Source organism: Mesocricetus auratus, unplaced genomic scaffold (genome assembly GCF_017639785.1).
Source record: "Mesocricetus auratus isolate SY011 unplaced genomic scaffold, BCM_Maur_2.0 Super-Scaffold_4256, whole genome shotgun sequence".
Lineage (NCBI taxonomy): Eukaryota > Metazoa > Chordata > Mammalia > Rodentia > Cricetidae > Mesocricetus > Mesocricetus auratus.
The window spans coordinates 83859380-83931468 of NW_024429182.1; the positions used below are offsets into that span (position 1 = coordinate 83859380).

Genomic DNA, 72089 nt, shown 5'->3' on the forward strand with positions numbered 1-72089 from the left:
ATGACCCAACTGGTTTTAACAGACATCTATAGAACATCCCATCCAAACACAAAAGAATATACCTTCTTCTCAGCCCCACATGGAACCTTCTCTAAAATCAACCACATACTTGCCAGTAAAGCAAACCTCAACAGATAAAAAAAAATGGTATAACCCCCTGAATCTTATCAGACCACCATGGCTTAAAATTAAAATTCAACAATACAAATTGCAGAAACCCTACAAACTCATGGAAATTGAATAATGCTCAATTGCATCACTCCTGGGTAAAGGAAGGAAGGAAGGAAGGAAGGAAGAAAGAAAGAAAGAAAGAAAGAAAGAAAGAAAGAAAGAATTCAATGAAAATGAAGGCACAACATACCCAAACCTATGGGACACTATGAAAGTAGTTCTAAGAGGAAAGTTCATAGCACTAAGTGCCCACATGAAGAAACTGGAGAATAACCACACTAGAGAATTAACAGAATACCTGAAAGCTCTAGAACAAAAAGAAGCAGACTCACCCAGGAGGAGTAGACACCAGGCCATTGCAACTCTTATAAAGGAAAACATTTAATTGGGGCTGACTCACAGTTCCAGAGGTTTAGTCCATTATCATCATGGCATGGAAGCTCACAGGCAGACATGGTACTGGAGAAGGAGTCCAGAGTTATATATCTGGATTGACAGGCAGCAGGAAAAGAGTGAGTCACTGGGCCTGGCTTGAGCTTCTGAAACCTCACAGTCCAACACTGGTGACACATATCCTCCAGCAAAGCCACACCTCCTAATAAGTGCCACTCTCTGTGAGCCTATGGAGGCCATTTTCATTCAAACCATCACAACTTTGCTTACAACATTGTTTCTGAAGGATGGGGAACCACAAGGACCATGGTTTACTTGTCTTTTTAACCCCGTCTTTGCTCAGAACACTTAGAGAATGAATGAATGAATGAATGACATTATCCCTGTCAAGTTGCCTTAAATGACAGCCTAGAGCTGAAACAATGATGTATGGGACTGCACATTGACAAGGACTGCTTATGTATAACTCTTGTCCTTTATATGTGTCTAAAGCTAATAGGAAATGTGTATTTCTCTGTTTCCATGGACAATTCCACTCAAGAGTCAGCAGGGTAATGATTGAAGTTCAGCTATCCAGGTTGGCATGAAAATGCTAAGCAAGGGAGCCCATAGTGGCAGACAGCATATGGTCCAAACCCTAGTTACTATAGTTAAGGAGCCACTGAGGATGAAAGCCAAAGACTGTCAGTAATGTGGCTTATTGGGCTGGAGAGATGGCTCAATGGTTAAGAGCCCTTATTCTTGCAGAAGACCAGGATTCAATTCCCAGCACTCACTTGACACCTTATAATCATCCATAATTCCCATTACAAGGGATCTGGTGCTGCCTTCTGGCTTCTAAAGGCACTAGACATGTACATGGTTCACAGACATTCATGAAGACAAAATACTCAGACACAAAATAAAACAATAAATAAATCATAAAAAAGTAATGGTGCTTATTTCAAGTAACTATAAATAAGAAACTTATGCATGTTTCTAATTATAATGAAATGCTATTTTCCACAACCTGACCCAGTCTTAATGCTTTTTGAATTATTTCATTTTAGGGGGTCCTTTCTCAAACCAAGGTTATCGGCAAACACTGAAGAGAGCAATGGGTCCTTCCATTGACTGCAGCTGCATTTTCCCATGCTTGGTTGGTGGCCAACAAGGACAGAAGAAATGAAAACAATATGGATATCCTCAAATCCTGTAAGCACAGCTGATGAAGTCAGCAACATCGAACAACTGCAGATGGAAGATCCGATGTGCACTGCAAAGTTTCAGCCCTCAGATACAATCCACCACCAGGTCAGTGGACCACAAAGATCAGGGACAAAGAGACAGGAAGGATGAGTCTTCCTGGTCACTTTGGCTTCTAGATTCTACCAATATTCTAGTGAGGAGGAATTTAGGTACCCAGGATCCCAATCAGCTTATCTGGGTCAGGAGACCCTCAAGGGCAAGATTCTTGCTTCATTAAAACATTCCAGAGTGTAGCTTGATACATACTTCCAGTGACACATTCAAAGATCTACACTCTGTCAGGTTAAAGATGAGAAGAGGGATTCAAGAAGAAACTGGGGAGGATTTCTGGAGAGTAATGAGTGTATTTTAAGAGTTATTAATGCCATGGACAAACCAACAGGAAATAGCATGGCAGAGGCTCCAAAGAAAGTTTAGACCCCAGTGCCAAATTCAAACAGAATGGTGGGATCTCTGAAGAGACATCAGAGCCCAGCTGGCAGAAACAGAAAATTGTTTTTGTATTTTTTGAGAATGAGGGATGTTCCACAGCAAGAACCTAAGGCCACGCTCTTTGTTTGCCATTCAGGAATTTGGGAAGGAGTCAGGAATCATCATGTGTAGCAATGAAGTTCACTCACTTCTCTGGTGAGTGATTTTGACACCTGGGGAAGTCTGTTAAGTGTGGACTCTCAGATAATGCCACTGGGGTGACTGTACCTATGGAAGGGGAATGCTAAAGATGTGGTGGCCTGAGCAGAGGCTGAACTGTCCCTGAGTGGAAAGAGAATCACCAACCACTCATCCATTTAAGTAGACATTTCCTTCTCTGGTAGATGTGCTTTCGGTAAAATGAAAGCGTAACCGTCTTGGCAGACACAAAATATTCTAGAGACATTCATGTTCCTCTGGCCATGAAGCTATTGAAACAAGTCCCAAAGAGTTAAAATTTCCCCAGGAATCCCACACTGAGGAAGGAAAAGGCTAAAGCCCTATACATCCAGAGAAGTTTGTCTTCCAGGGATGCCTTATCAAACTACCTTGAAGGGCAAATTAAGAGCCTAAAGAATGACAAACAAGACCATACCTTGATCAGGACTTCATAGTTAATATTTTCCTCTTGCCTGTCCTTTAAACCCTAACCTCCAAGAGTACACTGAAGACAGACTTGGGACAACTGGATGTGCTGGCTAGTTTTATGTCAACTTGACACAAGCTAAAGTTATCTGACAGGAAAGAACTCAAGTGAGAAAATGCTTCCATAAGATACTGCTTAGGGCATTTTCTTAATTAGTGGTTGATGGGGAAGGGCCTAGACCATTGTTGACAGTGCTATCCCTGGGCTGATAGTCCTGGAGTCTAAAAGAAAGCAGGCTGCTGAGCAAGCCATGAGGAGCAAGCTAATAAACAGCATGCATCCATGGCCTCTGTATCAGCTCTTCCTTCAAGGTTTGAGTTCCTGTCCTCATTTCCATCAGTGATAAATAGTGATATGGAAGCATGAGCCAAATAAACCCGCTCTTCCCCAAGCTGCTTTGTGTCATGTGTCATCACAGCAATAGTGACCCTAACTAAGATACTGTATCTCCTTATTTGTTAATTTTCTCTGTGCGTCCATATTAAAAACAAAATAAAACAAACAAACAAAAACCCAAAAATCTCCATTCTCTGCACTTCACTATTGTTGCTTTTTTAAATAGTGTACTCTGGATTGGGGAGAGTGTGGCTGAGCCCCACTTATTAGAGATGTCAGAGCTCACGCTTGTGTCCTAAAACCTTTAGTGACAAAAGTACCATCTTCCCATGGAACTTCAGGGTAAACACCTGAGCTATAGTTCTCTCTTTTCACAGTAAAATATTTTTTCTACTGGACTGTAGTGGTACATGTCTTTAATCCCAGCATTTGGGAGGCAGAGGCAGGCAGAACTCTGAGAGTTCAAGGCCAGCCAGAGCAAGTTCCAGAATACCCAACGCTGCACAAAGAAACCTTGTCTGGAAAAATTGTGTGTGTGTGTGTGTGTGTGTGTGTGTGTGTGTGTGTGTGTGTGTGTGTTTCTGTTATTCAGCTTAGTACCTGCCATCACATCTGGTCCCAGGTCTTGTCTCCAGAAAACAGATCCTTGATAAGAGGCCTTGAGTGAAGACCATAGTACTCTAGCTGGAAGGTACCTACAAAAACAAACAGAACCAAACAAACAAAAAACAAAGACCTGCAGAATCTGTTCTGCACATAGGATTAATCTTGTGCCATTTCTGAGTTCTACTCATTCATCTTTCTCTTGGACTAGGTACCCTGGGCTAGCACCCCAATTCATAATGCTGATGTTACAATTACAGAGAAGAGATATTACCAACATGGCAGACTGCATTATGTAAACAACAGATTCTCTAAGAGAGATGGAGACTCCTGTCAGGAGCAGGAAGTTCCTTCATCTGGTCCTGAGGTTTAAAGCTGAATTCTCAGGGCTTCTTTAGGGAGGGAAATGAATGGGGTAGACCCTGATTCCAGGGTCAGTTATTGTGGCTGAGCTTTGCTGTGAATACTGGGTTTCTGTGTATAAACAGGCAAAAGGAATTGGTTTGAATGCCACAGAGGTGAAACTGTAAAACAACTGGACTAGACTAATCTTCCCATCATGTAGGAAAAACTGAGCAGGGTGGGCAGAGGATGAAGACATTGTTAGTGGGATCTAGCAAGCCCACTAGTGGGCTATGGCAAAAGTTTTCCTAGCCTGTTTTTGAAGGCAGGTTCTCACACTTTCTTCTTCAGTCAATCAACATGTACCTCTCCTCTCCTTTAGAGGAGTCCAACTACTGCCAACAAGAAAAACAAAGGGTCAAAGTGGAAAAAACACACTAATGTTCCCAGTTGACTCCCGACCTGCTAGGCTTCGGAGCAGTGGTTCTCAACCACTGCTGCAACCCATTAATACAGTGGTGCTCAGCCTCTGCTGAGACCCTTTAATACAGTTTCTCATGTTGTGGTGACCCCCAACTGCAATTTTTTGTTGCTCCTTCATAACTGTAATTTTGCTACTGTTATGAACCACAATGTAAATACCTGATATGCAGGATATCTGATATGTGACCCCTGTGATAGGGCCATCCCACCCCGGGGGGTGACACAATCCATAGGTTGAGCACTATTGCTCTAGAGGCTCACTGCCTCCAATCAGTGAGGAAAGTCCATGCCCTCCTATCACCTGGAATCTTTGCTGCTGCTTGGTCCTGGCCCCCTGCCCTCCTTCCGCGTTGCTTTCCACCACCATTCTGCTATCTTGACTTACTCAGACCATGGAGGCTCCCCAAATGCTCTGACCCCTAAACAGTCCTTTCACCGAGAGGACGATGTGGCTTGCTTAGCTTTGAAAGACTGCCTCTTCCACCTGTTCAAAAACATCTTTATAAGATGCACGCAGAGAAACGGATTGCGAAGCACCCAAAGTGCTGGAGAATTTTTGCGAAAATGTTGTATGTGCTTTCAGGCAAAGTACTCCAGTTTTCTGAGTCTCAGCTTTCCCTTTTTAGAACCAAGCAGCTGGAGGAGTTATTTCTAAGGTCCTCAGCGGCTGACAAGTGCGGCCCCGCCTTCTTCTTGTCTATTCTTTGAAGGCATTCTTTGAAGATCATTTTCCCAAGAGCAAAGTGTTCCCTGCAGGAGAGTATGTCAGGTATGTGTTCCCTGTGGTTATCTTTAGGGACAGTGTAGAACACATGAAATTAGGTGAGATGAAAGAAACCAGACAGAGCAGTGAATTTTGCTGCTGCTTTGGAGGATGGAGAGGACCAATTGAAGGGATCTGCACTCACAGGGGAAACCAAGGAGACAGAGATAACTTGATTACCACCAGGTCCCTGCCCTGGCTCCTCAAATTCCTATGGACTCTGGGGGGAAGGGTGTTAAACAGTGTTTAATCTCAAGGTTAAATGGAAAACTGGGAGTGTAGCCCAGTTGGTAGAGTGCTTGCCTAGCATGCACCAGGCCTTGGGTTCTATCCCCAACATTCCATATATGAGGTGTGGTTAGTGCATGCTCATAATACTTGTACTGGAAGGGTCAGGAGTTCAAAGTCTTCTTCTGCTCCATACTGAGTTTGGGGACAGTCTAAGACACTTGAGACCCTGTCTCACAAGAACAGAGACTACACAGCAAAGAGTACATAGAGGGAGTGAAAGAAATGCTGTCATCTGGACTTCTGTTAGTGCACTTCCTGCAGTGAGAGGTCTCTTTAAATGTTCGTATGATGCAAGTAAGTCACTTATGTACAATCATTCTAATTGAAGTTTCCATGCATATGTGTATGTATGCATGTGCCTGTGTGTTCACAGAGGCCTGGGGAAGGCATCCATATTCTCATCTATCACTCTCTACTTTATTCTCTCTGGTGTAGTGTCTTTCACTCTTTCTCTAGGCCTGCAGCTCTTGGTTTTCTGACTAGATTGGCAGTCATCGAGTCCCAGGGATTCTTACAGATATATTCTGGGCCCTATTTATCTTGTTGTGTGGACAATGCCAAGCTGGGCACTCAATGCTTATATGATATGTATGCTTAATTCCCTGAGCCATAAGTTCCTTACAGTCACTTTGAAAACTCTTGTTTGGGAAGAGCTGATGGACAGGCTCACACATCAACTATTAACACCCATTTACAGACCTAATTACTCAATCCTGTGCAGAATGAATTATTCCCTATTTTAAATATTACTCGAACATCTAGGAGTATCTAAACTCAGATCTCTATTCTGTCCCTAGTACTGTAGTCATATTCATAGATTCTTCAAAGAGCTTCAAGACAGCAATTTCAAACCCAACTCTCCAGTTAAAGGTTGCACATCTTGGAACAAAGAAGTAGAGTATATCAAAGGCTTCAGGAAGACCTTACCAGCATCGCATTATGTGTCAGACTCTTACTCATGCTTTTAATCCCTAAGCCTCAGGTCAGCAAGGGTGGGTTTGATACAGAAGTTCCTAGGGTTAAGCTTAGGCTTGGGAACCCCTAATAAGCTAGGCTTGGCTACCCATTCTCAACTGGCCAATTACAAGTAACCATGAAAGGGTCAAAAAGAAAGGCATTTGTTCCTTATTGCTACACTGAGAAGAGGAACACATAAAGGGATTTTGTGACCCTTCGTCTATCTTCAGTATACTGACATGAACTTGAGATTACTGCAGACAGCAGGTAGTATATGTGACAAAGCAGACCACACCTGATCAAGGTGTGGTTGTGCACATCAGTGACCCACAATCCTCTCTGCTCTAATCTCTCCTGTGCAATGGTCTAACAAGTTGTCAGAACTGTGTCTCCTGGGAGACAAGATCCCCTCTGACTGGTACCAGACTTCCATTCTTTCCTTCCCTGAGCATGAGGTACCCTAGAAAATTCCAGTACCTTGAGGACCACCTGCTCCATAGTCCAGTTGTCAATGCAGGATATCGGGGAGTCGCAACGGTTTCTTTAGAATATCGTCCTTTCTGTCCATGTGGTTACAGGTTAATCCTGGAGATGAAAAGACCTGTGCCATCTCATTCTGCAGTACCATTTAATTCTGCACAGCATGCATGGAGAAAATGACTGGAGAAACCAGACCTTGGATATCTTCAACAGAACAGCGCCCATGTGAAAACTCACTTAGGCTTTGTTATACCCAGTTCTTTACCAGTTCTGAATAGGGAGTGATGTAGCAGTGGTGAATCAGATCCTCCCAACCTTTTCTTGTCCAGAATTCCCTTCCTCACAGCCTCTGGATGACGGGGTTGCAGGAGACCATCTCTTGGTAGGCTTGACTTCACTCCATTTTCAGTCTCTGTTGCTGGTTTTTAAAAATATCTTGTTTTCTTTGTATTTCATGTATATCTTTGTACCATTTGTATACAGTGCCTGTGAAGTCCAACAGAGAGCGTCAGATCCCCTGGAATTAGAGTTAGTGATGATATGAGATGCTGTGTGGGTACTGGGAACCAAACCTGGGTCCTCTGCAAGAGCCCCAAGTGCTCTCTTTTTTAAATTTGTTTTACTATTTTATGTGTACAGGTGTTTATCTGAATGTATGTCTGCATGCCTGGTATTTACAGAAGCCAGAAGAGAACACTGGAGCCCCTAAAACTAGAGCTACAGATGGTAGTGAACTGCCATGTGGATGCTGGGAATTGAACCTGAGTCCTCTGGAAGAGCAGACAGTGCAGTGTTCTTAACCACTAATCCACCTCTCTAAACCTTGATGATACCACTATTGTGCACTAGCGTCTACATTCTCTCTCTAGGACTCTTCATTTATCTATTTAAAATGTCTTCTCTAAACAGACCTGGATTCCCTCCAGGAATGGACCATATCCAGTCTGTCCTGGCCCTCTCAGTGCCTGAGAGTGCCTGGTACATAATGGATTTTGGAAATACTTGTTGAATGGAAAGCTGAATGACTCAATCAACAAGACTGAATAAATGAGCAAATCCATTCCTGGTCCCCAGCGCCCTGAAGGCATCACACGTGGTCCTGCTTACCTGGCTCCTGATGCCACGCATGTGTGAGACCCCCCAGACTTCCACTGTAGGTGATAATTCATTACAATTGGGAGTGTTGTGGGCATCAGAGAAACCTTCACATAGCAGATACCTGGTTAATTAGAAGTTTCTTCCTTTCTCATGTGAGATTTTAGGAGGAAAGCTAAGCACTGTCACCCATTGCCTGGGATGGTTACTCTAGCCTAGCCATCATATGTATTCCACCCCACAGGAGAGAAGGATGACAAAAGGATATTACTTATCCTTAATAATATTGCTTAAAGTTGTATACTCCAGTATAGGTAAACATGATCGATTAGAACTATGCCAAATGGCCACACCTGGCTGCAAAGAGGCTAAAAATGTAGTATTCATTTTTTGTACCACCTATTGTGGGACCTGAATCACTGTGCACTATGATGATGAGAAACAACAATGTCTTCTGTAGGAACCACTGAAAGCATTTTGCTTAGTTTGCTAAGGAAATGCCAGATCAAATCAGTAATTGAGGAATTGTGACTGGACACAAGAAGGGATTAGAGACAGAAGGAGCTGCCGTGGCAAGGAGACCTGGAGGGGGTAGGTGCACAAATCCAGACAGAGGGTGGGAGGAGGAGTGTTAGAAGGGTGACAGAGAAGACTGACAGGAGGGTGTGCCTCAGTAACTCAGGGAGGTGACACAACAGACTGTGCTTGGGTGCTTATTGAGTCTGTCTGTCGGTAGCAGAGAGTGATGAACCTGAAGGGAATTCTTATACATTACCAGGAAGTTGATGGGAGATGTCATTTTGTAAATCTGTCTCTTATTGGTTGGTGAATAAAGTACTGTTGGCCAATAGGGAAGCAAGATAGGTGGGACTTCAAAAAATGGCATTTAAAATAATTTAGGGTTTTTCTTGACAATGAGAAATGTCTGCTCCTGGCGGCACCAATTACGTCTGAGAGGAAGATGGGCATCGAAGAAACTCATTATGGAGTTTGCTTTCAACATGGCAAGATCAGCCATTTGGGCAAGAAACTGCTCTTGCCTGGACTGCTTGACTATTGCTGTATTAAATGGACATGCAGGACCCACAGGAAAGTGACTGCTGAACCCAAACAGTCCTACAGGGTTCTTGATTCATGGAAGAATCTACAAGACTTTCTGCAGTACACAGAAAAATGACTGACATACTGCCAATACAGATGGACAGTTGGAAATTTCCTGCTTTGCTGAGAAGTCTTCCATACACACTGTGGCCTATGGGCTAAAGATGGATGCCCCAATGTTACAGCGGAACTTCGGGTGACTGTCCAGGTAACAAGATGTCTCTATCAATCCTAGCGTTTATATATTATCCTTCTGTGGTCTTTGATGGAGTTGAAGACAGATAGATATAATCATAGTTTTCCTTAGTTATGATAAAAGATAAGCTACATATAAGACTTTAGACTCTCGCAGATAGGATAGATAATAAAATACTTTCTTTAAATCTTACTAAATGTTAATGGACTAAATATTGTAACTATAGTTCTTACTTGATAACTGTTCTGTTATATGTAATTTGACTATGTTAAAGTTAAAACCTTTCTTTTTATTTAGACAGAAAAGAGGAGATGATGGGAGATGTCATTCTGTAAGTCTGTCTCTTATTGGTTGCTGAATAAAGCACTGTTGGCCAATAGGGAAGCAAGATAGGTGGGACTAGGAGTCAAGGAGGATTCTGGGAAAGAGAGGCTAGTGAGACACAATGTAGCTGCCAGAGAGGTAAAAGGTCAGGACCCTTTTCTCCGGTAAGAGAAATACTTAGATTAACAATTATGGGTTAAATACTTAAGTCAGAGCTAGCCAGTAAAAACCAAGCAAACAGCCAACAGCTTTATAATTAATATAGTGTCCTGTGTGTTATTTGGGGGTTCAGACAGTGTGGCAGGGCCCAGGAGACCGGCAGGGGAGGACTACATTCTACAGGAAGTAGTTCCTCCTCTCTGGAAATCAGGATGAAGATGCCTCATAAAACTAAAAGTAAACTACCATGTGACCAGCTATACCTTCCTCGGTATTGACCCAAAGGATACAAGTCAGCACATCACCAAGACACTTGCTCACATCAGTGTTTATTGCAGCCCCAGTCACAATAGTGAAGTCATGGATCCAAAGTAGGTGTCCAAATACAGAGGAATGAGAAAGAAAATGTAGCCTATATATGCAAAGGGATATTTTTTTCTGTCTGTAAAGAGCAAAGTTATGGAATTTACAGGAAAATGGATACACACACCTGGAGATAGTCTTAAAGTTTAAAAGAAACTTTTAATTTGTGTGTGTGTGTGTGTGTGTGTGTGTGTGTGTGTGTGTGTATGCCATGTTTGTATAGCTGATCACTAAGGCCTGAAGTAGGCATTAGAGCCCCCTGGATCCCAAGGTGCTGATATTACAGGCAGTTGTAAGCTACCCATGTGGATGCTGGGAACTAAACTCAGGTCCTCTAGAAGAGCAGGAAGTGCTCATAAGTGCTAAGCAATTTCTCCATCCTCTGAAGATAATGTATTAAATGAACTAGATCAATCAAAGAAAGAGAAACACAAGTTTTCTCTCATTTGTGAGTCCTAGATGTCAGGGATACATAATATCATATATGTCTTGATGACATGAAAGTAAATACAAAATGGACTGGAAAGGAGGGGGACTAATGGGAGTGGGTAAAGTGAGACATACAAGGGGACAATGTGCTCAAAACACATTATATATTTGCATGAAAATGGCCTCATACAGTCCTGTATAATAGAAAAATTAAGTTAAAACCTTAGTATAAGAAGGCGTCTAGTTTTAGCTCTGCTTCTGACTGGAAAATAATGTCTGTCCCTGGTTGTTTGGGGAAATCCAGGAAAAAAAATCATCGTTTGATCTGTGGAGGTGAAGACTGATGGTGCCCCCAGAGTTCCCCAAAGTGCATCACAAGGAGTGAGCAGCAGGTGCAACTGGACAGGGTAAAGTGGGCAAGAAGCTGTAAAGGTGTCAGATGCCTGTCCTGTCCTGGCAGGGAGTGTGGTTACAGCCTTGTCCAGGGAGTACTCATTGTCTTCTGGGCTGCCAACCAATGCTCCAAAGAGTTTCCAGGCAGAAGCAGTTTCAAATTCCCTCTAATTATAGGGAACAGCTCTGCAAGAGCCCAGAGTCCTGCTGCTACTGCTGTAGTTTGAGGGAGGGGGACTCTCAAATCCCCAGCCAAACCTCCAACTCATTGGGAGGTGCTAAGGGAGGCTGAGGAGGGACTGCCACGTGCCAGCTGGATATGCCAAGTGGAGGAGCCCCAGGCCTGGGGTTCTGCCATGTGTTTATTTGGTTTGGCTTATGTAAAACACACACAGAGAGAGAGAGAGAGAGAGAGAGAGAGAGAGAGAGAGAGAGAGAGAGAGAGAGAGAGAGAGAGAGAGAGAGAGAGAGAGAGAGAGTGTGTCACAGCCTCAGGGCCTGTGTGCAGAACCCACATTCAGTTCACTAAAATCAGCAACAGCACAGTACAGAAAATGTAGCTAAAACAGCAGGAGGCCACCATGTAGCAGTGGTTTTATCATTCACTCAGTCACTCATTCATTCATTTGCCCATTTGTTCATTTATCTATTCATTCACTCATTTAGCAAGTGAATGGCAGGCACCATGCAAGGCAGAGGCTAGAAATGAATGTAACAGGGTCCAGTAGGAATTTAGACAGGGTTAGGAAGAAGAGCAAGGAAAGATACCTTTTCAGGATAAATGGGACCATGCATGATATAGCCTGTCTATGATCTGGTTAACGTCATTCAGAGGCCTTGCTCATCTCCAGCTAGGCTTTGGTAAGCTTGACAATTGCACATTCAAAATTCCAGGATGCTCCAAGTCTAGGGGGCTTCAGGCTGCTCTGGGATCTGTCATGCCTGATCTGATTCCCATCTCTCTTCTTTGGAAAGGGTATCCCTGTGTTCCCTGATACTTCCTGTTGACCATCAAGGGTCCAGGAAACTCTCCTCTGGGTGTTCCCTGTATTTTATAAAGCCTTGATTCTTGGTACCACCCACTTGTTACTCTCCCACTTTACCTGTCTAACCCTCCCCCTTGGTCTGTAACAACTCTAGATAGTCTGGCCCACATCTCTCTCCTGGCAGCTAAACAGTGGATGGAACAGAAATGCTCCTAATAAATGCCTTTGCAAATGAGTGTGTAGGCAGAGTTTTTGTCCTGCCAGTTTGCTCCCAAATTACACAGAGACTTAATATTAATTATAAATGCTTGGCCGATAGCTTAAGCTTATTACTAATTCACTCTTACAACTTACATTAACTGGTATTTCTTATCTACCGCTCTACCACATGGTAGCACCTTTGTCCAGCACTGCATATTAATCTCCTGCTTCCTCTGCATCTGCCTGGCAACTCCTGGCTACACCTTTCTTCTTTCCAGCATCCTCTCCAGTTGGCTCTCCTGACTAACCTCTTCCTGGTTTTCTATTGGCCAGTCCGTTCTTTTATTAAACCAATCAGAAGGCGTCTTGTCAAGGACACATCTTTATAGTGTACAAAACATTATTCCATAGCATGAGTGAATATCATTTAGTGCTGCTATGGGTCGTACTGATATTTCACAACTAAAATAGACTGGTAACCTGGAGTAACAAACACTATGCTGCGATTCAAATCCTGACTTCAGTCACCTCAAACTGGCCACTTACCTTTCCAGGCCTCAGCTAGCTTAGCTTTAGTGTAATCCAGCGGTAGTCTATGAATATGACTTACATGGGAAGGCATTCCTCAGAGAGTGCTCATCTCTCTAATGTGCCTGGAGCCTGTCTTTACTAGATTCAGAAGAAGGCAAAGCCCTACTCTAAGACTGAGTATGCAATAAAGAAGGCAAGAGGATTACTGACTTGAAATTCTTAAGAGGTACCCTTCATGGATACCCCAAATGTATGTTTCCAGTTAACTGTCTGTTCATTCAAATGTTCCTGGCTGTCCCTTCTTTGGATCTGTCCCCTAAACACTGCAAAGTACTAGCAAGACAGGCTAGAGAACCAGACAGCACAGTTTCAAAACCTGTTGTGCTTGACTTGAAATTCCTGCTCATCTTAGGTGCCCCAGTGTATTTATTTTCTCTCTCTTGGATGAAGCTCTCTAGATCTTGGTAGGATGCTGTGCCATAGGTATGAGATACCTTTTACTCTGATGTCTCAGAAAGGAGCAACATGGATATCTGCTCTGGGTCCCACCCTTCACAGGGCACTACTCTGGCATAGCCATGACATTCCTTTTGCAGTGAGGAGTATGAGGGGCCACCAGCATAATGTATGAACCTAACATTCTCATTGTTCCCTTGCAGGTCACACTATGGCACGTGGGTACCACAATCCCCAGAGAAAATAACCTCCAGACTGCTTTGGGGGCCTCTTCTGACCTCTATTCCTAAAAATAGCCTTCAATCACTGAGCTATTCCAAGCCTGAAATGTGACCCAGGGGTGACTGTGAGATTGGGAATAAAATTTGGTTCCCACATGCGAACTTGTAAAGTTGTTCATGGGTTAGGGTGCAAACTGGGGTGGGAGTAACAGAAGCAGAGCATGGAGGCTGAGAACCAGAAATAGCATCTACCCTGCCCACCTCACCCAACGCCTGATAGCAGAGTCCTGAGAATTCCACTTTCTGATGTGGTTTCTACGTCACAAACAATGCATGCTGGACAGGAGAGAAGGGTAGAAACAGGCCCTTCATCAGTTACTTTTCCTTTTGTGTCCCTACTAGATAGACACATGGTATGTGGCTCTCTGTATTAGTCAGCTTGCCTAGTCCATTTGGGCTACTGTAACAAATATACCGAGAACATACACAATAGAAATACACTGCTCAACCTTCTGTTTGATTCAGTTTCTGGTGAAGGCTCTTGCTAGCCTGCAAATGGTAGCTTTCTTGCTTTGTTCTCACAGAAAGAAAAGTGGGGAGGTTGGAATTTTGCTCAAGAACACTAACAGTATGGTAAGTTCTTCCACCTTCATGATCTAAGGATCTCCCAAAGACACCCATTCCCAACCTAACCAAGTATTGTCACATTACAGCTTAGGCTTTCAATGTATCATGCACAGGCCCTTTGTCCTCTTGGTGTGTGTGTGTGTGTGTGTGTGTGTGTGTGTGTGTGTGTGATTTAGGTGTTTGTTTATACTTGTGAGTAGGTGTGTGTGATCATGTGGAGGCCTGGGCTTGATGCTGGGTATCTTCCTCTATCCTCCTCCTCATTATGTCTGTGGAGACAGGGTTTCTCACTGAATCTGGAACCCACTGATTTGTCTGTGATGCCTGGCCAATGAGCTTCAGGAATCTGCTTGTTGCCACTGAGTTCCCTTCTCTACTGAATGCTAAAGTTACTGCTGACAAACACTACTGGGTCAGGCCTTTATGTATATGCTGATGATCTGAATTCGGATCAGCCAGGTCCACCTCTAACATGTTTTAACCTAAAAAGGCAAGAAACTGGAGTGTGTACCTGGTCCCGTTAGTAAAGAAACTACTGTGCAGGAATGTCTATAGTCCCACTGTTGCTTGTTTTAGCCTAGAACACATTAGAGGAGGGCCTGAACTGGTCAGATGTGGGAGTGCAGGGATTTACTTCCTGTGGTGAGGTTCCAAGTCAGTGAGAAAAGAGTTGGCAGCAGCCACATTCTAAGCATCCTCACTTCTTCCCTTTAATAATATGGACTCTAGAACTGGTTTCTCCTTGCAGATGATACCTAAAACCCCAACCTTTTAGCCGAGCACTGCTGCCATTAAGGGAGGTTCAGCTTCTCTCGGGTCAGCTAGATTCACAGTCTTGAATCTCCCCCTGCCTCATCTTTCACTTTGACTGATCCCCAGCACCCGCTGGGGGGGGTGAGGGGGGGTTTCCTCAAGGCCCTGGTGTGTTCTTCCTGATGCCAGTCCTTTAACTCCTGCCTTAGGCTTTGCTCTCTAGAGCACACAGAATGAAGCCACCCCTCTGCCACTTACTAGCTTTGACTTCGGAGCAGGCTGATTTGCCTTGCTCTGCCTCAGGCATTTCTTTGTAAAGTGAGGATAAATGATGTAGCCCTACACAGACTTACTGTGAAGACTAACAAGCGCTAATGTATGTCAGTTTACTGCCCTATAACCATTAGCTTTTACTATTGCTCCTCTTTTTCAAGGGCACTATATTAATCTACTGAGGCTGCCAGAGCAATATACCAGTGACTGAGTGCCTCAAACAACAGAAATTAAGTTCTTATTATTGTGGAGATCACAGGTCTGAGATGCAGTGTGGGCAGAGTGGGTGTCTGCTACAGCCTCTGTGGCTTGTGTATGGCTTCTCACTGAGGGCACAGGTGGCCCTTTCCCTGTGTGTGCTCATTGCCAGTATCTCTTCTTGTATTGGCAATTTTTCTTCTTATAAAGACATCTGTCCGAGTGGGCTAGGCTCTACTCCAATGACAATTTGGATCTATTCTTTAAAGATTCCATCTCCAAATATAGCTATATTCTGTTGAATTGGGGCTTAGGATACCAACAGATGAGTTTAAGAGAATTCAACAATTCAGCCCATGACAAAGATTCTCAAGTGGGACTTTATTATAAGGCAAGCACTATGGTTGCACCCTAGGAATTGCCTTTGTCCTGGAAAAAGCAGGAAGTACAGTTTCACAGTCTTGCCTATGTCACAGTGTGGGAAAATGAGAAGGACTTCAATGGTTCCACTTACAATTTATTTTTTACTTCAAGAGTGAACAAGAGTAATATACAAATCAGTAGAAACTGTACTTCAATTTTAATATTCCATTTTTAATTTAATGTCCTCCCATGTTAAAACGTATAGATTGATTTAATTATAATTCCATGTCAGCCCCATTATCAAGGAGGGAAATAACCAACACAGCAGAGTACCATGTTGTTAAGCTGTAATACTTGGTAAACAATGGGTTTATCTATACTGTCATGGTTAATTTTAATTGTCATCAAGACACAATGTAGGGATACCTGAGAAGAGTAGTCTCAATTGAGGAATTGTCCAGATATGACTGGCCAGTAGCCTTGTCTGTGGGAAACTGTTTTGATTGTTGATTGAGGTGTGAGGGTCCAGCCCATGGATCGCATCATTCCCTGGGCAAGTGGTTCTGAGTTGTATAAGAAAACTGGTATCATTAGTAGGGATCCAGTAAGGAACTTTTCTCTTTGGCTTCTGCCTCTACGTGGGTTCCTTCTCTGACTTCTCTCAGTGATGTATTGTGACCTGGAAGCATAAAGTAAGATGAACCCTTTCCTCCACCTCAATTGCTTTGGATCAGAACAGTAACTAGAATATCCACATAATCCCCACTGTAGGTGAAGGAACACTTGTATGCACTCATAATGCTACACTTTCTCCTGATGCCTGACATCTATTAGCTCACATCAACATTCCATTTAAAAAATCCAAAAGGGGCTCATATTTGTTAGTTGGCCCTATGTGTCTTTTTCCCTGTCCTCATTGCTATGTGCTTCCCAGGCCAATCTGAGGAAATGATAGAACGGATCTGGGTCCACCACCAAGGCCATAGGTAAGAGGCAATTAGTTGTATCCACAAGTGAGTCCGTATACAAATGAGAATTAAAGAAATTAAACAGATAATCACACCTGTAGTACTTGGTGAAGGTGCTACTTGGACCACAGCCTGGACCTCCAAGCTCCATGTGAAAACAAGAGAGGGCAGGATGGAAACAGGGAGAGGTGCAGGCTGTTTGATGATCTGTTCTGAAAGGCAAGGAGGAAGACATTGATTAGTGAGCTTTGCTTGATCTTCTCAGGGATCAAAGGGACAAACACCAGGAGCAAAGATGAAAGATGACCTTGAAACCCTGTCCCCCAGCCTGCTCGGCCGCCAGGCTGCCGAGGGCTTATGAATCAAGGTGGAGGACACTCACAGAGACCATGGGAAGAACTACAAGCCCATTTCTTCGTCAGCCAGAACCCCACCACCTCCCTGATGCACTGTCTTTGAGAAGAGCCTCCAGTTATTCCTTGAGTCCTCTGGCGATTCCGGGAATGCGAAGTTGTAAGGGGACCCAGTGATAAAGCATTAATTCTTTGGTTTTGAAGAACATAGGCATGACGTCAGCTAACATATGATGATTGCTATGATTGGAGAACTGAAACAGGTCATTGGGAACCCTTCAAACCTCCTCCGTGAGAGGGTACAGTGGAAGACACTTCAACCTAGGCCTCAGAGAATACACTAACAGAAGGAGGAGGTTTCTCCTTCCAGTTTGAGAGGAGAGAACCACATCCATGCAGCCAAGGAAGAGGCAAGAGGCACCAGTCAATATTAACTGAATTTCTGACCCATGCCAGGGCCTGTGTCATCCCATTGGGTCCCAGTGGCACTGAGTAAGGTATCCATGGGGGTATTCCATCTCATAACGGAACAAGGACACTGATGATACTTACTGAGGTTGCAATAAGTCTCATAGTTGGCATATGACAAAGCCAGGATGTGAACGCACCTCTGTTCACTTGAAAACCTGGATTCTTACCAATTGTTTTATCCATAGTCTAGAGAGCTCCCTGTAATCCCTAGGGTAGACAGCAGGGCCTGGAAGTCGAGACAGACTGATCAGTTAACACACTATTGCAGTCGTTTTAGGGAGCTAGTGTAATGTCCCAACCCACCAGTTTAGTTTTTATAAACGTGAGAAGTCCTTTGTTGAAAGAAATGTAATCTTGGTTCAAAGTGCTGCTTTACTTTTCCTACGGCTGTGAAAAATACCTGGGAGAAACAGCAGAGCAGAGGAAAGATCGATCCTGGCTCATAGTGTCAGAGGGATTTTGATTCGTTCTGGCTGGGCAAGCATGCTGGGAAAGATCGCTCTGTCCGTGGCGGCAGCAACATGTTCACAACGTACAGACTAGGAACAGGGGAAGCTAGACTGGAAACAGAAAAATAGGTGTGGCTATAACACTCAAATCCCGCCCCCCGGTGACCTAGGCTTTCTACCACCAGCTAGGCTCCGCCTCCTAAAGTCTTCACAGCTTTCCAAATAGGACCACAAGCCCCAGCATTCAAAACATGAACCTATGGGTGTACATTTAGCAGAGCATAATGGGGAGACTTTTCCTCTTTTCCTCCTCCCCAGTGGTAGCATCAGAGCTCTCTGTATGGAGGGCTACATGGCATCAAACTATGAGATGGGTAGATGGGCTGAGAGCTGGGAAAGGAGGAAGTGACTGTGTCTAGTCCTGCACCACAGCCAGAGTCCTGGCCAGCCTCAGTTATCTGTTTCCACAGGCCAACTTATGGCTTTTGTACTTTTTAAATATTAAATTGTGTTCAACCTGGACCCTGTGTGTCCAAGGAGAACTATGAATTTGGTCAACATAAAATTGTAAACTTACTTAAAGCATGAAATTTGTGGGGAGATGTGTTTTTTTTTTTATTTTCTGGGATAGCTCAATGCATGGTTCTTGAATAGAAACTTTGTAGGTAACAGTGTTGTGTCACAGTGTCAAGAGGTTGGGCACACGCCTGGCAGACTCTACACTTTGGAGACCTTCCAGACTCTGGAAAATGCTGCCACTCTGAATTAGTTCTCATGGATGGATGTCACAAGCCAATACAGCTAATCTTCTTCTTCCTTTCATGGTGGATTATAGGAGAGCTCTGTTATCATTGGCTGAGGCAGAGGAGGTGAAGTAGGGCACATGAACACAGCGCTCATAACTAACTGATGGTGAGAACTTTCACACTGTCTCAGCCCTTGGCCTTAGCCCAGGAGGGCAGAACATGGATTTGTCTTAGACACATGCTTTTGTATTAGTTACCTTCCTATCATTGTGATAAAACAGCACCATCAAGATAATTTATGGAAGGGAGGATTTTTTTTGAGTTTAGGATTCTAGAATACTAGGCAGATTTCATGACTCTGGGGGCATCATGGCAGCAAGCAACAGGTACGGTGGCAGGAGCAGAAATCTGAGAGGGCTCACATTCTGAATTATAAATTTCAAACTGGAAATGATGAGAAGCTTTTAATCTCAAAGCCACCCACAGTGACACACTTCTTCCATCAAGACCTCACCCCCTACATATTCTCAAACAGCACCCAGGGACCAAGTGCCTGACACTATGGGGGACATTTTTCATTCAAAATACACTCCCCCAAAACCAAAACCAAACAAGCAAACACACACACACACACACACACACACACACACACACACACACACACACACCCATACCTATCTACTCTGGTAACATCCTCTTGGACTCTGCCAAAGTCTCCCTGCTCTGTCAAATTTTAATCTGTTCTTCGTATTAGAACTTCCATATGTATAAAACAATGCTTATCTACCTTGTTCCACTTTGTATTTGTCTGTAACTTGTGTTTTGCTAGAAGCTTGTAGTAGAGTTGTAACACTAGCAGTCAGAAGTGAATGCATTTGCATTGAGTAGACACAGAGAGTAAGTTAGTAAACGCTATCATAGGTGTTGAGCAAGGCTATGAAGAAGTGTCAGCAATGAAAGACTCATAGTGACAGGTGGGAGATTGTGATGCATTAGATAGCAGCTGGGGACAACCTCTCGGGTGAAGTAGGGCTTGGAAAAGAACCAAATAAGATTAGAGAATAATCCACGAGTATCCAAGAATGGAGGCTGCCAGTTCAACCTGCACCTGGAGCATGCCTTTTGTCTTCGAGGAGCAACAGGAGAGGCAGTGGTATGGAGCTGAAAATGAATTAGGGAGGAGGAGGAAAGAAATGACATCACAGAGCAAGGAGATGCTAGGTCACATAAGACAGAGGCAAGTGGGCACAAAATCTTTTCTTAATTACACAGAAAGATATCAGGTTCTGAGCAAAGAAATGTAATGGCTACATTTTGCTTTGGCAAGCTTTACCCTCATTACTTTGTGGAACCATAGAATGTGGTGATCCAGAGCCAAATCTGCTTACCAGGATGGAGACTTTGGAGATGGGCCAGGTGAGATGTGGCTCCTACTGAATGGTAGCCATGGAGATGAGGAGAGACCAGGAGATTTGGGATATGTTATTAATACATTTGCTGATGTTATATTATGGTCAGTAAGGTCAAAAAAAGTAAGACACTGGAATGTTTGATGAGAGCACATTAATGAGAGATATTGCTATTGCTACAATTGAACAAGTCAGCTGGGGCCAATTACTGCTTCTGAAAAAAATGTGAGTTTGAAAGGATTATTGGGGACTTTCAGATGTACTCTGCTGTGGTCATTACAGAAGAAGCCTCAGCTGATCTCGCAAGAATCTGGGGTCAGGACAACCGTTATCACTGTCAAATGGGGCCAAGAGAACCAGACTTTTATAGGTTCACAGTAGCCAGCCATTATGGACATCTGCCCCAGGGAGGAAATATCACCACGGGGAGGGCTCCTTTCTAAACAAGTTCTCCTCAGACCTGTCAGCTGCCACAGCTCCCAGCACCCCAGGCTCTGATGGGGCACTCGATGGTACATGCCTCTATCTTTTGCAAGTTCTGGCTTCAGTCTTTCAAGGAATGGCTCTTTTGCTAGCTTTCTCAGTAGTGTGATTTTGGTCATGAGCCAGAAGGTGCTTGAATAAGACCCAAACTTAAGTTTGAAAAGTTCTTTTGTTAAATTCACCAGTTAAATCTTAAACTGAACGGAATTGTAATATTAATTGCCATTTAAAGTATTTTCAACTTCGCAAATTATAATAAGTTCCTCTGATTTACAGCTAGGCCATTATGCTTTGAAAAAGAAAAAAAGCATTGATTCAGAAAATGTAACCATTTTCTAAGTGATATTTCTATTGGTTCTGGAAATTCTGGAAACCAGATATCCTTCAATGAACAGTAGTCAACATGTTGATATTTTTATAGCTGCTGTTGGCAGAAAGTCCCTCCCAAGAGCTGACATAAATCCTGTTCAATACAGTTTTGGACATCATGTTTAAATTTTTCTATAGAGAGCTTGGAGAATGGCTGGCATCAGATGTGGATTACAGGCAATTTCTGCACTTGGAGACTATTGTTAAATCATGATTCTTCCCTTCTGATAGGAGAATGCTGGAGGCTGACCATAGGAAATGGCAGAAGCCTTAGAGGATATATTCTTAGTGTGCTCACTTCCACAAAGGAAGTTCACCAAGCTCCCCAAACAGCAATCAGAGCTAAAAGTGGCACATCTTATATACTAGACACACTAACTAAAGGGACACAACTTTCTTCTCCCCCACTACCCAGAAGTCACAGGCAGCCTGACTATAAGCACATACTATGGACTACTTATTAAACATATGGCAAGGGACATTGCGCGGTCTCCAAAATCTCATGTTTCTTAACTCTCTTCAGAGTCGCCCATGCTACCTGTCTGTGGCATTCAGAATTTTTTGCATAAATATCTTACCTGAAAGGACTATCTGCTTCAGTACCACCAATGGACACCCAATCTAAGTCAACTCTCGGGTATATGTGCCTAGGTGTTTATGGGTTTGCATCCCTAGGTGTGTGCCAGGTAGTGTGCATATGTGTACACACATATATATAAGTGATATAATGTCTGTAATGAAAAATTGTGTCTGAACAATTTGTCAGCATGATAATTTGTGTGTGGGGGGAATATGATCATAATCATATGCATCTGGCCAGGTATGTGTATTTCGGGTTGTAACCTCAGGTACACATGAGAGAGTAAAGGTGTGTGAGCTTGCCAACTGTGCTTCCCAGCTACGTGAGCAATCATTTCTGTCTCAGAAGCAGGAATATCAGTGCCAGGGTCTCGGTTCGCGCTGCAGCAACTTTGCTCTAGTGATCTTGCTCCAAATGTTTTCCTCTCAGGTCTCTCTAGTTCTTCCGTCCCTTCCCACTGGGGGTCAAGGCCCAGAAGGGCTCTCAGTGACTTCTTACCCTTTGGAGTTGATGCTCTGATGTATGCCCTGGGAGACTTGGCTGTGACAGTCTTGTCATGTTGGACTCTCTGCTGTCACTGCCAAAATGACAATTGATGATCAGAACTGGGGCTATCTAGAAACCCAACTTCAGTACAGAGTCCTTTGATCTACCCAGACTCAGTGGAGCAGACTGGCAAGGGTGCCTTTGATGGGGCCTGCCCAATGAGGAACCTTCAGGCCGTCCCTGCCCATTCCCTGAAGTCTTTGATGCCCATCGTGCCTGGTCAGCCTCAGAAGCAGGAAAGCTGGGGACAGAGCCAGCCATACTGTACCCTGCTTCTTGGCCTTGTTGGAAAATCTCCATCTGGACATTTGGTCTGATGAAACTCACATCTTGGGGATGCAAAAGTTGTTTCTTAGGAAAATTTCTCTAGCAATTTAGCTTATAAATTTAGCTGGTATCACAAATCAGTGACAGATACAACAGAGCAAAGTCATTGCATACATAGCCACAGAAGGAATGGATTAAAATTAGCCGCTTCATAGTTGATCCAACTTGGGTAGCCTCAGTACCTTCTGTGTATCCCTCAATGTCAGCATTTTCTCTTTTGTCACCATGTTAGTAGGAGTACCAAATTAGGTCCAGCAAATTAGTCACCTGATATGCCAAGTAAGTCCTCACTAACCTCACCAACACTATATACACTGCAGGTAGCCTTCATGGTCGGAGGGTGGAAGTCATGTTTGGTCTGAAGTCCTGTGTACTTGGTTCAGGACCAGCTCTGAACCTCTACCCTATCACTTTTCATAACTTACCTCCTAGAATAACTAAGAGGAGTAAATAAACTCACATACATGAACTGTTTAGTATTGTGTCTACAGTCTAAGACATTAGGTCACCATGCTGTTGTGTTGTTTCATTTCTATCCTATCCTATTCTGTCCTGTCCTGTCCTGTCCTGTCCTGTCCTGTCCTGTCCTGTCCTATCCTATCCTATCCCATTCTTTTTATGAGATTAAGTCTCAATTCATAGCTAAAGATAGCCCAGAATTCAATATATAGCCCAGATTGATCTCAATTCAATATATAGCCCAGATTGATCTCTAGTTCCCAAAGGGCTAAGATTATAGACTTGGACTTTAAAATAGCACTGAGACTATTAAAGACTGTGGGGACCTTTGATATTGGGCTAAATGAGTTTTGCACCATGAGATGACCACAATCTATTAGGAACAGGTAGGAAAATGTGATGGTTTGGATGAGAATTGTCCCTCATAGGCTCCTGTATGTGACTACCTGGTTGCTAGTTGGTGGAAATTATGGAACTTTTAGGGCATGGAGCCTTGCTGGAGGAACTACATTTTGAAAGATTTGAGGGTTTGCAGCATTGCCTCACTTCTGGTCTCTCTAGGCATCTGGGATTGAAAGACAAAATAAAGTCTTCCTTCAGTTGCCTTTGGTCACAATATTTGATCTCAGCAATAAGGAATTAACTACTGCATCCACATGGACATTTGCTTATGATTCCAGAGTGCTAGCTTTCCTAGTGGTGGGAAGGTGAGGGGGCAGCAGAAGAAAACTGAAAGATCACATCTTGATCTACAGGCCAGAAACAGAGAGACTACATTATCATTAAGTCCCGATACTCTATTTCCTGCTTGATTTATTTTACTTGTAAGGTTTTCCTTTGAGTTTTCTAGTTGAGTTACTGGGTTTTTCAATTCCATCTTCATTTCAGCTTAAGACCGATTTTATGTTTCTATCTCCTTATTGAATTTTGTTTTCAAGTCTTGAATTTTCCTTATTATTTCCATCAGCCTATGCTTGTGTTTGCTTGGATATAACTTAGGAATTTATTCTCAGTAATTTTTTTCTCCCTTAGTTTACTAAGCTGTTTCTTTGTGTCTTCTTTAAACTTCTTGAATTCTTCGATGAGGCTTACAATTATTATTTTTTAGTTCTGTGCCCTAGGATTTATCTAGGTGAGTTCCACTGGCAACTTTTCTATAGAACTGGTAGGTTCTGAAGAATACATGCTGGCTTGATGTCTCATATTTCTGGAGTTTTTGCAATGACATATGAGAATGTGGACTTCTTTTCTGGGCCTGATGTGGACAGAGAAGGTTGGGGCAGAAGAGAGGATGTGCAGGCAGGCTGAACCTAGGGGTTGGAAATGGCTTGAGTGGGAAGAAGTCAGGTTGGTAACAGGGACTAGAATGATGGAGAATGTGCCTCCTACTCCAAGCCTGAGTGTGAGGATAGATCTAGAAGAGGGAAGAGTTAGGTATGGCACTGGAAGGACCTGTGTCCTTAGGTATATGTAGGGAGGGTACTAGCAGAAGCCTAAAGATTAGTCCAGGGTAAGCAGGGTAGCCAGAGTAGAGCAGGGCTAGATCTGTATTGTTGGGAGAAAGCATAGATAGGGAAGGTCAGGGAGAGTCATCATGCTAAATCCTGGAGAAGGATTTGGGAGTTCTGGCTTGGTGGAGAGGTTGGATATGGTGCACAAGAGACCCATAGATAATCTTTAAAACTTTTACCATTTACCTCAAGAGACCTGGTTGAATAAACTCTCATGTTCTGGGGATGTTTTCTCATCTCTCTCTTCTACCACACATTCCAGTGTCCCTCATCATTCATAAACAAATAGTCACTTTGAGATACTTGTCCATTTTTGTGACTTAGACTTACATCCCAATTAATCTGAGGTTTTTGTACCCTTGCTTATGTTAGCCCTTCAGTGCTGTATCTATCCACCTGCCTTCCCTACTGAGCATGAGATAGCCAGATGGCAAAGCCAGTGAATCTTCTGAAGTCTCAGCACATACATCCCTACTCTCATCACTCATTCATTACCTGTAGCTCCACTTGCATGGGGATCTCCAAATGACCTGGTGAGACTGTTTCAGGTTTAGTGAAACACATTTTATGTCCCCTGGTAGAAATGGTCTTTTTCTGGTGATCAATACCCTGAACACAGAAAAAATCAAGATCGTGGAGTTGAAAACCATGGTTCCATAGTTGGAACACACTTGACTCTTAAAGGCTTTTGTTTTGAAGATATCAATCTCTTATTTCTATAAACAGTAAATGTTATCTTAACAGAGAAAGCACCTATGTAGATGTTAATAGTTAGGGACTTCATAATGGGGAGATAGTTCTGGATTGTGCAGGTAGGCCTATGCACCATCACAAACAATTTTATAAAAGAGGACAGAGGAAAAGGAGAGGCAGTTGGAAAAACAGAGGTCCATGAAAAGATGATGGCAGAGATTTTCATGATGCAACCATAAACCAATGAGTATTAGTAGCTGCCAGAAGCTAGGAGTTGCAAGAAATTGATTTTCTACTAGTGATTATGGAGGCTGCACAACCCTGAAACATTTTTATTTCATAGAAATAATGACTTTGTATATTTTTCTTCCACAATTATAACAACATATTTATGGGGTTTCATTTTGTTTTTTGAGACAGTTATGTCTTTTTAAGACCCCAAATTTATAGTGATTTTGTACAGCATCTACAAGAACACAGGTCAAAATTTCCCTGGGTTATACTTATAGTACTCACTGGAAAACAACAACCTTACCCTCAGGATTTTTCCCTAAACTGGTGCCTATCTGATTTCTCTTATTTATTTATTTATTTATTTATTTATTTGTTTGTTTGTTTATTGAGACAGGGTTTCTCTGTGTAGCTTTGGAGCCTGTCCTGGAACTAGCTCTTGTAGACTAGGCTGGTCTTGAACTCACAGAGATCTGCATGCCTCTGCCTACCAAGTGCTGGAATTAAAGGCGTGCTCCACCATTGCTTGGCCATACCTGATTTCTTAGTGCTTCATTCCTTCATTCCTGTAGATCTGCATTCATAGATTTGTCAATAAATAGATTATATTGACAGTTTAGTAACCGACATCACAGAGTCCAGCAAATTGAAGACCATGAGAACAGGGGTGTTTCCCCAAGGTTCATAAATCACCTTACGAGGCTACATGTAGACAAAAGCCAAGGAAACACAGAAGCTTAACTCATCTCCCCTTTGCTTACTTTCTTTGTACAATGCTGAATTTCTAATAGTAGCTACAGAACACTGTCTAAAGGAGCATCTTTATTATTACTATTAATTTACGTTATGTGAATATGTGTCACCAGGTCATTTGGAGACCCACATGCAAGTAGGATGTAGTGCCTTTGGAATCCAGAGGAGGGTGTTAGATCCCCTTCAGCTGTGGTTGCAATCAGTTGTGAGCTGCCTAATGTGGACTCTGGGTACCAAACTCCAGTCTTCTGCAAGAACATTGGATGCTATTAACCACCAAGTCATCACTCCAACTTTGAAAGCTTCTTCATTTACAGGCATTTACCTTTTACACATATTTTGTTTTCTAGCCAAGAATCATGCTGAATTCAAAAGCAAAACATCTGACCCTCAGTAAGAATTTCTTTTCTTCATCCTGGAGTAAAGAGATCCTTACAGCTTAAATGCTTCCAACAGCAAATAAGAGAATTACTCTTCCATCTCACAGAGTCTGCCTGCCCTCTCCCACACAGACAGCATGTACTCCCCAGAAGCAGAGAAAGAAAAACTATCGAGAACTTTCCCATCTTTTTGAAAAAAAAAAAGGTTGTTTTTGTTTCTACATTTTAAAGCCCAAAATGGGCCAGTATTGTAAATAAAACATGTGATCTCATTTGAAAAATTTATTATAAGGAATTTGATTTATAATTTCATGTGCCCCAGTAATAATTAATTGCAGGTCTTCTGTGGTCCCCACAGACCAACCATCGTTCAGACTGTGGGGAAGGATGATCCAACCCACTCTTTCCCATCTCTCATCCTTGGCCAAGGGAACCACCTTCATTTCTGTTTTTGCTTTAGCCTACTTTGGGGAAGCTACATTGATAATAGGTTGATAATAGGACTTGCCTGTTAAAATGTCTGGGGCATATTTACCAAGTCTGTGGGTGACACTAAGATCAGGGCACTCCTTTGGGATTTCCTTAGGTCAAGAGACTCTACCACAACTGTCTTGAGCCTTTAAAGTCACACCCCACTTTGCCCCTTGAGTACCAAGAATGGAAGGTTAATCAGTTGTTTGGTGCAACAAGAGAAACCCAAAATCTCATTTAGTTACCGCTCAAAGCTGGCCAATTCTCTTGATTCGTTTACCTTACAATAATGGCTGGTTCTCTTGCTTGTTGTGAGTCAGAAATACTAGGTCTCTGATATGAGGAATATGTCCTTTATGGCAGAAGTCAAGAAAGTTCTAAGGGATTGCTTATGATATACAAGAGACACATATCACTTCTCCTCCTTACAACTTAAGAGGTAGAAGTCATCTTATGACCTACCATTTTACAAAAGGGCCAAGAAACTCAACTGTAATATGTTACTCAAAAGGGAAGATGGAGAAGGGAGAGAGTGAGGAACATGTGGAAGTATTTTGTGAACACAATTTGTAACCACAAAACTATTGCTTTATAGGGGACCAGCCTCCAGCAGCACGGGGCTCAAAAGGAATCCACAAAGTTGGCACATACTATGACATTTATATCTGAAGGGGTCAGGGAAAAGACACATATACTCTTTTGATGGCTTCCTTTCTTTATTCTTCTTCTGCATTGTCTATTCTTTATTTTCCTGGTGATTTTTTCTCTTATTATTGATGTTTTCCTTCTAACTCATTTTAACTCTGTCATTCTTTCATTTACAGCTTATATACCCCAGGAAAATCTTTCAGGAAATATAACAATTACAATTTGTTTACAGTTTGTTTTTCAAGTGAATGATTACACTGAATACAAATAAAAAACAACATGGTTTCCATATCCCTTACATGATTAAACATTTTATGTATTACAGGTGAAAATCAAATTATCCCAAGGACCCATATACATTTATACCCAAGAAACTTGTTATAGATTAATAGTGTGTAAAGAAGCAAGATATTCTTTTACTGACAGGCTGGGTTTTGTGGTTACAAAGAAAGGACCAATCATTTTATTACTTATCTTAAAAGGTAGTCTCATGTGGAATCTTAAAGGAATCACAAACCTAAACTTTTATATATGAAAAAGAATCAGTCGGCTCTACTTTAAATCGTTAGGGTGTATACCCACCCATCAGTAGTTTTTATATCAGGAGATTGAGGGCAAAAAATGAGTACAAGGAATTAATCATCACCTTTGGTCATCAACCAATCCTAGCAAGAAAAGTATATCAGCTGCTTTGTTCTTGTTCCCTGACCTTAAAGAATTCCTCATTCAACTATGTGCTTTCCAAAATGTTAGATTGTCTTCTTGGGTTTTTTACCTCAAAGCTATTATCAAAGCATTTGATCTAACCTGAAGTTATTATAAGGCTTTGTTTCAGCTAATGATGCACACAGAAACCTGTGACTGCGTCTTTCAGCACTAAGATTAAAGGAATTTCAGGCAGCCGGGCTCCTGGGACTCAATTGTTTTTCTTAATTATTAGCTTGAGCTTCGATCTGTGCAGCTCCTTAGGTGAAAACCATAGGCCCTAGCTGTGTAATATTTCTTTGTATATAATTTTATTCATCAAAAATCTGTATAAACTAAAATTATTATCAGTTAGATAGTACAACTTAGGAAGGAATCATCGGCATAATATCTGCAGGTAAAAATGTCCAGTAGAATGGAATGTTTCCCCACAGCCATTCACCATGCCAGATACCAGAGAAAAATAGCAGTAGCAAACACATAAAGGCACAGCAGAAACAAAGACATTCTGGGGTCTGTGTTCTCAGGGTCTTGCCTATCAGAGATTCATCTATCAGGGATTTCCTCCTGGTGTTCTGATACTTTGAACTTCAATTGCCACCTGGTGCTCCTCTGACAAGGCCACAAGCACAGAACCATCTATTGACTGCATGACTTTAAAACAGTGTGTTAGAGACATACAGACCACAGAGGAAGAAAAAGGAACAGAATGGTGTATAACTTGTCCAAGTCATACATCTAATATATCATCTAAACTAAGAAGGTAAGATTCAGACTTGGGCCTTTTGGCATCTTCTTGTCCCACCCTAACACATATGCTTGCTTACATGTGTTCATGCATAAACAGACACACACACACACACACACACACACACACACACACACACACACACACTGAGGTGCTAGTTAACTGGATCAGGGACTGTTGAATTAATGTACCCTATGCAATCATGGGTGGAAACTAGTCTTTAGAGAGAATTTGAGGTAAAATCAGGAAGGATAATGCTTAGTTATCAAATCTAAAAGTTAGGATGAAAGCCAAAGAAGAAAAAGGTTGTGGGGAAAGAGCCCTTAAAGCCAAAGACCAGCATCAGGACAGAGGAAAGTGCTGGCATCAAAGAGGCTAGTCTGGTGTTAGTCTGTCCTTTTGTAGCATGGGTGAGCATGGGTGAACACGGGTAGGCATGGATGGACGTATATGGACATGCTTTACAATCTAAGGAAGCAACTCAGCTTGGTGTGGTATCCCAAAGTTGTGCCAGCCTCTTCCTATTCACACTGGGACTGTGACTCCTTCTGGACCCAGAGGAGGTAGAAAAGAACCAGAAGGTGGAGGATGGATTATGTGTTGAGAGTCAACCTTGGCAGGGTTAGTTTTTATTGAATTACTTTCATATTTCTAATTTTCTTTCTCTTTTGTTCTATTGAGTCAGTCCCATGAGCTTTTAATTTCAGTTAGTACATTTTCAGTTCCTGAAACTTCTGTTAGCTTTTTATGTCTTCTATTTCTTCCCATCCTTTTGCTTGTGTTAAGTATATATGTCTTAGTTCTTATAATAGTTTTGATGATTCCAAAACTGTGTCATTTATGTGCAATATTATCTGCAGAATATATATTCTCCTGTAAGTTTAGATTATTTTTTACCTTTTACTATAAAAGTCATTCTTGCTGGGCAGTGGTAGTACATACCTTTAGTCCCAGCACTTGAGAGGCAGAGGCAGGTGGGTCTCTGAGTTTGAAACCAGCTTGGTTTACAGAGTGGGTTCCAGGACATCTAGGGATACAAAGAGAAATCATGGATTGAAAAACCGAAAAAGAAAATCATTCTTGAGAATTTCATATGGGTGATGATGAAAAATGATCATATTTAACTATGTCTCCACATATACCATCCAACATATCCCCCTCCCAACTCTGTTTCTTTTTTAAAAAAATAATTTTGATAACCAGTTAGTGCTGCCTGTGTGTGAATAGGCATGAGGCTGCCCACTAGGGTATTGGAATCCTGCCAGTGATCATAGACCCCCCTAAAGATATTCTTATTTCCTTAATAACTATCAACTCCCAGTAGCTCCACAGTAAAAGGTGGGGCACAGAGATCATCTACCCCATCTTTGTGGAACTTTGAGTGGCTGGAACCTATGTAGGTGTTTTGCAGTGGCTCCAGATGTTGTGAGATCATGAGTGTATGTCATGTTCAGAAGACAGCGTGTCACAGCACTCATCCCTACCCTCTGACTCCTGCATTCTTTCTGCCTCCTCTTTAGTGACGGTCTCTGAGCCTTTTCGGAGTGGGTGTTGATATAAGTTTCTCATTAGCGCACCCAGTTTCATTTGTAGTGTTTTGATCATAATTTACATTTTAGTATTCTGTAGTTTTTCATACACTGAAGAGGTTTGAACTTACTATTTTAAGTATCATGTTATAAGTCTCTGGGTCTTGCTTAAGACTACAGAAAATGAGATGTAGGCTGGAAAGTTATCAGTTTATTTGGTGTAAGGTACAGATTTCAAATAGTAGTTTCGGGGTTCTCTTGTCACAACCAGCACTTCCAGAAACATTGTGGTGCTGTTTGGAGCCCTGGATGGGGTATGTAGTGGTCTCTCCTGTGGCCAGCTCTCAAAATACTTCCATTCTTTTAAAGGTCAGATCTACCACTCCAGAGAGGACTCTTACTGGTGGGGCTCACCCTCGGTTGGAAATGGTCGTGGAGAGGACCTGTGTGTTTGCAGTGGGATGGAGTGATGAAGCAGGATGGCACCCGTCATCGACCACAGTGCCAACTGGCATGAGAGAACCTGTTCAATGTCGGGTACTGGCTCCTGATCAACTTTTCCTTTGCTCCAGATCAGCCTCTCTTTGGCTTTTCTATTTAAAACATTCAGATATTGTTTATCTAATAGGCAAGTGGGACATATTAAATGACATAAGTAACCTGAGGTGTAATGTCTAATGTCTGGCACATTAGAAAAACCCAGCTACTTTTGAGAATTTATCTGGCCTAATAAAAAAATGATTGAGATATCAGGAGGCAGAATATGTCTAACTTCCTTAATTAGATTCCCTGTCTCATCTGAGTAGTGTCATAATGATTAGGGGCCTCAGTCCTACTCAGTCCTCATCTACATGTTCCTTTGAGTCACAGCCAGGGCTTAGAGGATTCAGATGCTGTTAAGCATCTGGGGCTACTCTGGAAACTGAAAAGCAAGCATACTGTTCCACAGAGTTGCAGAGGATACTGAACAGAGAGTAGAATGCAGGCTGGGTAGCCCTGTAGCTCTTTTTGTGACCATAGGATGAGGCTTTACTGCAAGGCTTTGGGAATCCTTAAGGACATCTTTCCATTCAAAGACAGATGATAAACTGAGTCTCAGTGGATTGCATACCGGTCACAGAGTATTTCATAAGTAATCCAGAGGTTGTTTTAAGTTTGAGGGAGAGCTGGGAGAGAAGAAAGTGGTGCATACACGGTCCCTGTCTACACTCATGCCACCAGACATCTGGATCCTGAATGAGGATCATCACAACACACATTTGAAGTTTATTGTGAATATACAGGTCAGACACACCCATGATAGTTAACATTGTCAGCTTGACTACATCTAGAACCAACTAGAACATAAACTGCTGTGCATTCCTTTGAGGACTTTTCCTGATCTGATTATTTGAAGCTGGAAGACCCTCCTTAAATGTGATCATTACCTTCTGGTAGCAGGCCCGGTAAAAGAACTGTGAAAGAAAGAAACTGTGCCTGCATGCCCCCACTCTTGCTTGTGAGTTCATCTATCCTGCTGTTGCAGCATCCTTCCACTAATAGTAGAAGCAGCTTCTTCACCGAAATCAGCATCCTCCAGCCTTCAAGGCCAAACAAGGACTGCTGAGACATCCAACCTCATAGACTGGACAGCTACCAGTTCTTATCCTTCCCAGTGTGAGACAGACCATATCCTATAATCTAATACAGCACCATTTAATATATATGTATTAATATATATTTAATACTTTGTATATTCTATCAGTTTTATTTTTTCAAGCAGCTCTGATTCATACATACACTTCTTTTGATCCTGACTTAGGCATTACTAATAAAATGTGGCACTCTTTTTCGTGTAGCCTATTTGGAGCCTTAGAACACACCTTATCACAACTATTACAAAGAAATATGAGAGGAAGTTAACCATATATGTCTGGATAGATTTAAATCATCTGATTGCTAGTCTGCTGGGTTTTTGACATATATTATTATTATTATGTCCCTAAAAATCAATAATGGTGGTAATCTAAGGAGAGGTGCTTTGTGGCTTCCAAAGTAACTGAGGACAGTTCTCATCTGCTTTTATCAAGGGCCCTCATCTGGAGGGTAAACAAATCTTTTTCTTCTGGATCATGGGAGGACATTCTAAAATTCTGAGGAGGAAGAAAGGTGAGTTTCATATACTGTAATCAATCTGACATAACTTCCATGCGCTAGAATAAAAAGTTTTCTGGTGGACAGAGTCTTAGAAATATCCATGCATTTGTGTGCTCATGAACATGCTAAACATGCCAGACTTTGTATGTATATCATGCCTGTTGCTCTTGCCCAGTGTTTTGTATGAAGGTGCCCATCACAGAGCAGTATACTTTCCATGCTATTAGAAACATACATTACACACACTGGTGTGTATGCATATATGTATGTGAGTGTATGAGGATTTTACCCACAGTGCTTGCCTCCAACACTGTCATCCTGTGGCAGATGTTGCTATGTGACTTCTTGGCTGAGTCCCCAGCCATAATTAGCACACGTATACTTGCTCTCCATCTTCTGATCACTCATCACTACTGGTAGCTGGGTGCTTGCCAATTAGAAGTTGAAACTCACCATAGTTTCCTGGGGGATCCGATTGTTTGTATCAGTCCTAGGTTCATTCCAGGACCAGGAATACTCCCAAGGATCAATAGGAGGGAACTGACTTTACTATTCGGGATATCTGTCCTAAGATCCCCTACTGGTACCTCTTCTATTCTTCTGGCTCATGTGCCCTATCTCACCCTGATGGGGGATGTCCTTCTGTATGATGTGAATATGTGTTTCTCTTACTGGTTGATGAATAAAACTGCTTCATTCAATGGACATGCAGGATGTATCCAGGCAGGAAGTATCGGCAGGGCTACCAGATGAGGAGAATTCTGTGAAGAGGAAGACAGAGAATAGTTGCCAGGGAGACACTATGAAGCTGCTGAGGAAGAAAGAGACCTGAGCATCACCTGTAAGCTAAGACCATGTGGATATATACAGATTAATAAAAATGGGTTAATAATTAAGAGAGAGCTAGCCAATAAGAAGCCTGAGTCATCTGCCAAACAGTTTATAATTAATACAAGCCTCTGTGTTTATTTGGGACTAAATGGCTGCGGGACCAGTTAGGACAGACACTTCTGCCCACATCATCCATCTAGCAGGGTATAATAAATGCATGCTCTTTAAAGTCATCAACTTCAGCCCACTGCATGGTCATTGTCCTGAAGTAGGGGCCTATGACTGATGGAGATGTTGAAATGAACCACAAGAGATAGTTACTGACAATGACAATGATTAAGTCAATTGAAAGTTTTGAGTCCTTTATTGATGACCAGTCCAAGAGTGGGATCATGCCTCTGGAAAGTCCCTTGGTGTCCAAGTTCAGGGGTACAACATTTTTAAAGACAAAACTGTAATTACATCAGTAGGAGGAGAGCTTATATTAGTGAGGAATTTAGAGTAGCCTAGTAACATCTGCTTTCTTTGCAAGGTTTAGTGGTGTTTTCCAGATACTGCATAATAGGTTTGGACCATGGTCAAAGTCATGGGGAGTTCCAGAAGTATTGCTAAGGTGGAGGTAACTGTTGAGAGTGGAAGTCTGAGAAATGACCAGGCAGACACAAAATAACGTTGGGAAAAGATGGTAATAATTTTGTTGTTTCAATATGAGTCTAGGTGGAGGAGGGATTTCTTCTTCATGATTACTTCTCAATGCTTGCCTACTAACTAACTGCATATAGGTATGGTAATTAATATTCATTATTAATTTGATTAGATTTAGAGTCACCTAGGAGACACAACTCTGGATACGTGGTGTTTCGAGAGATATTTGTTTAGCTGAAGAGAGAAAACCCACGTTGAAGCCAACACTATCCCATGGGCTGGAGTTTCAGACTGAATAATAAGGAGAAAAGGAGAAGGCCAGCTGAACACCAGGATTCATTTCCCCTGTTTGATGACTGAGAATATAATGTGACCAGCTACCTCCTTGTACCTACACCAGAATGATGACTGTGTTCCTCTGAATCTTGAGCCCAAATGAACCCTTCTTCTCTTAGGTTGCTTATTGTCATATATTTGGTCACAACAAGAGAAGCTAATATAAGGCAATGAAATATGAGATAGAAGTTGGGTATCAGTTAGGAACAGGGCTGCCTCCTCTGTGGTTTGCATGCTTTGTTTGAGATTGATATAACTACAATTAAAAATGTGCTGCCATTCATTCAGTTCAGTACTTATGAGGCACCTCTATATGTCAAGCCAAGTCTAGAGCTCATTTGCTAAAAGAATGTCACAGTTTTGGGAGTGATAAAATGACCAGGGAGCTAGGGCTGCCATGGAAGTGTACCACAGACTGGTCAACATAAGCAAAAGAAATAGCTTTCTTCATAGTTCAAGATCGTGGCAACAGTGGGGTCTGGGAAAAAGACATATACAGCTGGATGGAAGAGAGACACATGCCTGTAATCCCAGCCCTTGGGAGGAAGAGACATGCAGATAGATCTCTGTGAGTCATGGGCCAGCCTGGTCTATACAGTGAGTTTCAGGACAGCCAGGGAAGTTGCAAATTCATTTTCTTGAATTGGTATAAAAGCAATCTAACAAGGCTCACCAGTATCAAACAAACCATGAGTAAACAGAATTGAGGTTTAAAATAGTTACCGATGCTCCATGCCTGACCTGCATATGTCAAAGTTCTTACTCAGTGGTAGCCCCCATTTCCATCCCTGTTGTCCAAAATACTCCCCTAATACAGCTGGGCATCCCAGGACTGTACTACCCTGTACCCCTCATTTCTGAGGTTATTGTCTTCAGTTTACATCCTTTCCTCAGAAATCCTATGGCCTAAAGCTTACTTTTCTGGAAACTTGGCAGCCTTCTTGAGCAGGAATAGGCCCTTTATGGTGCTTTCTCTTTGGTTAGAAATGAAGCTTAATCTTAATTTCAATTTAGCTGGACTGAGAAATATCTAGAAAGTTGGTAAAACTCATTTCTGGGTGCATCTGTGAGAGCATTTGCAGGATCAACTGGAATTTAGGTCAACACCCTGAAAGGAAGATCTACACTAAATGAGGGATGTACATCCATTAGGCGGGGACGTCATGGATGGCAAGGAGAAGGGATGAAGGGATGAGGCCAGCCTGTGAGCATCAGGCCAACTTCTCAAGCACTTTTCTTCTGCTTCCATCATGATGGACATCAAATTCTACTTTGTCAGCCACTGAAAATGGACTGAGCCAGAGGCTCTCCAGGCTGCTCCAGGCCCTCAGCCTTGGAATGGGACTACAACATTGGGCCCTCTCATTCCAAGGTTTCCAGCATCTCGGGTTTAGAGTCTGCTGGTTTCTCTGGCTCCTCTCCTAACAACAAGTGGCCATTGTGGGATTACCCAGCTTCCAGGTATGTGAGCCACTTCAATAAACTTCATAACTGTATGCTCAGAATATACTTGGAACTACAGCTGCCTCTTTCCTGTTAGTACATCTGTGACTCTGCAAAGTCCCTGCCCTTGCTTGTCCTTGTTTAGGCTCTGATCTGGTACCAACTGTATCTGAGTGATGGGCACCAGAGTACCCTGGCACTTCTGAGCTCTGCCTAGGGACTTCACTCTAGCAAACAGAACCTGACCTGGACAAAAACCATTAGAGATCAGGACATATCCATACACTGGCACACTCCTGGCATAAAGGACCTCACTAAATACCTTTGCAAAGCCTATATTGTGCAGGATTCTTGTACCGCCTACCGGGCCATCCCCACACTATCAAATCTTTCTTGAGGCCTTTGTTGTCAAACCAAATATAGCACTACATTGTCTGGCCTTCCACCCATTCTGGCTGAATAAAGGGGCCTGGTCCCCAGGCTAGGGGCGCAGGGCTCCAGTGGCCTCCTCAATGCTATCTCACCACTGCAGCCCACACTGGGAACCTTCTGCTCCCCCACCCCCAGCTCTGCTCCTGAGCCTGTGGCTGCACCATTGATACCCTCCCATTCTTTTCCAGAGGTTCCCACGAGCATGTCACTAACCATTTCCTGGGCCTTATCACCAGGCAGGGAAGAAAGGGAGCGCCTTTGAAAAGTGGAAACAAAACATCAGGCCTCATTGTTGTGTGACTTCCCGGTCACAATCAGGCCTCTCCATCACTCAACATGCAGAGACTACAAACGCAGCCTAATACAGACACTCAGATTGGCAATTTGACCAGGACATTTATTGTTCCGTATCTGCAATCTCTGCTCTGTGTGTTTGTGGCTTTTAAACCTTCCTTTTCATTGCACTTCCCACCCACTCTGCTTGGAGTAAAAAAGCCCGTGTCCACTGGCTAACTTCAAGGGGCCACTAAGTCAATTTGTAAAATTTGAGGTGCCTTCTTCTCATCAGAAACTCATGGGGGAACGGCTTTGCACTCGCTTTAATTTTTGTACTTTTCCATCCTCGTCCTTTCAGTACCTTTAGTTCCCTCTGCAGTCATGCTCTCCCCCTCCTCCCCTGCTCTCACTGTATAACTAAACCTAGCTGCTTCTTGTGGTAAATGACGACATTCATTTACTTTTTAAATTTACTGTTGCTCCTTCAACACACACAGGTCTGCGTAGTCTGGGGAAATGGTGGGGAGGAACCTGTCAAACCTCTGATGTTGAAGAGAAAAAGGAGAATGGAGTGGCCTGCCCAGTGGTACATGGAGACTTGGTGGCAGTCTGCCTGGAAATGCTGTGCCCAGAGCTGTGTGTTAAGAACTCTCTGAAGAGCCTGGAAAGACAAGTGAACAGGAAAAGCACTTTCCACACAAGCAAAGGGGATGGAGAGAACCAACTTACAAAGTTGTCCTCTGGCCTCCATATACACACTATGGTGCGTGCATATGTGTGTGTGTGTGTGTGTGTGTGTGTCTGTATACTGTTACGTGTGCAATTGCTCATGTGTTCAGGTGTGTGGTGTAGAGAACAGAGGTCAATCTTGAGTATCATCTCTCTGGATGCCATCTACCTGGTGGGGTTTTGGTTTGTTTGCTTGTTGATTTTTTAAGACAGGGTTTCGCTCACTTGGAATTTTCAGATAAGGTTTCACTCACTGACTTGGAAATGACACATTAGTTTGGGCTGCCTGGCCACTGAGGCCCAAGCATCTGCCTGCCTTTACATTTTGGAGTTAGGATAACAAGCAAGCATGTGCTACCACTCCTGGCTTTCTTCTGTGCATTCTGGGGATTGAACTCAGGTCCTTACGTTCGCATGGCAAGCGCTTACTAACTGAGTCATGTCTTCAGCCCTGGGAATCAATACTTCATACATAATCAGTCACCTTGCAACAAGTGAATTCAATAAGACCATGACTGCCACGTTCAGCAGAAAAGGTGGGGCCTGCCAGGTCTAGACAGTAGCCTGAATTCTCAGGGGAGTCTCTGAAAACACAGATCCAGAGGCTCCAGAATCAGGATGGGTGGGTAAAGACAAAGTATTATGGGGTAGGTGGGTACCTACCAGACATCTCTAAACTGCACTAACATCCAAGGTCGTATGTTGAAATAATTCTAAAAAGTACCAGTATAGTGCCTGGTACACAGAAGGAGCTCTATAGTGGGTGATTTCTGCCACAGTGCCAAAGAGGACAACTTTGTGGAGTTGGTTCTCTTCATTCCCTTTGCCTGTGTGGCAAGTGCTTTTCCTGCTGGCCTACCTTCCAGGCTCTTCAGAGAGTTTTTAACACACAGCTGGGTACAGCATTTCCAGGCACACTGTCGTCAAGTCCCATGTGCCACTGGGCAGGCCACTCCATTCTCCTCTTTCTCTATAACATCGGAGGTTTGACAGGTTCTTCTCTGTGGTTTCCCCAGAACAGCCAGACCTGTGTGTATCAAAGGAGCAATGGTTAATAAAGTTCCACATCCTCCTTCATTTGCCCTGAGACATCAACCAGAAGCAGCCACCACCAGCTGACCCTATACAGTGAGAATGGATGAAAAGAGAGAGCAGGGAGGGGACGGGAAGGTAGGGAAAAAGTGGGAGGAGGGAGGAGAGATATATGGAGGGAATGAAAAGAACAAAATGAGGAATTTTAAAAAGTGAGGTCTGTAAACAGGGCTGTTTCCTGTCATTTTCAAGGGAACACAATACTCTAGTCATTGAGAACAAGTTGTCCCCAAGCTTCAGTGACTTAATAAAGACACTGTGTGTCAGGGACTTAGAACCTTTGCAATAGTCTCTCAAGACCAGGCTTATTTCCGTCTTCCAATTCTCATACATTAACTAGAAGCAACACAGGATGCCTCCATCCTCAGACCATTGATCTGTCCTCCACTTGACGTAGCTGCAAAGGAGGCTAGGAAGTAGAAGGGGAACATGTGGAAATTCGGGAAGGATTGCTTGCCTCTAACTACTCAGCAGAGCTCTTGTTCTCTGAGGACTGAGTTGAGAAAGGACTGGAAAATCCCAATGGGAGAAGATTGGAGATAGCCCATGTCAGGGATGATGGATGGAGTAGGGAACCTGGTCTGACTAAGTCAACCTTTGACTGTAAGATCTGACATCTGTGCCTAAAACTGTTCCTATGAATGTGAAAACTAGTTTCTCCTGGTCTGTGTATATACCAGCCTCTCACTGGGAAATGCCATTGCTGTTATGACATGACAGAGGGGTTAAGGTGACTAAGACTGTGTCACTGTCTGAAGTCAGTGGTAACCATTCAGAAGTCATATCGAGTGGTGCATAGAAGGATGAGCAAGATTGTGCCCTGATTGAGAAAGGATCCTAATAAAGTCATATCCAGGGACCACCCCCACCAAGGATAACCCCTGAAAGAGTCAAGGCTCTCCAAGTCAGTATCTTTGCCTCTCTTCGAGGCTGATTTAGTCAGTGAGCTTTCCTGTTCTTCTAGCATAGTGATCTTATCGCAGCAGATTAAAAATGAGAATGGGCTCATAAAACATACATGATGGTCTCTCATGGGCTCATAAAATCAGATAAGTGCTCTGCTCCAGAGAATCCTAGATCGAGTTTACACTCCTCTCTCTCTCCCCATAATGGAATTGTCAACAGCACATAATTGGAGTTAAAAAATTCTGTCGCTTGTAAAGTTCAACATAAAGCATTGATTGTCTGATCCCAGGGCTGCCCAGAGGAAAAGCAGATAATGCCACAGGTGGCTTAGTCTTTTTTGACCTCAGGTAGCTGTTCCATGTTTTCCACAAGGCTTGGAGCAAAGGTATCGAAAGAAATCATGTGAACTAGACTATCCATCTCTAGATGTTTCCCTCTGCCTTCCCAATGATACCTGACAGACTCTTCTGCACTTGAGTCCAGCTAGTAACCAGGCATAACATGGGCCTATGCCCAGCACTTATGAGTATTATGTTAGTCAGTTCTCTTACTGCTGTGACAAAATGCCTAGCAAGAGCAGCTGAAGGAAGGAAGAGTTTGTTTGGGCTCACAGTTTGAGGGGACAGCCCACCATGGTGAGGAAGGTATGGCAGCAGGAGCCTGAGACAACTGGTCATTTATCTGGAGTAAGGAAGCAAACAGAGATCAATACTGGTGCTCAGCTGGCTTAATAGCTGAATGGTGTCACTCACTTTCAGGGTGAGCCTCCCTGCTCATTTAAGCCTTTCCAGAAGCTCCTACATAGACGCACCCAGAGGAGGTGTCCCTGTGCAGATCCTAGTTCCAGTTCTACAGATGATGAAGATTAACCATTCCACATGTCTTTCTGAGAGTGAGCATGATGGGAAGGGAAAGGGGTGAGTTCAATGAGCATGATGGGAAGTGAGAGGAGTAAGTTCTCACCACATCAACCCTGCCTCGTGCTACAGTTCTCAGACAAGGGGACTGAAGGGGCTAGTTTTGAATAATGAGGCTCATTCTTGACAAGGTCTGATTCTGACCAAGTTTCTACCTTGAGTCCCAAGCTTGATGACTACCACTGTCCCTGTGATGCCTGAGTCCTTTAATACACACTTAGAAAATGAAGACCATCCACTAGGTTATCAATTGTGGAAATCCTCCCTGAGCTTAACCAAGACCAGCCTCAAGGACCTCCTTCCAGCCTATCAGACCCCTGGAAACTCACTTCCAAGGATACTGGCCTTCTCCTACTGTGTGGATAAATCTTCCATCCCCTACTTGCCTATAAAGTTCTGGCTGCTGTTAGTTTACAGAATCCTGAGTCCTTCCCATTGTAGCATGGACAGAGAGAGGAATTCTCTCCGTATGAACATCATCACTTTCATTGGACTGAATGTGTCTTAGCTAATGTTGATATCAACCTGGAGTTCTACGCTGCTAGAAGACACATTTTTCCTGGACACAGTATTGACACTTGTTCCCTCTTTACACAGCTGACTCTGAGGATGGCTGGCTCTCTTCTCACTAAGTCTGTTTCTTCCTAGACCTAAACTTAGGCAGGGCATCCTTTCAGTCTGCCCACTTGCCTATAACCACAACCTCCAGTCTGAGACTTAGTGCTACAGCATGGCACACAGACCACTGATTTATCCCCCGTTACACATTACTGTCAGTGCTTGCTTGTTCATGTGACCCCTGGCTAACCTCTAGAGAACAAGGACCACTTTTGACCAGAGTCTGGATCAAAGTATGTGATCAGTAAGTATGCACAGAAGCCACAATGAGCAAACATTTGTTTGTGCCTGCTTAGCCTATTTGTAAGCAGGCAAGGACTCTGCCGTATGTGTTCTCATACATAGCACAGGGTGGCTCACTGATTCTGTGACCTCCTGGGATGGGCTCTAAAACACAACTGAGACAGAATAAATGTCTGGTGGTTCTGTTTTGACTGGTGACAAGAGTTGCGAGCTGATTAATACATTTAAAGTGGGGATCAATTTGTCTTTTCACATCCTCTTAGCCTGATTGTAATGAGTAGATCTTTTAACATAATGAAAACTGCATATTTCACTCAAATTCACAGTTTTGCATTCCGGAGGAGATGACATGCTGCTTTTTATTTAACGTTAAAATGAGGTGTATGCTCTCATCTTGAGAGGCTAGGGAAGTTGAGGAGCCATTGGTCTGCTCCAAGGCCAGTAGTATGGCACTGTGTCCTTTGGATTGGGCTCTGAAAATTGAGACCCAGAATTACAGAATGGCAGAGGACCTTTTCAGCCAACTTGCCTTTCTATGTCTTGCCTAGACCATGGCTGGCCTAAAGTCAGCCCAGACAAGGGGCTTTCTTGCTTTGACGGCTTTGACGGGATATTCCACAGCAAGCTCACCACTGTCTTTTTAAATATTTAGTACCCAAGTACTAAATTAATCATTTTATTGGTCCAGAGTCAATCTCTGTCCTGTTTTGATTTATGTAGATATACCTTTGCATTTTCTCCTTCTGTTTCTCCCCCAACTTTCATCCTTTTTAAACTTTTGTTTAATTTTCCCTGAAAATGTTCACTATCACAGCAACAACCCACAGTTCTGCAGGACATTAGAGCTGTCTTGGTGTCATCATACCCAAGGACAGACTCAAATGAGTGGAGTCCTGCCAGTTCTCTGGTGCCACTGCTTTCTTCCCTTGGAAGGGCCTGATCCCATGGAGATAGTGTCCTGTCCAGTCTGCACACCTTTCTGCCTCCAGAACTTGCTTGGCACACTTGGGACCTCAGTGCATACTGAGTTAATTGATGTATGTGTGAATAGGTGCAGGGATTTTATCAAATGTCTGCACTGCTGCCCATGGCTGGTCCTACCTAAGCATCTCTCCCTGAAGCAGGATACAGGAATGAAGGTAAACATGGAGAAAGAGACTTTCACTGTCATCCTGGTGTGTCAGAGAAGCTCTGGAGGTGTGAGGAGGCTGTGCTCTTGCTGTGGGGACCAGAAAAGTGGAAGAAACCAGAGAACAAAGGAAAGAAAAACTTCACAGAGAAGGGGAGCAGAGGGAGGGAGGGCTTACCTGCATTGGTACACAACAGTCCCACCGGCCCAGCCACACCTCTGTACAGGATCCCCAGGAGGTGACCTGGCCATTTTACCCAGATACTCCTTTAGTGCTCCAGCCCAGATGCAAACGAGTTTTCTTCCTGCGAAACAAGTCTGTGCAACCCGATCAAGGTATAGAGGAAGATATCTGATTTTGCAGAGATGCTTAGTGGGGTGCGGCAGGGGCTCCCCAAGGCAAAAGAGAGAGGAGTGGAAGGGTTAGGAACAACTACCAGTCTCTAGCTGCATCTTAATGCACCACCCATTCTCCCAGGCTTTGTTTGTGTGGTCACCACAGAACATTCTGTGCCCTTGCTCATTCACCCCCAGCAACAAAAGAAACAGTGACTGAGGATAAGCCAGATGTAGCAGAGTAGTGGGAACCCAAACCAAGAAGAATTCACTCTCCATAAATTATGCTTTAATAGATGTCAATTATTAATTCCTAAATAAATATTTGTTAATATTCAAAAGAGTTTGCCTACTAAGAAAAACTCAGGCTACACAGAATAATTAGTGCTTCTCACTGTGTGTGATGGCTGCGGCCCATGATTTTTTTTCCCCTCCTCTTCAGAATCTTTATTTTTTTTCCTGAAGTGTGAATGCCTGAGTGTGTGGGGTTTCCTGGGGAGTGTTGGCTTGCTCTCCACAGGGTAGTTTGGGCTTAAGGTGTTTGCACAGAAAGCAGCTGGCTGCTCTCGTGGAAGTGTCTATGCTGGTCCCTGGGTCTCTTTCTTTTTTGTACTGTAAGTTTGTGAAGAACTGAAGCATGTCTAGAGAGGAAATTGTAGACCTAGTGAAAACAAAAAGCCTAAGAAAAGTACTGTCTGGTTTATGAAAGACCCAATATAACGTATTAGTTTTGTGTTCCCTGGTGAGCTGAGATAGGCAGGCATGGAAGGGCATCATCAAAAGAGAATGCCTGAGTCTCTGGCGGTGAACAGACTGGTGCTGAGGGTGATATGAAATATTCCTGGCCCAGGGGAGAGTGAAATCAGCTCACAAGAGAGTTCAACCAAATGCCAGGAGGACTTGGAGAAGCTGGAAACCACATTAAGTCAGGTACAGGAAGATGAAGAGATGTATGCAGGAAATAGAATTTAACATAGATTGGTGGAAAGGTAGGGTTTTAGCAGGCAAAGATGGCTTGAAATTTCTGTTTTAATGGGCATTCATTCATTTGTATATCATATAAGATATATTTATTTAAAGCATCTAGTAGGTACTCGGCATAGTCTGGATGCTGTTGATACCAAAACCCTATAAGCTAAATCACCACTACCAACAACAACAACATCATCAACAATAAAATGCCTCTATAATCTCCCTTCTACTGAGCCTGCATTAGGTCCAACCAGAAATCAATTGGTTATCTCTACAATAGTTGTGCCATTATGGCATCAGTAAGCACCTTTCCCTGGGAAATCAGTATTGTAGCATGCAAGGTCTAAAGCTGGGGAAGACCATCGCTGCCTTTTCTTCCCCAATGTCTCTCTTTGTGCCTTACAGACTGCCTGCTTAATACAGCTGGATACCATGCACTGTGTGCCTGCAGATGCATCGAAGAGCTTCAGGAAGTTTGCATGCAGATCCTGAAGGAGGAGAGTTGACTACTCTCTATTGCTCCCAGGGTTCTCTTACTACCATTCCATGCAGTAAAGTCAGTAGCTCTCACAAGTATCTTTGCACAATACTATGAGCATGATGACAGCCATTGCTCAGTAGTGGTTGTTGCATGGGTTAGTTAAAGAGGAAAGCAGACAAGCAGACTCACCCAGCCCCTTCCAAGGGCACATGGTCCGGTTCCTCTTCTTGACATTGCCTCCCACATTCAAACTGCTATGGGAAAAACCGAGAGTAGGGAAAGCTTAGTCAGCAGTCTGAGAAAAACCAAGGCTGAGTTTTGACTTGACTGTGTCCCAGGCTTCCATAATTTCCTATATTTATTTTTGGGTTATAACTCCATGATAGCCTTCATGTTTACTTTCCTTTTGGAAGATATTTTTACCAGATATGTATGTCACGTGTCATTGGGAAAGGACCATGGTGACACATGAGACCAGTGTAATGATGGCAAGGACATCAAATCTATATTGTGAGGGCAAAGAGCGAAGGTCATTCCACCTCCAGAAAGGATCCTGAAGATCTGTTTCCATGGGTTTTAACAAAGGTGACAGCTCATGCTTTTCAAGACCAATGCTTTTCAACCTGTCTTCAGGCAGGAAGTAGGAAGCAAGAGGCCTGGAGAGTCTGCTGTCCTTCCTGCCTAGGCCCAGAGAACCTAGACATTCCTGAGATGTTGGTGTCTCTGAGCACCCATCTTCCAGATAGAAACATCAACAGTAGCTCATGCCTTTTGGGCTTCCCAGTCATCTTAATGACAGGAATCACAAAGCTCACAAAGATTGTCTATGTTCTTTGAAAAATCTGGGGGAAATAATTTTAGGTTAGGGAAAATACTGTAATTTAATATATTAATATACTTCTCTTTGCATTATTGTCATCATAATTTTAGTCTATTTGCATATGTCTGTACATGTTTATTGATCTATTCATCTGTACCCCTATCTAAATGCTTGAAGGCAGCCCAGGAAGGTCATAGCATGACTTTGGAACCAGAGAGAAAGTCATGTGGGACTCATGATACTCTCTGGTTTCAGGCTCCTTCAGGAATAGCTTGGTGATGGTTGAAGCATTGATTCAACCAAACCTCAGGGGGAAAAAGAGGCCACTGCCTGCATTTGAACTCAAACACAAGGGCACTGCTTGTCCCTCATTTCTTGTTGTAGCTATAAGTAAGGTGAGTATAGAAGGTCCTTAGCCTTCCTCTGGAGTCACTGGAAATTGAAACAGACAGCATGGAGCTGACCACCTTGAGGTGAAGTGATGGGTTGGGGGTGGAGGTGTCTCTGGTAAGGAGAGCATTTATTCTCAAATTTCCCAAGAGGACCCGGGCAATATCATCTGAACCTTAGTCAAGGCTAGCCCTCCAGTCTGCCTTAATTCCTGTTAATTTCCTCCTTTACTCTTCCTCCTTCAAATAGACAGAACCTGGAGACTAATTTTGGGGCTTGAGTCTGAGGAATCAAGATCTTATTTCTTCAACGTGCCTCTGTTGGGCTGGCTTCAAGGAAATATCAAATGATAAGTAGCAGTTTGCTGACTGGAAGAATTTGGAATGGATGAGCTATTTAAAGCTCTGTGAAGCACAACCAGGTTGGCAGAAAGATATTACATCAACAGAGTAGAGAAAAGATTATTTTCTGCACAATAATTATTATTTAAAACAAGAGGGCCGGAGGGACAGCTCAGCAATTCAGAACACTCTTGGCTCTTTCAGAGGGTCCCAGTTCAGTTCCCAAGACACATATCTGGGCAAGTTACAGCTGTCCTCTATCCACTCCAAGGGGAGCTGACGCCATTTTCTGGCTTCTTTGAGCATCCACATATGCATGGCACCCCCACACACACATACACATGGAACACACACACACACACGCATGGCACATGAGCACACACACACACACACAGCGTACACACATACAGTACACATACATAAATACAAATAAAACAAATCTTTAAAAAACCTAGAAGTTGCCTGCCCAATCTGTCTTATTTATGCATTTACATCCAAACCAGAGAGGGAAATGTACAAAGAGAAGAGAAGAAAGCAGAGGCTTGCAGACAGATGCAGGCAGCCAGGGTTCTACATTTGTGCTGCCACAGATTTGCTCCGTGACTCATCTGAAAGCATCCAATCGCTCCCAAGGCACACATACTAGGTGCTCCATTAGTAATGCCCATGAAAGGGAAGGAAGCCGGTGTGGGGTTCACAGCAATATGACAAACCAGTGCAATCCAGCCATAGAGCTTATGAACACTTTAACAAAGGGAAACTAGGAACATGAGCCCATATGTAGACAGCATTTGTAATGCCATAAAAATAGCCTAACAAGATTATATTGAAATATCCCACTATTTAACTTAATAATTTAAATGTTTGCCTAATGAGGTGGACTTGATTGGATTAGGGCATTCACAATTAATTTTGATAGATCGTTTTCTACGTTGGAGGTGCATTCTTCTGAACCAGGAGGTGGAACGGAAGTGCAAAATGTTTATGTTCAAACGAGCATGTGATTTTGCAGAAAACATTAATCCCAGATCATGCACACTAAGTCAATTTCGGAAATGGCTGCTAGAGATATTATTAGAAATTGCTCTTCAAATATAAAAAGCTTGTAATAGAGTTCTGTCCATTTTTCCTTCGGCTGATGGAAGTTGTTTTATAAATATGTCTGTGATGGGATGTTTCTTCATCCCAGCCTTTAGTACTAATTGCAACTTCTAAGCAGTGTAAGTAGCGGCTGTCAGGAACACGCTAAACCCAGTTACAAGCACATCTACCCGACCAGCTTCACTTTTGGGGATGAATTCTGTATTCAGCTATCTCTAACTACACTTCTATGGTTTTCCCCCAGGAAAAGCACTTGACTTAGACACTGTGAGACCCACTCTACTGCTTTTTATGTGAAAGGAAAGACTTCATTACACGTCAGGACACTGCCCCCAACACCTACCTTTTTCTCCTGGTTCTCAACCAGGAGAAACTGCATGTTCTGGTGGAGTCATGAGGAGGCCAAGACAAACGGCCTCTGCAATGGCAGGTTAGAATGTGACCATGAAATACACCCCAGAGTCCAGGGCCAGCAGGCTCCCTAGCACTATTGCTGTCAGGTAAGAATTACATCTATGTTTTCTACCAAAGTTTTGGAGTGCAGAGTGTCTGTCTATCTGTTTCTCATTACTCTAATGAAATACTTGAACAAAGCAACTTAAGTAATAAATGTTTTATTTTGGCTCATGACCTGATTTGGTACAGTATGTCATGGCTAGAAAAGTGTGGCAGAGCTTATGGCAATTGATGGCAGTGGCAGTTAGACCCTGGGGATGCTTGCTCGCATTCCCGAAAACAAGAAGGGGACAGAACTCCACAGGAAGTGGGACCAGGCTATCATCCTCGAGGCCAACTTTCCCTAGGACAGCCCAGCTAGACTGCATTTTCCAAAGGTTATACAAACTACTAACGGCTGCCATCATCTGGGGACCAGGTGTTCAAAACCAGAGTCCAGTGAGGATATTTCTTGTTCAACACATGATAGTGTCCATGGGCAAGGGGCTTCTGTAGATTTATTGGTTTCAGTATTCTCCTCCCGGGGGAAAAATGAGATTAGATTAGCTGTCCTTTAAAGCAGTGAGGGCAAGAAGTCCTGGAAGTGGAAATATTTGGGTAGAGAGCAGGCTGCCAAAGAAGCTCTGGATTACAGATTTTACTTTCCTCCCCACTAGTCTCCATCTCCAGAGGACAGCAGGTGCCACTGGAGGTTTCCCTCAACAGAGCTCTGGCACTTGACACATTGGTACCCAGGGCTCCCTGGTCTTGGGCAGGTGGGGTCTGCTCTGCAGTCACAAAGCCATTGTCATAGCTATAGTGCCAGAATCTGCCCTTTTCTCCCTCCTCCTTTTCTTCTTCCTCCTCCTTTCTTACTCTCCTCCTCCCCTTCTACCTCCTCCTCTCTTTTCTCTCTCTTCCTTTCTACATCCTTTCTCTTCTTCCTCTTTTCCTCCTTCCCCCTTTCCCTTTCTTCCTTCTACTTCCTCCTAGTTCTCTTCCTCCTCCTCTTCCTACTCCTCTTTCTCCTCCTCCTCTCTTCCCTCTTCCTCCTCTTTCCCTGAGGTCTAGGCTTTGGAATCAGACCTCATTAAACTCATCCTTTGTGAGGTTTCAGAGACCTTCATAAATTCTAGTGCCTCTGCATGACATTTAAGGACGTTGGTAATGTACCTTCTGCTTGCCCTTGTAAGTTTCCCTCCCTTTGTTATCAAGTGTGTCCTTTAACCATCACACATCACTGCTCTTTCCCCAAAATCTGGATGCTTTCCCCAACCCCAGACCCTTTTTATGTACTGTCTGCTGCCTTGTTCCAGGATCTGTTTTCAACTCCATAAGATCTCCTATTCAAGACCTCAGTCAGATACTCTCCTCCCTCCCTGATGGCTGTGGCCTACATGACGTCTACAACTCGACTCATGCAGGTCCTCTGGACTTGTATTGTGCCCTTGACACAGATAATCCTCTGTTATGCATGTCACAAGCTCCTTCAAAACAAAGCTATGTCTCCTCATCTTTGTGTTCCCAGGACCCTCAGAAATTAGGCTGCCCATCAAGCTCTGAAAATTCTTCCAATAACCCTAGAGGAGTACACACCACAATTGATTCACTTTTTACATGAAAAAGCTAAGTTTCAAAGACACAGTGCACCTCTCCCAGAGTAACACAGCTTGCGGCTGTAGGGAAGGGATCTGAGCTTGGAAAACCTCAGTGCCAAATTTTCTTTGTTCTTCTGAGTGACTAACAAGGCAGGAAAATCCTCTCTTTATTAAAGTGTATTGTGTATGTATATGATGTATGTGCATGTATGTCTGTATATACATTGACGTGTTTGTGGGTTCATGCAGGCTGTGGCACATGTTGAGGTCAGAGGGCAACCTCAGGTGCTGGCATTCAGCTTCTACTTCATTTGGGAAAGACTTCCTTTGTTGTTTATAGCTGGCTATGCCATATTAGCTGACCCTAGAGCTACTGAGGATCCACCTTGTCTCTGCATTTGGGGCTTTTAAACTTCCTTAAATGAGTGTCTCACTTATAATGTATAAATAGCATGAAGAAAAATTCCATGTCTGACACCTACAATGCAGGTTCATGCTAAGAGGTATTAGGAATATAGATTTGCATTTTTCTGCATGCCTTTATTTGAGGCCTTGAGGTGAATTCTGGGGATTAGAACTAGGGCCTACATGCTTTTGTGGTAAGTATATTACCCACTGAGTCATCTCTGCAGACTGCAACGGTCTCTGAGAAGTGCATTCTCTCAGGAACTGACTAGAGCCCTGAGCTTGATTCTGGTCTGAGGCCTTTGTAAGCTGCTGTCTGGACCTTCTCCCTAACCTGTCCAGGGAACTCATCATAGTAAGCAACATAATGCTGAAGAAATCATGTGGCTCTCAGAGCCCTTTTGAAACCCCTTATCATGGAGGTGATGAGCAAATGACAAGGGGCATCTCTACTCCCAAGGGATTCCAGTCATGCGAACTCTGCTAATTAAGGCTGGAACGATGTCATCTCCTGAAATAGCATTTTAATGACGGATGGCTCCAGTATAAATTGTTATCTCCTGATCCCTCGTTAGGGAGCTTAATTAGATCCATCATAAAACATATTGATCAATGACACTGAGTAGACCCACAGGACATTCACTGTCCGCTGGGACATTCCTGTCTCCTCTGTGTCAGAACTAGGTGGGATGGGTCCCTGTAGAGACCCAGGACATCATTCTCCTGGCCCTTTCTCCCTCTCTTCCGTCGTTCATGTCAACCATGGACCAAGCACTGTACGGACTACTCATGCCTTAGCAGTCCTTCTCTTTACCAGTAGTTACTATTTCCTTATTCTGCAAACAGTAAAATGGACCATGGAAGCCCAGCTGTCACTCCCTTGGTGCAGACCCAGCCAATAGAGCTGTCGGTCACATGATAGCTTGGGGAGTGACAAACAGAAGAAAGGGACAGGCTTGACTGGGTTATTCTACTAATCTATGCACAGTGCCACATGGCGCCGTATAAACCCACCAGTAAACTCCAGATCTCTACAGTTGAGGCAGAATTGCAGGAATACTACCTCAAGTTAGCACTGGAGTTGGTACTGCAGCACAGTTTCGAGGTGCTCCAGTCTAGACAGACGTGTGTCCAAACCCCAGTCATTCTATGTGATCCATATAATTTTAAATCAATTACATAGACTTTCTGAAATCGCATGGCATCTATAACATGGGTGGTAACAACTGGGCCTTTCTTTTTGAGTTATTGTTAAGGTTTCAGTGAAATGCATATTGTAGAAGGTAATGATTCACATGACATTTATTGGTCACCTTCTGTATATCTGGGTGTTGCCAGAAGGTTTCAGTGACTCTCCATGGATAAATCTTATTTAAACTTTTGATCATTATTATAACAATTATTAAAATAACGCATTGGCATTAAGTAGTGGTGAAGGTGAGGAGGTGGATTAAGAGGAAATGACAAGGAAGAGTTACTACAACCACAGTCCTGCTCTCACCTCAGAGAAAAGATCGCATGTTCCCATGGTGGCCCAGGAAAATGTCCCCAGCATTCCAGAGCTGAGATGAGACAGTGTTGATTCAGTGGTCTGGACTCTACCGGCACGTGAGCATCTGTGGTAAGTGTATGTACCTCTCTCTGTGTGGAAGCCACTTTGCAAGAGAGGGTGACTCCTCACCTGTGTGCACTTGAGGGCTTTTCTCTTACAGCAAATGTAGCTTAAAAGCTGGCGACAGGGGCTCCTCCTGAACGCCGATCACATCACATCATTTTTCTTTCAGAGAAAAATGCTGGAAATTAACCTGCAAGTGGTGAATCTCTCTTTTACTTCCTCTCTCTGCCTTCTCTTCCTCCGTGTGTGTCTCTGTCTCTGCCTCTGAGGTTCTATTTATAGCTTAAGGCTTTCATGTTTTCACACTTAGCATATAAACGTCCTGTCTTACATGAGAGAGCATGCACAGAGTGACTCTGTAATTAGATCAACACTCCGTCCCAGCGGCACACGCTCCGGCTGGACATTGTTCCCTACTGTACTCCTACCCACAGACTCGAGCCAAGTTTCAGTGTCCTGCCCCAACCCCTTCTTCCCTTTTGTCAACCCCTAATGACAGTCCTCCAATATTACTGAACCCTACTCCCTATCTGGTCCTCTTCTTCTGCCCTGGAGGGGACATCAGTGTTCTTAGCAGTCCCTCGCTCAGAACAGCCCAGGCCCCAGCTCTGGTTTCTCTGCAGAGTAGGAACCAGCCCTGTTTGGCAAGGCTATCTGAATGACAGCACACAGTGACAAACCCGCCCCACACAAACAAGCACCCCCTGCCCCCAGGGAGACTGAAGAGCTATGTCCCCACTCCCTAAGTAAGAAGACACAATTGTAACGATTTAAATTAAATGAAAAATACGGGAGCTAGGAAATCGGGCTGCATTTCCACGCATTCGCCGTGCGTGTTAGCGAATATTGTTGAGAACAATTAGGGCTGTGTGAGTGAGGGGTTTTTTCTCACTTGCTTGTCAGGTCAGAAGACAATCTGTTTATTTTCCTGATACAATTTTATTCAATAAACTGAAAGGATGGGAGCCAGGAAAGAGGGTATGAGCAGGATGTGTGCCATCAATTTGTCAAATAAATAATCGTGCTTGGAAACAACAGATTTTATTAATTAGACAGGATGGTGTATTATTACCATTAAAGTGTTATATTGCATTAATTTTTATATTTTACTCGGCTACTAATTACTGTAAAAGATTTCGGGAATGAAGCAAAATAAAATCATGCAGCATTATACATAATGTAAAGATAGCGTGAATTAATTTGCCCACTGAGTGAGACACGAAGAGGCACTGGGACTGTCTGTGTGCTTCCTTGGATGGCCTGCCCCCGCGGGGGGGCCGGGGGAGCTGGCAGCAGTAGCACCCCTGTGGCTGCTGAAATGTGGGGGTGGAGGAGGCCCTGAAGTCCTGGGTTCAAGGCCAGGCACCAGACTATTGATGGCACACTTTAATAATTTTTCACCCGGAGACCTAGGCATTCGGTCTCCATTTGCCTTAGGGCAACTGCCAGAGCTTGCCAGCCGCGGGGGTGGGGGTGTGGGCTCAGTGTCAGAGGGTGGAAGAGAGACTTGCAGGGTTTGTGCAGGTGGTAAATAGAGGCATATTCAGAAGTCGATACCTGGCCTGGGTAAAGCTAATGCCCAGGTCTTAGTAGGTCCCGAGGGAATGGCAAAAGAATCTCGCAGCTTCTCGGCCCACCTGAGACACAGGGCATGGCAATGGCGCAAAGCTGGCGGCTGCTAGGGCCACTGCTGCAGCGCAGATCTTTGAGGTAAGTGCAGACCAGAGGGCTAGTTAGAACAGGTGTCTATCAGGAAACCCCACCAGGCACTGGTGCCACTGGAAAAAAGCACAGCTCATTTCTGCGCAACCAGGCATGAGCTATATGGATACAGCCAAATCCCATAACCACTGAGCAGCAGCTTATTCTTTAGTTTAGAAAATAAAAACTAAATTTCAGCTCCCACTCCCCTCCCCGCCATCTCCAAATAACAACAAAAACAGGTTGTCTGACCAGGCCAGGGAATCCACGCCTGGCACAAAGTCTGACGGAGGTAGCAGGCTGGGTTGGGCCCTCCTTGAGAACTCCCCAAGACTACAAAGCTGCAGGGATTCCAGGAGCCCAAGGAGACCCCGCCCATCAAGGTCCTCGCTGACCTGGGCAGTGCGGCCCACGCCCCACCCCACCCCACCCCGGGGGTTGGGGGCAGCACTCCCTGGTGCTGCCCAAGCCCAGCCACGTTTTTCTGCAGGCTAGGTCTCCACAGCCGGGGCACCAGAGAACCCACATTTCTCACGACCTACTGCCACCTACTGCTGGCAGCTGGGAACTGCAAGCCTCCTAGAAGCGGCCTTGGGGGACCAAGGGGTGCGCTTTGTGTATTGACTTGAAATCTCAGTTTCCAGAGTGTTACTGTGTTGCGTTGTGTGGAAACAATTCAACCAGACCTCTTGAACTCCTGGTGCTCTGGCTTATTTGGGTGACTCTTCCCCTGGGATTAAAGGACCTTTTGGTGGCTTTTCAGAATGGGTCAGAAAAAAAGGTTTGCAGTGAATGTTGCTATTTCTAATTTTCTGAGTGTTAGACCTTCAGCTGTGCTGGAAGTCTGATCTCCCTGAGCAGGGCATGTCTTCAGCCTTTTTCTCCCATCTTGCCCTAATGTCATTCCCTCTTATGTTATTTGGGGCCTAGTCCTGTCTGCACCAGCTGGCCAGGAGTTATTTAACCCCTTTATTCCTAATATTCTTAATCTTTAATTCCACAACAGACATGCTTTCCATACAGGATTGTCACAGAATTAAATGAATGACTTTATATAAAGGACCTGAAGCAACCCTGAACTCAGTGGTGCATTGTAAGTGCATGGTAAGAAGACTTAAAAAGCCTCAGATTATCTGCATACTGTCACAATGTTTCCAAGTATTCCCCCAGTACTAGAATAATTTCTGAATCAGTTTTGAAACCACAGATACTAGCATAGGAGGAAGCAGTACCATTTATTCATCCATCCACCCATCCACCCATCCATCCATCCATCCATCCATCCATCCATCCATCCAATAAATGTGCTGCCCACTATGCTCTTGGGTTACAAGAGAGTAACTGAATACACAGGACTTTCACTCACAGAACTTACAGATTTGGGGGAACACAGAAAAAATAAGTCAGGCATGGTGACACATACCTATCATCTCAGCACTTGGCAGACAGAAGCAGGAAGATTGCGATGAGTTGGAGACCAGCCTGATCTAAAGAAGGAATTCAAGGCCACATAGGGAATGCAAGGGCTATGTAGCAAGTTTCTGTCTCAAAACTAAAGCAAACACATAGATGTGCAAATAAAGAGAGTGTGAAAGGAGTGCGCATGCGTAGTGTGGGAGAGCTGCTGCAGGTGGGGGCAGCAGAGAGCTCCGGGGAAGGGTGGTCTGGGTAGCAGATGGTTGAATGCAAACTTGAAAGATGAAAGAAGGCAAATGGTGGTTGCCTGAGTTACATGGAGGAGACTGGGTGTGAAGGGTAGCAGCAATGATCTTGATCTTGAGGGTGCGTATCAGAGGGTGCTGTGAGTGTACGCACGTACATGTCAAAGCTCATTGGTCTGCATCCTCAAAAGGGGTGGACCAGATTCATGCAAAGTACAGTTCAATAAAGTTATCCATAAAATTAAAAGATGAAGAAAAAACACATTGGACTAGGCAGTGGTGTACTCTATTAATGCTAGCACTCTGGACACTGAGACAGGAGAATCTGGAGTTCATGGCCAAGCTGTGCTTCTCAGCAAAACCTTGTCTCAAAGACCAGCAGTTCCTGGAGGAGGGAGAGACATTTTCTTCAGTGGTATAATCACTGTGAATGGTCCATGCTCCTGTAAAACAGCTGCCCACCCATGCTCCTGTAAGAAAACCTAATTAAACTCATTAGTGGCACACACACACACACACACACACACACACACATGTACATGCACACACACACACACACACACAAATGCGTGGAGTGGTCACAGTACTCAGAGAGCCATCAGAGAAGGCTGTGGTAAGAATGGCTGTGAAGGTATCTGATGCCCGTGGACAATGGACAGTGTGTGTATGTTTCCTGGGTGTACTGAGGGTCCCATTCATTTCCAACACCAGCAATCAGCCGAAGCAGAGATGTCAGGACTTTGAATGGTAGGTGGTGAGTGGAGGGAAGGAGGAATGGGAAATTGGGGACCTCAAGGATTCCCCTCAACCCCCTGCCACTAATCAGTTCTGTTTTCCTGTCTTAGTGATTATTTTTCTCTGTCTCATAGAACACCTCACAGTCTGTAGTTACATATTTAAGTTCTGCATGTGTTTCTGCAGTGTGCAACTTTTTGAGGGCTGCATGTTCTTTGAGAACCAGGACATTCTGCTCCTTAACCACTGTGCCCCAGGATGTGGCACATAGGAGACACTCCATAGTAACTGCATGAATGAATGTTGAAAGAAGGAATGAAAGAGTGAATGTTATGATCCACCTTTCTTAAACCAGCACCCATTTTCTTCCATTACTAGCAGTGAGATCATCTTAGCTTTCTTCTCTTGGGCCTCTCCAACATCCTCATCCTAAGCTTAAGGACCCTCTAATGGTTCTTTTGGTTTTGATGTCCCCATAAACACTGGCACAAACGTAAGCACCACAGGACTCGTTCTGTTTGATAGATGTTATAAAGGGCTGTTGAGTCAGTGCAATTGCTGAGAGAAGCCAGGCAATACTATCGCTCCCATCCTCCAGATGAGGAGCCAGATAGCTGAGGAGGCTAGCTGACCCATCTATGGTACAGCTCAGGTGTGGAAAAGACCCAGATCATGGGCTTTTGTGGATCCTATCACACTGAAGGTCTTAAAACCATGTGGAGGTGTTTTTCAGAGAGCAGCGTGGGAAGAAAGACAGAGGCTTTCTTCGAGGTCGCTAGAGGCTTCTCCACTTCTACTTCTAGAAGCCATAAGGCAGATGAAGGATGTCCCAGATACTCCCAGGGTTCCCAAATTGGTCCTCTGGGTGGTGATATACCGGGACTTTCTGCTGGCCTTGCCATGGCCCAGCACTCTGACCTTGGGCAGCTGACATAAGATTTCTATGTCCCCTATGAGCCACGTCCTGGGGCACAGTGGTTAAGGGGCAGAACCATCCTGGTTCTCACTGAACATGCAGTCCTCAAAAAGGTGGACACTGATGAGTGCATGCAGAACTTAAATGTGTAACTACAAACTGTGAGGTGTTCAGTGAGACAAAGAAAAATCACACACACACACACACACACACACACACACACACACACACACACACACACTGCTCAGAGCAGTGTGCAGCCCAAGGTAAGGACTTAGCTAGTCTCTCTCTCCCTTCTCTCTTTCTTTTCAATTATTCTTTTTCCTTTTCTGTTACTTTGTTTGTTTCTAAATTCCCCTTTTCCCTGAATGTGATATACTTCACTAGTATACCAGGAAATGTTTGCAGACGCAACAAGTAGGGATGGAATGAGTAGAGCTGATGTTTGGGACAGAATGCAGACCATTAAGGTTAGAACGAAACAAGCTTATCTCTTGCATTTAATGTTTTGTGGGTGTTTTGTTTGTTTGCTTTCTTTTTAAATCTCACATCCCAGGCTATGCTACAACAAGGAGTCCAGCGCTTCCATTCCCCTGGTGTGTTACCTTGTGTAAGTTGGACAACCCCTCAGGCCTCCATTTCTGCGTCTGTGAGGGAGCAGCATTGAACTTACTCATCCGCTGGCTTGGCCTCAGATCCTGTGAGATCGCACACAATTCGATCAATGTGTAACATGATGCTGGCTATCTGTGATATCTGAACGAGATTGGGGGTGTGCATGGAGAGAGGACTCTTGTTGTTTCCAGGTGGAGCCTATTTCACCGTGGTACACTGTGACACTTTTGCTATGGGACTTCAGGTGAAGGGGTCAACTCTCTGAACACCCCCTCTTTCATCATCTGTATCATGTGGGTGAGATGATGTACGTAAAATGTTTAGTTCAGAGACTGACAGTAAGTATTCATGAAGAAAAGTCTTGTGAAAGCTCACTGTAAGTCCCACTGCTATGTTTCCTATTAACTGGTACACTGGCTGTATATTCTGTGAAGGGTTATCTGAAGATGTTCTGGGAAGGAATCTTAGGGCTGGACCTGGAAGGGTCTTTGTGGAACTGACCTTGGGCTTACTCTGGCCAACTGACCTAAAGCTACACAAAGGGGGGTGGCCTGTGCAGAGGCATGGCACAATCAAGGCTGAGAGAGAGCAAGGACTCTTGAAAAACTGGCCCATCTTCTACCCAAGTGGCAGAGGAGGATGGATGGGGGCCATGGAGTGGGCCCAAGAGAGAGCTGGCCAGTTAAGTACTGATTTACAACACAGCTCTCACCTCAAAGGGAAGAAGTACATATTTATTCTGAGCCAAATCCAATGGCCTAGGAGCGTGAATTCAGGTTGCCCTGAAAGACAGGTTCTGACACGGCAGCAATTATCTGGGGTTTTATAGTTGTAGAATAAAGGAAAGCCACAAATCAGGCCTTTTCGCAGTTCATTGTAGGGGCAGCAGGTAGGCAGCTATAACCAATTCTCTGCTGTAGGCTTCAGTGCTACCTGGTGCATTCTTAGCTTTTGGGTTGGTGGAAGCTACCTGTCTCCTGAGAATATATCACAAGGTTTTTACCTGTTAGTTAAAAGAAGGCTAGATATGATACAGATCAAGGGCCTAAAGATAGCCCATGAAAACTTGGCTATGGACAGGAAACATTCCAACTCCTCTAATTTACAAAGATCATTTCATTCATCCATCCTTACAAAAGCTTCAACGTAAGTCTCTGGAGTGGCTCTCATTGGGAATGGATGGTGGGCAACAGAGTGCTTTTTGACAGGTGATTAATGCAATTGGGTATTTGTTATATTCTTATTTTGTGTTATTGCATGTGTGTGCATTACTTTCCACTCCCCTCATCATTAGTTCTGTGAACTATCCCCTTGCTGGATGCAAAGATGTCTCTTTTTAAGCTTTAATTGGTTGTCTGTCAATTCTTTTAATCACCATGTGTCGGATATATGCTAAGCAATCTGTTTTATTTTATATTTGCTGCTGTTTATTTTTTAATCATTTTTAGTTAGTGTATGAATCAATGGGTTTCATCATAATATTGGCATTATATAATCACTGTGATCTGTTCACATTCACTCCCATCTTGTCCCCTCCGGTGGTTTCCTTCCTCCCTCGTGACTCATCCCACTTCTGCTTTGATGTCATCTTGCTGTGCGTGTTAAATCTCCATTCCACATGTGAGAAAACAGATTTTGTCTTTCTCCTTCTCCTGCATTGGTCTTTCTTGTCCCTCCCTCTGCTGGTCACTCTAACACCATTAGATAGCCCTACCAATCCGGAAGGTGTATGAAATAATATCCATAAACAGGAGCAGGGTGATTCAGAGGTTTGCCAAGGCAGGACAGATAAAATGAAAAAGAGAAAGAAAAAAGAATAAGACCTGATGGGTGGTCCAGAGACCAGCTTGGTACCCACCAAGCAACAGGGATGAAAGATAATGCTGAGACAGGAAACTCTCACTAGCAGGGGAGACACTGGAAAGCAGGTGTCATGGACTTTGAGGGATGTGGGGCCAGCCTGCTGCCACACGAACCCAGGTCCTTCACTTCTGATATGGAAACTCTTCCTTTGGCTTTGCGTAGGCATGGAGTCCATCACCCCCTTCCTGTAGCCAAGTTCCCGCTCTCAGCCCAAGTTAGAGCAGACTTCCAACAGCACAGGCCACAGGGCTTGGTGAAACCTTCAGGTGACTCCAGTGGGTTTGTGTTGGGGCAATGACCTTGAATTTTAGAATTTTCACTGAGAATCTCCTTTATTCCTAAAGGCAAGTGACAAGAATGAGACCTCCCAGGACACCCTGGGCCTCTAGAAAATGATAGATTGATAGAAATGGCTGGTTCCAGTTCTCCAGGAACCCATTCAGACACTGCAGAAGCTGCTTCTCTCACAGTTTGGCGGCTCCTTATCGTCTCCTGTGCCAAGGTCACCTTGCTTCTTAGTCCTCATTGTCAGAAGCAAGGGCAGTTGTGACATTTCACACAGCCTATGATGAAACTCTCTGGACTTCAGGAGTCTTCACAACAGGATTGGGAGAAAAGCAGTGTCAGATCATTATAGTTGTCTCTGAAAGAAATTCAGAGAGATTCACACAGCTACAAAATTGTGGCACAGAGACCGGAAGCTAATGTCTGATACCTAGAGAGGGACAATTCCACCAGATATATTGATAGGTGGCCAATTTGCAGCTAATTAGCCTCCTTGATGACACGTGCCCACTGGGGTTGTTCTCTCATCTGCTCACACCAGTTAAGTTTTTTCTTTGCAAGGAAAGTGTAAGCAACTTCCACTCACAGGAAGGAAGCCCCTCTTATCATTCTACTTCCCACACATTAATAGTCTCTTTCCTAAGTCAACACAGTGAGAGAAACGATTACAGGAGGTCCTGGGGCTATCAATACGAATAAAATAAACATATTTCCATTTCCTCCAGGTGGTATTGGCCAATAGAATAATAATATTTCATGATGGTCTTTGAGTTTTTGCTGTGTCTTCAGTTCTAGGTTCTTGCATTTCAGCTGGGAGCGGCAACACAGAATGGCATGAACTTTTTTGAGAACAAGACAGCTGTGACTCTTAGAGCTTGGCCCAGGGTTGAGCCAGCACTGCAGAACATAGCAATTTAAGAACAGGACACTTGAAGTCTCCCCTAATGACTTATGTGGCCTTAGGACAGCTCTTCACCTCTGAATTCAGTTTCCACATTTGTAAATCAGGGGCAGTAAGAACCAGCTCCATTTGTTATATAGCTCTATTGATGCTGTGAAGGGGAGGCTCACTCACAAGCCTGACTCAGCTGGGGCTCAGTGAACAGTCACCTCCCGGGTGCTGTTATCAGCAGGCGGAGGAGGGTTCAAACAGAAAGCATTTGTGTGCTCATGTGTGAGATTCCTTGGTGTTTCTAAGTTCCGGACTGTCCATGCCTTCCATCTCCTCCACCCTAATGCTATACCACTAAGAGCAGGGCCACTCCCATGAACAGCCACAGATTCCATCTCTGTGACAAGGGCATTGCCAAGGATCCTCTCATCAGAAAGGACAGATACAAAGCATCAGGACACAGAAAGCGGACTTGTGAATGCTGCCAAGCTCTGGTGCCCACTCTAGCAGCCAGGGGAGAGGGTGGGCAACAGTGGCATTAAACACAGGTTTCCTCTCACTTGGCTCAGCTGACTGTGTGTTTTGTTAAACAAGTTTAGGTTTGGGAAAGATTATTTTTGGTACACTGCTACATAATTAGATGAATTTTCATGAGTTTATTTTTGAAATAAACTTTGAAATTGTCCGTGTTTTACTGTTTTTTAATCATCTGCAGATACTGTTTTTTTCCCCCGAGACTTCACATGAAAAAAAAACCTTGTTACATATCAGTTTAATTTAGATTCAAATAAAATAATTTTTTTGAATTTGCAGCAACAACAAGTCTGTGAAAGTGGTTGTAACTGGTGTTGAGTTGTTTGAGGATCAAGATAATTACAGTATAAAAGATAAGAGAGAATATAATATCCTGGCATGCAGCGCCTATTCAGCTAATCCCCAGCCCTTGACAGATGTTCAAACACAGTATTTTTAAAAGCTGACTTTAAAAAAACAGGGCGATTCACTTATTAGATATAAACATGATAAGAAATTCGAAGTCTGACATCCATGATGCAGGTCCGAGCTGAGAAACTCAAGAGGCAACGGAAAAAGCTCATGCTCATTAATGGATGCCCAAGGCAGCACCGATATGGCAGACATGCCAGGCCTTGTTGCCAGGAGCATGGGCTCCATCTGTACCAGCCCCCAAAGAACAGAGCCCCAGGGCAGCTTCGATGCTGTTCCTTCCCTGATGCTGTATGCCTGTGTGCTTCAGCTTCTGGCTACTGCTTGAAGCTGAGGCTGCCTGGAGCCAGTATGGAAATGGAGTTAGGCTGGCTTTGAACAATGGTCACTTAATAGTATTAGGTGGCCTGGGCAGGTAGAGGGGTTGTGAGCAGCATGCCATCTGGCTCAGTGACTGCTCCTATTGCAGGGTCCCCTCTCTTTCCTGCACTCGTTTACCAAATCCTCTCTTTTTTTCTTTTTGCCTGAATACCGTTGGGTTTCAAGGCTGTGTGCCAGCCTCTGAAGCTGAGAGATGAGGAGAGTACATATGTCACAGCCAGTCATGTCTGCTGACAACAACATGACTGAGCTTGGCTCATGTGCTATGCACTGGTTCCAATTCCCATAGTGACTTCAGGATATATATATATATATATATATATATATATATATATATATATATATATTGCCCATTTTACAGAAATAATGGGACAGCAAAAATGATGCCTGAACATCATAATGCTGGATTGATTTCATCCTATTTGCATCTGACTGGAGTCTGTGCTGGGTATGTTGGGAGGAGGGACCAGGGAAGGCTTTGTGGAAAGGGATGGTGGTAGTTGGGTCTCTCTTGACGGCTGAATGTACAGTGTGCTGATTCAGGAGGTCCTTCCAGGCAGGCAGAACTGTACAGGGAACAAAACAAAAGGTCGTTCTTTAAATCAAGGCACCATACAAATATCTCTCTAGGCCTTCCAATTTAAATTAAATCATGTGTGACACATTCTCAGTCCTCAGGGACACACAGACTGGACTCCAACATGGGTGCTTTTTGCTCTTTGCCCAGAAAAATGCTCCAGAACCTCTCTGCCAGATGCCACCCCTGAGAGGTGAGGCTGGGTGCAGTGAGGGCTGCAAAGTGGGCCTCAACTGTGGAGTTTTCTCTTTCTCAGCAGGTGAAAGACAGACCATGTGTCCTTCGAGGCTCTTGGTTTTCAGCAATGCCTATCAGCTCAGTATCCAGCACCCTCAATCCCAGTTTAGTTTTGTCTTAAGAATTCACCTAGCAGCATCTTCCTTCATAGCACTTGTGGAAAGGGGTCTAGCCCAGTCTACACAGTGCTTGTCTATCATCATGAAGCACTGACTCAGACATGCCCTCCCCCCACCATCTGAGCCCAGAACAAACCAGCGAAGCACAGGGCTATCACTGCAAGCTATTAAGGTGCCGGTGGCCCAAGGAAAGCCTTTCCTAAATGAATCTGTGTGGACCATTCCTCTAAGTAGCCTGTGGACCCGGACAGCCTTGGCCACCAGTTACACAGTTAAACATTTTTACTTGCCTTTGGTTTCTCAAGTAGCAAATTTCAGAGGCACACTTTTACCTCCATGGGCATTTTGAGGCCCTAAGCTCTTGTCCAGGATCACAGAATCAGTTAATCATTGGAAAAACAAAGACTTCAGCCTGATCCACTGGCCTGATTCCAACATTTCGGTTCTAATCTTTTCACAGAAGGCTACCAAGCTATCTTCAGGACCCCTCTTGGGGTCTCAAGTCACCACATCTCACTCCTTTCTTTTTTTTGTTTTTGTTTTTTTTTTTGTTTGTTTGTTTTTTTTTTTTTGTTTTTACGAGATAGGGTTTCTCTGTATTGTTTTGGAGGCTTTCGGTCCAGCCTGGCCTCGAACTCACAGAGATCCACCTGCCTCTGCCTCCCGAGTGCTGGGATTAAAGGCGTGCGCCACCACTGCCCGGCCTCTCACTCCTTTCTTATGAAGGCTGTTTTGCCACTGGTCCTCAAGACAGGGAGTCCAGAAGGAAAGAGCCCATGCAAACCCCGTACTAGTAGTTTCAATTGCTAACATAGACCTCCATCTATTAACCAGTGGTGATGTCTAGACAGTCAGTATTCTAACCCTTCGCATGTGTTATCTGGCTGATCAACATCTGAGCATCACCAACTATCCCATGATCACTAGTTCTGCCTTGCAAATATTCAACTCACATGATCACATAGATCAGCAGTTCTCAACCTGTGAATTTCAACTCCTTTGGAGGGGGTCACATATCAGATATCCTGCATATTAGATATTTACATTACAACTCATAACAGTAGTAAAATTATGGTTATGAAGTAGCAATAAACATAATTTTATGATTTAGGTCCCCACAACATAAGGAACTGCTGAGTTTGGAGCCTAAACTGGTTCCTGCTGTGCTGTACTTCCCCTGATATGGTCCAGGATTAAAAGCTGGAGTACAGGGAATTTAAACATCAGGTACCTGCCTCTAACCCCTGCCCCCCCCAAAAAATCACAACCCTGGCAGGGTTTGAACAAATACTGGGGCCAATGCTTTCTTCTCTGTACCCAGGTTGTTGGAGGCAACAAAGGACATATACTTTTCTTCCTACTTTATTTTTAAAAATAGACTGTGCATCTTCTGTAAACCATGGTGCAGAGGCTGAAAGAGAACAGGGAGATCAGTCCTGGGTCCCAGAAGCTGCTAGAAGAATGTAAGTGCATCTCAAGGTGACTTCACCATCCTGAAATGCCAGTGTGATTATCCCCATTTCACAGAGCCAGGCAACACATAGTCAGCTCCAATGGAGAGCACCCTGCCTACACCATAGTTGACTGTAAATGGTACCGTTCCGAGGTTGAAGAATCATTGGCCCTCTTTAGCTAAGTTGCTACATTTCCTCCAATTTTATTCACTTCATTCATTTACTCAGCAAACTTCTTGTCTGCAGCGGGAGAACCTCATTAAGAGAAAACTCTAAGGTCATCCAAATTGTCTTATTGATTGAAATTCTGACAATAATGAAAAGGCCATTGTGGCTCTTGCTTCCAGACTATGGGGCCCTGGGATATAGACAGGTGACATGCCTAGAGTACACAGCCCAGCCCAAATAGGGTGAGAGGACTTTCAGTAGCTGCAGTGTGCTGTGCCGCATGGGTTCTCTAACCCCGCCCACAGAGTGTCTTCATTTTCTTGTTGCCCTTCAAGTTCTGTTGGTTTTGTTCAGATGTTTTTAATGAGTTTGTCCTGCGGCAGCCAGGGAATGGCTAACAAGTCTACTGGGCCCTTGAAAACCCATTAGAATGTTATTTCTTACAAAATGAAAAACTAACCTCGTGCCAGATGCAAATAGAGCTCAAGCCATCAGGAAAAAAAAGTTTGATTCTGAAGGAAAATTCCACTGAGACATGAAAGTTCTCCAGCTTGGGAAAACAGTCTTTGATGTTGAGTCCAATGCACAGACTAATATGAGTTTTAAGAGAATGGGTGTTGCAGAAGTCGGATGGAGGTCAAATCACTCTGTGATGTACCCCCTCGCTGATATAGTGGGCAGGGCTTCATAGCACTGCACCAGTGATCTCAATGCTAGGGAGTAAGAGTATATGCAATCCCACAATACAGAAGGATTGTAGTGACCTGAATGAGAAGTATCCCCATTGACTCGGGTATTTGAAGACTGGGTTCCCAGTTGATGGTGCTGTTTGGGGACCAGGTGCAGCCTTGAAGGAGGAAGTATGTCACTGTGGTGGCAGGAATTTGAGGGTTTATAACCTCAATTCACTTCAAGTCTTCTCTCTCTCTTTCTGCTTTGTATTTGCTGTTGAAATGTGAACTCCCAGACCTGTTGCCGTGCCTTCTAGCCATGATGGACTCTGTCTGGAACTGTAAGCTAAAATAAACTCTTCTGTAAATTGGCTTTGCCATGGCATTTTATCATAGCAACAGAAAAGTAAACAAGACAAGGATTCAGTAAGAAGTTGTAGGAGTAACAGGATATGTTCAGTTGTGATACTGATAACAAAAGAAATTTAGCATAGGGTTTTCCCACAAGCGTTGGTGGTACAAGCCTTTAATCCCAGCACTTGGGAGGCAGAGGCAGGCTGATCTCTGTAGGTTCAAGGCCAGCCTGGTCTACAGAGCTAGTTCCAGGATAGCCTCCAAACAATACAGAACCAATAAATAAAAGATTTAAGAAGGGGCAATCTGGCACTGGCCACTGTCATCAAAGAGTCTGTTAAGCCACTTAAGTTTCTGCTGTACTGTGGCTATTGCTCACTGCCATTTGCAAAGTCATCGCTTTAGCTTTGTGGCTTATAATGGCTGCCAGGTACCAACTCTCAGTACATTTGCTAGAGAAGAAGTAGAAGGGAATATGGAAGAAAAGAGGCTGTATGTTCATTTTTGTTTGTTTTTTTTTCAAGGTAGGGTTTCTCTGTGGCTTTGGAGGCTGTCCTGGAACTAGCTCTTGTAGATCAGCTGGTCTCGAACTCACAGAGATCCACCTGCCTCTGCCTCCTGAGTGCTGGGATTAAAGCCGTGTGCCACCAACGCCCGGTGAGGCTATATGTTCTTATCTATCAGATGACTCAGTGTCTTGGAACCTCCCTAGTAATTCTGGTGTTCTTAGATTATTTGAGTCTATCTAGTTGCAAAAAACAAACAAACAAACAAAAATCTCTGGAGAATACTGACCTATGATTGGACACTCAGAATAAAACCTTGGGTTTTATCAATTAAAGAAGAAAACAATAGGACTACTAACTGTTAGCAATTTTTGTTATACCATTTAAAGTACTTTAAAGCATTGATTAGAGAACCTCAAATTTGGTGCTATAAGTGGAGAGAGTTTCTGAACAGTGGACTTGAATTGGTTCCAGTAGGAACCAGTAGGTAGGAGTACCATCCATTACTAGGAAGGATATCTGAAGGCACTTACTGAATTGATCTGTGTATCTCTGCCCACCTTGTGATCATAAGGTGCTGAGCTTTGGAAGGGGATTTTGGGGAGAATAGAGTATGAGTGAATACTAAAGGACCAGGTACAAGGTAGCTGTTCAGTAAATGTAAATCATTCATTATTGCTCTCCCTTCCTTTCTCCCTTCCCTCTCTACTGCCCTCCACCACTGTGTTTCAGACTTTTCAATGGACAAGAAGAATCACCAACTCCTTGCCCTGGGAAGTGGCCAGGAACCCCTCAGAAAATAAGGCCATTCTTTGCCTCTAGCCTGCTACTCCCTACCTACAAAGTGCTAAAGTGAGTGAAGTCAACCAACCCTGTAATCAAACAATACTGGATACTTTAATTACAGTTTTTTGCCATGCTGGGAATCACTGTTTTCATGCGCAGTGCTGTGAATTAATCTCCTAACAGTGGTGTTAATTCCTCAATGCATAAAGAGGTGTTTTAGCTATGGAGGTATTTCACAGGGAAGGAAGCAGAGTCCACATTTCACGGTCTTGTATTCTCTACCAGGTATTTTGTTGAGTTCTTTCTTGTTTTTTTTTCCTCATGGTAATACTGCTTGGCAGATTTACTTCTATTTTATACATGGAAAGACACAGACACACTAATATGCTCAATATTGTAATTTGCAGAATCCCCAGAGAAATGATTTGAATCTATAGCTGTTTGAACTCAAGGTTCATAGTGCAGCCATCATGTCCTGCTACCTCAGTGTCTTCTCTGGAGAAGATGTTACACAGGTGAGTGGACCACATAGGATAACGCTGCGATTCATATATGGATATGCTACAAATAACCAAGACAAGAAAGATAAAGCTCATCTCTGTATGTGCATTCCATTTACCCCAACCTTTCTTGTGGGTTCCTTCATCTCACCCAGATCTACTAAAGATCATGCTTGAATTACCAGCTCAGATAAAATTTATAAGATAATTTTTGTTAAATTTTTAAATCTACCACCACAAACACCTTTAAGAATTGGTAAGGTGTTTGATCCATTTGGACTTAAGTTTTGTGCATGGCGATAGACATGGATCGATCCGCATTCTTCTACATGCCAGTCTCCAATTATGCCAGCACCATTTGTTGAAGATGCTTTCTTTATTCCATTGTATATTTTTAGCTTCTTTGTCAAAGATCAGATGTTCGTACGTGTGTGGGTTAATACCCGGGTTTTCAATTTGATTCCATTGGTCTACCTGTCTATTTTTGTGCCAATACCAAGCTGTTTTCAGGACTATAGCTCTATAATAGAGCTTGAGGTCAGGGATGGTGATGCCTCCGGACGTTGGAATGGATCAAAGACCTCAACATAAATCCAGCCACACTGAACCTCTTAGAAGAGAAAGTGGGTAGTACCCTTGAACGAATTGGTACAGGAGACAGCTTCCTGAACATAACACCAGTAGCACAGGCAGTAAGATCAACAATTAATAAATGGGACCTACTGAAACTGAGAAGCTTCTGTAACGCAAAGGACACAGTCAGCAAGACAAAAAGGCAGCCCACAGAATGGGAAAAAATATTCACTAATCCCACATCTGACAGAGGGTTGATCTCCAAAATTTACAAAGAACTCAAGAAGCAAGTCTCCAAAACACCAAAGGACCCTATTAAAAAAGTGGGCTGCAGAACTAAATAGAGAGTTTTCAATAGAGGAGTCTAAAATGGCTGAGAGGCACTTGAGAAAGTGCTCAACATCCTTAGCCATCCGGGAAATGCAAATCAAAACAACTCTCAGATACCATCTCACCCCTGTCAGAATGGCTAAAATCAAAAACACCAATGACAATTTATGCTGGAGAGGATGTGGTGAAAGGGGGACACTCCTCCATTGCTGGTGGGAGTGCCAACTGGTTCAGCCACTTTGGAAATCAGTGTGGAGATTCCTCAGAAAAATGGGAATAAACCTACCACAAGACCCAGCAACTCCACTCTTAGGCATATATCCAAAAGATGCCCATTCATACAACAAAGAGGTCTGTTCCACTGTGTTCATAGCAGCTTTATTTGTAATTGCCAGAACGTGGAAGCAACCTAGATGTCCCTCACCTGAAGAGTGGATAGAGAAAATGTGGTACATCTACACAATGGAGTACTATTCAGCAGAAAAAATAATGGAATCATGAGATTCGCAGGCAAATGGATGACACTAGAAGAAACCATCCTGAGTGAGGTAACCCAGTCACAAAAAGAGAAACATGGCATGTACTCTCTCATATATGGATTTTAGACATAGATCTGGGGAGTGCCAGCCTACAATCCTATGGCCAGAGAGTCTGGGAAACAGAAACTTTATTTAGTGGCTGATCGAAGAAGAGGCAGACTCCCTTGGTTAAGTACTGAGCTGAACTCAAGAAAGCCAGTAACAGAGAGGGAGGACTGATGATCAAAGGGATTAAGACTGGGCTGGTTTAACCCCCAGAAACAGCTGACCAGACAAATGTTAACTCTTGAATCCCAGGCATTAGCCTGGGAAGCCAGCATGGGACTGATCAAGACCCCTGAATCTGGGTGTCAGTGAAGAGGCCTAGGGAATCTATTGAGCCTTGGGCAGCAGATCAGTACCCATCCCAAGTATACACACGGACTTTGGACTCCAATAGAACAATGTGAGGTGCACTCTCACCCAGAACTCTTGGGAAAGGGTCTAGGCCCTGCCCTATATGAAATGACACACTATGGACACCCCCATGGAGGGCCTCACCCTCCCTGGAGAAATGAGAGGATAACGGGGGGGGGAGGGGAGGGCACGGGAGGAAGGGAGGGAATGGGAGAGGGACCTGGAACTGACTTGTGAAGCAACCTTGATTCTTATCTAAATTTAAACTGGAAAATAAAATTTAAAAAAAAAAGAATTGGTAAGGTGGGGACAGGAGAGATGGCTCATTGGGTAATTCATAAACATGAGGGCCAAGTTTATGTTTCCAGAACCCACTTAAAAGACAGGTTGGGTGTGGTGGCCTGCCTGTCATCCCAATACTCAAAGGCAGAGACAAGGAACCCCTGGAGCAAGCCGGCAAACAACACTAACCATAGGTCAAGACCCAGACCCAAGCTCTAGGTTCAGAGACCCTGTCCCAAAAGATACAAGGTAGGGAGTTACCAAAGAGGATATCCTGCTTCACCCCTTACCTCCCCATCTGAATGTTTTCCTTTTTTTTTTTTGATCTTCAGAACTAATTTGGAAAATCTTCATTACCCTTTCTGTATTTTAAACATGGAACACTCACATTGTAGTTTATGCTAGCCTCAGACTCACTATGTAGCCTAGAATGGCCTTGGAATTCTCATGCCTTAGTCTTATTGAGTGCAAAATATGTTTGATAACAATGAAATGGCTTATCTCCATTCATATGAGAATAAGAATGAGTGATAGATGATCTACCCTGGGCATAGTTTGAAGATGTACTTTGTGTCCAGTTCTATTCTAGGTGTTCTTCCTGCTTGGACCAGTGAGCCAGTTAAGCCTGTCCTTTTCATGGTGACCACAGACACAGACAAAAAAAAGATTGTTATCTACACCATGTTCACTAACATCCTTTTGGAAACCAAGTATCAAGATGTGCTGATTGGTTTTGGCCAACTTGATATAGCTGGGAAGAGGTACATAGACTGAGAAAATACCTCCATCAGATAGGCGTGTAGGCAAGTCTGTGGTGTAATTATTCTTGATTTATGATCAATATGGCAAAGCCCAGGCCACTATGGTTGATGCCATTTCTAAACAGATGATTCTGAGGTGTATAAGAAAGCAAACTGAGCAATCCAGGAGTAGTAAGCTAATTAGAAACATTCCTCCATGGCCTTTGCTTCAGCTCCTGCCTGAGTTCCTGCCCTGACTTTCCTTAGTGATGGAGTGTGTGACCTGAGAGTAAACCCTTTCCTCCTTGAGCTGCTTTTGATCATGGTGCTTTGTCACCAAAATAGAAACTCTAAGACACAGACCAAACCCAGAGTTCATATGTGAAGAAGCATATTTAAAGCACACTGAAGGTTAGGGGAATGAACATCAACTTTCAGAAGTTTAAAAAAAAACCCTGGTGGTAAAGAGTAGGGGTAACCCAAACTAAAGATACATGAAAAAAATCCATAAAAACTTACTGTTTAATAAGATTATTAAAAACACAACTAAAAAAGGATTTGAATGAGGTACCCTACATAGTTGGATAATGTTCCTTCCAGAAGTTGTGGAGTATTAAATGAAAATGTCAGTGCCAGATGGTGATAGCTCCTATGAGTTTTTGGCTATGGAGGCCTTAGTGTCCCACCCCCTAACAGTATATCTATTGCCATTGCTCTTGGTTTCTCTCTAGAACTAGATAGAAAGACCTTGTTGCTGAAGATGCTATTCACTTTGGTTGTAGGACATAGAGAAATCAATCTGGAAATGAGCCGTAAGCTTCTTTCTGCTGATTTGCTTTAACAGAGCTAGAAGAAACTATGCAGATGGCTTGGGGAAAAAAGTCTTTTAGTCACTTGCATAGCAAGATGTGCCCCATTGTGAAATAGTGGTATAACTGTTCTGGAGGTAACACACGGCTTTCAGTTTGGATTTACGGCAGAATGGTATTTGTGGATGGTACTATAAACCATTGGTCAAGAGTTAATGATTAGGGAGCTCATAGTCCCAGGGTGAGGGGCCACTACTGTTGTATTGTTAAATGAACCGGACGTGGTGTCAAACTGTCTTCTAAATTCTAATGTTGATGGCCATAGACCAATGCTGCTGTCTGTGTTTTTGGCTGTGGAAAGCAGCAAATGCAGAGCCTCACAACTCTTCAGATGCCAAGAATATTGAGTCACATAGAGCATTTATATTAACTTCTACAAGGCTCAGAGAGCATCGTGGAAGACATACTGGAAAGAATGGAAGAGACAGGAGATGGACAAGAGTGCTGTGAAACTTTCAGGACATGACTTGTCATTTGCTTCCCATGAACTCATTGCAGCTGTGGTTATCTCCCATGATTGGACCTATCAACATTTCATGATGGTAGGAAAGGGACTCATGAGGCCCCACTCACCTCTGAACGGTTGCTGAGGACAAAAGCTGTCTTCTTCAGTGGTGGTAAGTTGCCTTTGCTTCAGTAAATAACCCAAGACCCATGCCCACATAAGTCATCTCAGTACTATTGGTAGGTCATACATATACACAAAAGACATGAAAGTATGAGCAGGGACTTACTTGTTGGAAAGAGGAAAGAGTACAGTAAGAGAGCGAAGGATATTAAAGGGGTAACTGATGGTGGAAACAGAATTCATTATACACATGTATGAACTTGTCAGTACTGGTGTGTGTATGTGTGTGTGTGTGTGTGTGTGTTTTGAATTTACCGACAGTTCCATGGCAAATTTGTTCCCTGTATTAAGGATAAGTGATCTAACACCTTTCATTCCTTTATGGAGATGCCTAACAGCAACCCTTTATAAACATGCTAGTGTTCCTGAAATAGTGTTTCTAGTTTAGCAAAAGCCTATATCTGGAATTGCTGATCTGTTGATTAAGGCACTACCTTAGTATCCTGTCTCTGGGTTCTATCCAACTTGTTTCTAGACCCACATGGTGTGGGACACACAGGCTCCAGTGACTGACTCCCACGACACCTTCTTCTATGTCCCTCTCAATCCTCTCTCCTTGTCCAGTTGGCTTTGCTTCCCACTCATTCCTCCTCCACATTCATTTCTGTGGAGTAGTTGGGATAGTGATACAATGGTGGCTGACAAGCTGACATAGCTTCAGAAGGAGCTAGACATCGAGTATCTGCAGCCCAGCTCTAGAGAAAGCAAGCAGAATTTTTCTGTTCCCTTGAGTTGAAATATAAAAGTGCAGGGAGGCTTTATAGACTGGCCTACTGAGGATGGGCTCTGTTCTTAGAATGCCTGATGTACACTTTCTTGAGAGACTTTTTTAAAGTGCCCATATCTGTAGCCTATGCCCAGGGTGATCTGGGAAGGGCAGAGATTCCTGCAGGTAGTTCTATCTTGGAGTCAAGATCAAGGACCACTCTCATTTCTCAAACATTGTTGAGCATTCTGTGTGTACCAAGTTTTACAATAGACAGGGATAGAGTAGGGGCCAAAAGAGATTGGAGCATTCCATTAAGCTCAGACACTACTGAGTGAACCAGGTGGGATGGGTTGAAATTACCCCCACTTTACTCCCCCAAATGATGCGACTGGAATCTTCTGAAATGTTGAGCCAGCCATGATGGTACTCACTTTGAATTCCAATACTTGGGAGACAAAGACAATAGATCTCTGTGAGTTCAAGGGTGTCATGGTCTATACAGTGAGTTTCAGGCTAGCCATGACTAAATAGATCCTGTCTTCATATAATAAATATAACATATAACATTATATAAAGCCTTCTAAAACCATTAAGTCAAAATAAATCTTTCTTCCTCAAAGCTGTTTCTGCCAGGTATTGTGGTTAAAGCACTCCAAGATTAGCTAAGACAAGAGGCCCCATACCCATAAGTAGATAAACCAATACTGCCCAAGAGTAAGTGCTGTCTAGAAAATAAAAGTAGGTCTGC

The 72089-nt window shown here is 43.6% G+C and overlaps 1 long non-coding RNA gene across 4 annotated transcripts; it reads right to left on the reverse strand.

The window, feature by feature from the left end:
• Window positions 1-7167: 7167 nt before the first annotated feature.
• LOC121143669 lies at window positions 7168-42829 on the reverse strand. 4 transcript variants are annotated; one of them, XR_005880976.1, is made up of 6 exons: window positions 42594-42829; window positions 33491-33579; window positions 18046-18205; window positions 17813-17871; window positions 16917-17033; window positions 7168-7670 (listed from the first exon to the last, which is right to left on the reverse strand). It is a non-coding gene; the product is annotated as an uncharacterized LOC121143669 (long non-coding RNA). The 4 variants fall into 4 exon arrangements; XR_005880977.1 differs by lacking the exon at window positions 7168-7670 and adding an exon at window positions 16092-16532; XR_005880974.1 differs by lacking the exon at window positions 17813-17871.
• Between the last annotated feature and the right edge of the window lie 29260 nt (window positions 42830-72089).